The 72089-nt window shown below is 46.3% G+C and overlaps 1 protein-coding gene across 5 annotated transcripts; it reads right to left on the minus strand.

Moving 5' to 3' along the window:
* Positions 1-17410: 17410 nt before the first annotated feature.
* Positions 17411-52648, minus strand: LOC136612703 (perlucin-like protein). Of its 5 annotated transcripts, none has more exons than XM_066593239.1 (10): positions 52567-52648; positions 42208-42445; positions 41070-41168; positions 38336-38443; positions 36418-36459; positions 34612-34668; positions 32861-32914; positions 30777-30928; positions 30254-30360; positions 17411-18989 (listed from the first exon to the last, which is right to left on the minus strand). In XM_066593239.1, exons 2-10 carry the CDS (start codon positions 42233-42235, stop codon positions 18857-18859), a joined length of 780 nt encoding a protein of 259 aa, XP_066449336.1. In that variant the 5' UTR covers positions 42236-42445; positions 52567-52648; the 3' UTR covers positions 17411-18856. The 5 variants fall into 5 exon arrangements, with proteins under 5 accessions (XP_066449336.1, XP_066449335.1, XP_066449339.1 ...); XM_066593238.1 differs by having other exon boundaries at positions 38336-38446; XM_066593242.1 differs by lacking the exon at positions 41070-41168 and having other exon boundaries at positions 38336-38446.
* Positions 52649-72089: the final 19441 nt, after the last annotated feature.

Here is a 72089-nt window from a genome sequence, read left to right on the forward strand (position 1 = left end):
CAGGGGACTGGTTGGTAGCGGGCAGCGCAAAATCCCCGAAAGGGAAAAAGAAGAAGCCCAAGCAGGACTCGTGAAGTTCTTAATCCAAGGAACGAACTTTCCTCCAATGTCTTCGGATGTCGCATCTAACCGTTCTCTCCTTCTAACCCTCGACTCCTTCAGTGGGTCTTCTACAGGGCCGGATTTCGGAGGAGCCTCGGACTGTCGTGATGCGTTTCGCGAAAAACCAGAAGCTCGGTCCTTTTCCCTTTTCCCGTCGCCTGACCCCTGTGATTCCGGGTCCTGGTCGCCTTATAACATAGGATCTAGGCCGGTGAATATGACGGGAGCTTTGAGCGGTGCTTTATCGGCGAATGTTTTCCACCGCAGTTGCAAGAATTTAGTGCCTTTTGCTTCTTGTTGCCTCTTTTCTCCCTTTCTCCTTTTCTTGCTGTTTTTTATGTCCTAATCTCTGTCGTACTTCTGGGGGGCTAATGGGTGCCTGTACTGTACTGTCCAGGCCGTAACTAAACCTCTGACCTCCCGACAGAGCCGTTGCTCTGTGGGATATCAGTAGACTGCCCCAAGGGGGAGCCGTGGGTAGGGTGTCAACGGACCCCCCCTGAGGCTCACCCAAATAGGAATTTCTCTGCCAGCAGAGCACTGCTGCAGCGGATTTTTCTTGTCTGTTTGCTTGTCAGTTCTACGTCTTTCCCCACCTACTTGTATCCTTCTTACCTGCGTGTTTTACCCTTCCCCCCTCCCATGCCTGTCCCCCTGCTGCCAGGCTTGGGTACCGCAAGAGAGAGCTCCGATAGAGGCTCCTCTTCCTCTGCAAATACTTTTCTGTATTGTTTTCTCATTTGTGCCTTTTCTCATACTTAGTACAGAGTTGTCACGATGAACGGTCTGCGTCTCACTTCCTTCAACGCCAGAGGACTCAACTCGCCAGCCAAACGCCACAGCCTGGAGCTGCTACTAAGGAGGTACGACACAAAAATTCTCTTCCTCCAGGAGACCCACTATAAAGGAGACAAATCCTTTCCCCTCCCAGGGAAATCCTTCCCTAAGGCATTTCACTGCACTCGCCCCTCGTCGGCCTCGAAGGGGGTCTCTATTTTTCTTCACAGAACAATTAATTTTGTTGAAGAGGCCCGTTTTGGGGACGACGAGGGCAGAGTTCTGTTCATTAGGGGCACCCTGAACAATACAAAATTAACTCTAGCTAACTTGTACGCCCCAAACACAGAACAGATCCCATGGCTGCTCAAGCAGCTAGAGATTCTAAAAAACTTTAGCGTGGGTCAGATAATTTTAGCAGGAGACCTTAACGTTGTGCTCAATCCCACCTTAGACTCGTCCTCGGGCCGCTCACACATATCTCAAGGTAAATTGAAAAAACTTGGCAAACGGTTTCAGGAACTGGGTTTGATAGACACCTGGCGCACCCTACACCCCACCACAAAAGATTTTTCCTTTTTTTCCGCGGTGCACTCCACCTTTCAAAGGCTGGACTACGTCCTGGTCTCCTCCTCCTTACTTCCATCCCTGATCGGCGCTAATATTGACACAAGGACGATTTCCGACCACGCCCCGGTACATACGTCGCTTCGCCTCCCTCAACCAGTTGCTAGAGAATGGAGATGGTCACTGAATACCTCCCTCCTGGACCAAATAGAGGATAGAGAGTATTTAACAAAGCTTCTAGAAGAATATTTCCGTATCAATTCAACGGAGGGGTCAGAGTCTCCCCTGGTCTGGGAAGCCCATAAAGCTTATATGCGAGGCCTATTTATAGCCCTGGGCTCACGTATTAAGAAAAGGAATCAAAAAGCTATTGACGAGAAGCTTTCGCAGATAGCCAGATTGGAACTAACTGTGAAACTCTCCCAGGCGAAACAAAACATGGCTGAGCTTGCAACGGCAAGAGCGGATCTGTTACTTCTGCTCAACTCTAAATTTAACAAAAAACAATTGCATTTTAAACACAGAATATACATTCAGGGTAACAGAGGTAGCAAGCTCATGTCGACGCTGATTAAAAAGGCCAGGGCAAAAAACCAGATCAGGGCGATTAGGCCCCCCTTAGGGCCGGCTCTGTCTTCCTCCAGGGACATTGCAGCAGAATTTCAGAGGTTCTATTCGAATCTATACAACCTGCGGGACTCCTCCAATGCCCCGTTGGCAGAGAACCCCGCGACCCATATAGACGCTTTTCTTAAACAACTCAATATGCCGACACTGAACACCTCAGAGGCCACATTGCTGGTCACTCAAGTCACGCAAGAGGAAGTGGAAGCATTGATAGCCTCGAGCCCGCCCAACAAAAGTCCGGGACCGGATGGTCTTCCGATTCAATATTACAAAGCATTCCTCCCTACGCTAAAACCAAAACTGACGACGTTGTTTGGCGATCTGTTGGGGGGGGCATCCCTGCCGCGGCAATCCCAAGAAGCTCATATTACGCTAATTCTTAAGGATAACAAAGACCCTGAACTATGCGGTAGTTACCGCCCCATATCCTTGATCAACTTAGATGTGAAGTTGTGGGCCAAATTGTTGGCTAAAAGACTGGAGCCGCTTTTGCCAGGACTGATTAATCTGGAGCAGGCGGGCTTCGTGAAGGGGAGGGAGGGGAGAGACAACTGCATCAGACTCCTCCATGCAGCTAGGTATGCCCAGCACCACAGGATACCCCTCGCCCTAGTAGGCACAGATGCCGAAAAGGCATTCGACAGAGTGGACTGGCTCTACATGGAGAGAGTGCTGTACCACTTTGGTCTCCCAGTGCAGTTCACCCAGGCGATATTCTCGCTCTACGCGTGCCCGCACGCAAGACTAAAAATCAACGAGATTCTCTCTCCTCCCTTCCTCATAAAAAATGGCACTCGGCAGGGATGCCCCCTTTCACCCTCGCTTTTTATCTTATCACTCGAGCCCCTTCTCTTAAAAGTCAGGCAGGACCCAGAGATTAGGGGTTTGCAGATAGGAGATCAGCAGTTTTCATCCGCGGCATTCGCTGATGATATAGCTTTCTTAGTTACTGACCCCCAGAAGAGTCTTCCCAGACTCTCTGAGCTGCTTCAACAATTCGGTGCCTTCTCGAATTTTAAAATTAACTTTGCGAAATCAACAGCGCTAAACATCTCTATCCCACAAAAGCAGTATGACGAACTAAGAAGCAACGCCCCCTTTTCGTGGTCATCATCCCATTTAGAATATTTAGGGATTAAATTGACCAAAAAAGCGGAAGACCTGTACACCACTAATTTTATCCCTCTCATTGCACGGGTGAAACAACTTCTCAAGTCATATGATATCCCCTACATCTCCTGGTTAGGGAGGAAGAACATCATAAAGTCCTATATTCTCCCGCTCATACTCTACAAGATTAGAATGCTCCCTATTCACCTCCCCACAAAATTTTTTAAACTAATACGCGGGGTTTTCTCAGCATTTGTATGGAGACAGAGAAGACCGAGATTGGCGCATGGTCTGATGGTTAAAGGGAGAAGGGAGGGGGGCGTGGACCTCCCCAATCTTCGCGATTACTATTGTGCATCCCACCTCCGCTACTGGTGGGACCTTTCCAGGCTGGGGGACAATGAGCTACTCACCAAATTGGTGGTAAGTTATTGTAACCTTCCCCTATCTGAGGTCATATGGCTACCCTCTAGTTCCCACTATCGGGCTAAAACCTTTAACCCCCTCCTTAGAGGGCCGTGCGAGGTATGGGACAAGCTCAGAACGACGCTTGCGCCGACTCCTTCGCCTATCTCTCCCCTAAATGTTATGCCTAGATTATTGAACCTGCAAAGAAATCGACCATTAGCTCCAGTTTGGACAAGACTAGGGTCGCTCTCTATCTCTAATTTACAAGCTCTCTCGCACCTGACCCCCCCGACGATCCCTCAAAAACTATTTCCTACGGAGTCCTTTTCCTTCTTAGAAGTGGCCCAATTGTCGGGGGTCTTTAAGGACTTTCTCAGGGAGCATAAGTCAACCAGACCGCTCACTATTTTTGAAAGATCTTGGTCAGACAACAAGGCTTCTCATAAAAAGATCTCCTTTATACGTAAATCCTTTATTTCTCCCTACCAGCCCTATAAACCGGCCTTTCTTGCGTCGTGGGAGAGGGAGCTGGGTATCCGGCTTTCAGAGGAGGAGACCAGGACGATCCTTGATACATCCTTCGGCCTCACCCCTTGTGTATTAGCTCAAGAGGCTCACTACAAGCTGTTAGTCAGGTGGTACCGAACGCCACAATGGCTTTTTGATCATAAGCTATCTCCCCACAAATTGTGCTGGAGATGCAAGAGCGAAACAGGCTCATATGTGCATATCTGGTGGGACTGCCCGGTGATGGCCCCCTTCTGGTCGGGTGTGGGGGAGATCATCGAAAAAATTGCGCCGGATGTCCGTCTTACACCAGACTTAATCTTTCTGTGGAGACCGAGTAAACATTTCCATCCGAAAAAGAATAAATTGATAGCCTTGCTAATAGACACAGCCAAATCCCTGATCCCCCGCTTGTGGCTTCAGGAGACGGCTCCATCGCTGGGTCTCTGGAGGGAGAGAGTCGACAATTTATATTCCTTGGAGGAATTGCACAGTTGGTCAAATAACACCTACGATAAGTTTATTGTGACGTGGGCTCCTTGGCGTGAGGTGAGATCCGTGGCGTTCTGGGAGGAGTGAGACGTGGTCCGACTAAAATCCCCGCTTCGGTAGGCCTCTATTCTTCTTTCCCCCCCCTCCCCCCCCTTAATGTGAGTCTTAGTGTATGTCTTGCTCTTTGTCGTTTCTATTCAGTGCAGACAGTATAAGATGATTGTCATGTGCAACCCGTTGCCAGTGGATAAAGTTTATTTTAGTGGAATGTCGTTAAGCATTGGGATTTGTAACTCTGCGGTACGTCTGCCAGTGTAAATGTCAATGTCTGATACCCCTGTTTTATTTTTCTGTGAAAAATTTCAATAAAAATTGGATTTAATAAAAAAAAAAAGAAATGCTCTTAAAGGGGTTGTCCCGTGAAAGCAAGTGGGGTTATATACTTCTGTATGGCCATATTAATGCACTTTGTAATATACATCGTGCATTAAATATGTGCCATACAGAAGTTATTCACTTACCTTCCCTGCGCTGGCGTCCCCGTCTCCATGGCTCCGTCTAATTTCAGCGTCTAATCTCCTGATTAGACGCGCTTGCGCAGAAGGGTCTTCTCCCATCTCTTCGCTCGGCACGAGCCGGCATTCTGGCTCCGCCCCCTTGTACGCGTCATTGCGTAGCTCCGCCCCGTCACATGTGCCGATTCCAGCCAATCAGGAGGCTAGAATCGGCACATGTGACGGGGCGGAGCTACGCGATGACGCGTACAAGGGGGCGGAGTCAGAATGCCGGCTCGTGCCGAGTGAAGAGATGGGAGAAGACCCTTCTGCGCAAGCGCGTCTAATCAGGAGATTAGACGCTGAAATTAGACAGAGCCATGGAGACGGGGACGCCAGCGCAGGGAAGGTAAGTGAATAACTTCTGTATGGCACATATTTAATGCACGATGTATATTACAAAGTGCATTAATATGGCCATACAGAAGTATATAACCCCACTTGCTTTCACGGGACAACCCCTTTAAGTATCTACTAGCAACATACATAGAAAGGCGAGAGCCCCATAGCAAAAGTCCAAACAGGGTCCCCACTGAATACTTTTTCATGATGCCCCAGGTATTATTTAGTATTCTGAACTGGCCAGGGCCAGATATGCTGCCATAGATATTCAGTGGGATTTTAAATTCGCCTTAGGTTCCCAGACACATAGGCTTAGGCTAGATATGAAATTAACATGTAATAGGCTTTACTCTTGATTGTTTGTGTTTCATTCTTCTTCACCGAATTGCTCAACTGTGATTCTTCTTCTAGTTCTTCTACATTTACGTATATATCTTCATTAATATCATTATCTGAAAAGTAGAGACATTAAAAGTGGAATATCATATTTTCCTTTATTTTCTACACCCAAAAACAAAGAAGAGATTCACTTTAATGAAGCAACTTTTTGTGCATTTGTGCGTTTTGTGCATTTGGCTCCCATGCAAAGAGATGTGCACCCAAAACATCCAAAAATAATCCAGCACTCCAAAGCAGAAAATACCAGTGACATACTGTATTTTCCCAACCACCAAATGCCATGAGTGCTTACGACACAGGTGTGCAACATGCGGCCCACAATGCCATTCTGTGTCGCCCCAATCATTTGAACACAAAAATATTATTATACGTGGCTGCTTACATGTAGTTTTCCTGTCAGGGTGAAGAGGAGTGGCACATGGCAGGGCAACAGGAACAGACAAACACTAAGGGTGCACTGTTTAGTCAAGTCTGGGTCCCTATATACTAGGACAAGTCCTAAGAGTGCACTGTGTTGCCATGTCTATATATTAGGACAAGTAGGAAGGGTGCACTGTGTAGTCATGTCTGGGTCCCCTATATATTAGGACAAGTACTAAGGGTGCACTATGTAGTCATGTCTGGGTCCCTATATATTAGGACAATTACTAAGGGTGCACTGTGTAGTCATGTCTGGGTCCCCTATATATTAGGACAAGTACTAAGGGTGCACTGTGTAGCCATGTCTGGGTCCCTATATATTGGGACAATTACTAAGGGTGCACTGTGTAGCCATGTCTGGGTCCCCTATATATTAGGAGAATATTGTCCCTTGACCCATTTTCCCTCCAGACATGAATATATGAGTTAGATGTTTCGCATATGCATGCAGCTCTCTCCACTGTAGTTTATAGGACTTACAAAATGCCAGGCCCTTACCTTGATATCCATAATCTACAATGGAGAGAGCTATGTGCATGGTCTTCTCCTCTCTAGAGTGCTGATTGTGGGTAAGGTGACCCCCATTCTTCCAATAGGTGAGTGTCCTGGAAGTGGAACTTACTTCTGTTTATTATGGCATATACTTAGGATACATCATAAATGTCTCAAATGGGAATACCCTTGCGGCCCTTGGAAGTGGTTCAGCATGGCAATGCAGCCCCCAGACCTGAAAAAAAGTTCTGCACTTCTGATTTAGAGATTTGAAAATACTCTCAATTGTTAGTGAATATAATAATAAAACATTTTATATGCCCTGTACCAACTTTCTAAGGCATAAACTGTTGTAGTGGCCTGAAGGTTTCTCCAGGATAGCCACACAACCATAAGACCTGCAATACCCGGCTATGTGCTGCTCCAGAGACATGGAGGGTACCGTATGTGAGAAAGACCGTGTCTTTCCTCTTCTTCACGGGCTTAAGTTATTCTTCCCGGCTGCAGCTTGCTCCTGACTGGTTGTTGGCCATAAAATCCCTGATTGGTAGTGGGTGGAGGAGTTGAGACAAGCCCGGAAAAAGTTAGCAGGGTGAGGCAGGATGTGAGGCGTGGTTAGAGAGAAAAGTGCGGAAGTTGAGCAGGAAGTGAAGGAGTTAGGAAGAAGTGAGAAGGAAGAAGAAGAGAGTGGTCATCAGGAGGTAGATGAGAGAGGAGGTGTGCAGCAGTGCTGCTGAAACTAACGTTGTTCAGAGTGGAAAGTGGGAGTGCAAATCAAAGTGCAGCATGGAGGAGAAGAGACTGGGACCTATCTACACAACAGTGAGTTGTATGAGCCCCAGTTAAATCTAGAGCTAGGGAAAGTGCAAGTGACCCAATCCTCAATTACTTCAATACCTGCATAATAATCATTGGAAACTACCATCAGATAACTTAGACTGGTGGGATTCTGTACTAAATAACCTTAAATAACAATAATAATAATAATAATAATGATAATCTTTATTTGTATAGCGCCAACATATTCCACAGCGCTTACATAGACGGGGGAATACAGGAAGACAAAAGTACAAAAAATTACAGAACCACGGTTACATAGTAATCAGTTGGTGGAAACAATAGGGGTGAGGGTCCTGCTCCAACGAGCTTACATACAACAAGTAATGGGGGGATACAGAAGGTAAAATGGCTGGAGATGTGCACAGTATCGCACGGTGGAGAGTGAGGGATGCTATATACAGACAATGGTCAGACATTTAGCTGTGTGATAGCAGAATCAGTTTGACTACAGGAGTGGTTTATGACTGCTAGCAGGGATTGCAGTCAGTAGGTCAGGGAGCATGTTATCAGGCAGCGTATAGAGGAGTTTGATAAGAGAATGCGGTATGCCTCCCTGAAGAGGTGCATTTTTAGAGCATGCCTGAAGTATTTCGACTCCTGGATTGCCCGGCTATCCTTTGGTAGTGCGTTCCAGAGGACTGGTGCTGCTCTGGAGAAGTCTTGGAGGTGGGAGTGAGAAGTTCGAATTAGAGGGGTGTGCAGTCTAGTTTCGTTTGCCGAGTGGAGAGCCCGGGTTGGGTGATGGATTGAGATGAGGGAGGCAATATACGGGGGCGCTGCGCTATGGAGGGCTTTGTGGATTAAGCTAGTAAGTTTAAATTGAATTCTGTATTTAACGAGCAGCCAGTGCAGTGACCAGCACAGGGCAGAGGCATCTGAGTAGCGGCTGGACAGAAATATGAGCCTGGCTGCTGCATTCAGGATGGATTGGAGAGGGTAGAGTCTGGTGCAGGGTAGGCCAATCAGCAACGAGTTGGAATAATCGAGCCATGAGTGGATGAGGGCAACAATAAGTGTTTTCAGCATGTCTATGGTGAGAAAAGAGCGGATTCTTGCGACGTTCTTGAGGTTCAGCTGACAGGTTCGGGCCACAGATTGGATGTAGGGAGTAAATGAGAGATCGAAGTCGAATATGACCCCAAGGCAGCGGGCATGCTGTTTGGGAGTTATGGTGGCGCCACACACTGAGATGGAGATGTCAGGATGAGGGCGGTTAGTGGAAGGAGGAAACACCAGTAAGTCAGTTTTAGGTAGAGAGAGGACATAGTGTTAGAGACAGCGGACAGACAGTTGGTGATGTTTTGGAGGAAAGGTGCAGAGATGTCACTGGAAGAGGTGTATAGCTGGGTGTCATCAGCATAGAGGTGGTATTGGAGGCCAAAACTCCTGATGGTTTGTCCAACAGGGGCTGTGTAGATAGAGAAAAGGAGGGGGCCAAGGACCGAGCCTTGGGGGACCCCAACAGCAAGGGGAAGAGAAGGAGAGGTAGAGCCAGCAAAGGAGACACTGAAAGAGCGGTCAGATAGGTAGCAGGAGAGAGCAGTGTCCTTTAGGCCGATGGAGCGAAGCATACTGAGGAGGAGTTTGTGGTCGACAGTGTCAAATGCTGCGGAGATGTCGAGGAGGATCAGTAGGGAGTAGTCACCCCTCGATTTAGCTGTCAGTAGGTCGTTTGATACCCTTGTAAGGGCAGTTTCTGTCGAGTGTTGGGGTCGGAAGCCAGACTGTAGGGGGTCGAGGAGAGAGTTCTCTGATAGATAGCTTACAAGGCGGAAGTAAACCAGCCATTCTAGTAGTTTGGAGATGAAGGGGAGGTTTGAGATGGGTCGGTAATTGGCAAAGTCAGTCGCGTCAAGAGTCGGCTTCTTTAGCAGTGGGGATATGATGTCATGTTTGAAATGAGAGGGAAAGATGCCAGAGGTCAGAGAGAGGTTGAATATAGTGGTGAGATAGGAGATGACCACTGGGGAGAGGGATCGGAGGAGGTGTGAGGGGAGAGGGTCGCTAGCGCAGGTGGTGGAGCGAGCAGAGAAGAGCAGTTTGGAGACTTCTTCCTCTGTCGCTGGTCTGAGTACACAAGGTGAGCAGGAGCTAGATGCAGTGCTGACAAGACTAGGGTCAGGGCTAGTCTGGGATTGGGAAGTTATTTCTTGACGGATGTCATCAATTTTCTTTTTGAAGTAGGTAGAACTCAACAGCACTGAGATCCGTCACAGGGGGCTGCGGTTTAGGGCTGAGAAGGGAGTGAAAAGTATCAAAGAGTCGTTTAGGGTTGTGCGATAATGAGGAGACAAGAGACTTGTTTGGCATGATGGAGGGCGAGGTTGTAGGTTCTGAGCATGAATTTGTAGTGGAGAAAGTTTGCAGATGTTTGCAACTTCCTCCACAGCCGCTCAGCACTTCTAGAGCACCGCTGGATAAAGCGCGTTTGAGGCGTGAGCCAGGGTTGGCGCGTTCTACATCGGATAGCTTGGATCCTGGAGGGAACCGCTTCATCCAGGGCATGTTTGAGAGCGGTGTTGTAGTGATCGGCAGCCAGGTTGGGGCAGGAGAGGAGAGAGATAGGGGACAGAGAGGACTGTAGGGACTCAGCAAAGTCTTGGGTGTGAACGGCCTCAAAGTTCCTGTAGGTACGGTAGGTAGGTGGGTATGAAGAGATGTTAGGGTGCGTGACAGAGAAAGAGAGGAGGTTATGATCCGAGAGTGGGAGAGGGGAGTTAGTGAAGTTGGAAGCAGAGCAGAGCCGGAGGAAGACCAGATCAAGAGTATTGCCATCCCTGTGAGTGGGAGAGGCTGTGAGTTGAGAGAGAGTGTTGAAGACAAAACTGCTTCAAATGAAGACAAAACACATTCAAATGTGTGGAGCAATGTTACTTAAATGCTTAACAAAGATCTGATGCATTGTGAACTGTGAATACTCTGCATGTGTTATAAGTTGCTGAGTAAACTGTGTACCTTCGGTTTACAACAAAGCTGCATGGACTCGTGTCAATTATTTCTTTACCATCAACTGGAGTTCACCCCAAAAAAGGTACTGGCATTATGTGACAACACATTTAATAATTGCTACAGTTAGCTATACCTGTTCCACAGCGTGTGACCGAGCCAGGCCCTTTGCCGCCATTGTCAGGAGAGATTGCAGAGCCACCCGTGACATCCATCTTGTTTATCCACCACATTAGCTCACCTCCACTCGAACACTACACTGTCTCTATGGGCTTTAACTGCTCTTTTTTTTCCCTTATACTGTCATCAGCATCTATATTTATCTGGAAACCATTATTTTATTTAGTTACAGTAGAGCAGGGGGGCACAACCTGTGGTTTGGGGCCCGGATGCGTCCCACAACATCTTGCTCTGTGGCTCCTAACCATGGAAATCCTTGTCTGTGTGTGGCTGCTCACATGTAGATTTTTAGTTTCCATGTCAGAGAGCAGAGGGGAATGACATACAATTCAGAAGCAGGTGTAGTGGCCTGAAAAAAGGCACTTCATAGCGCTGTTTAGCTGTGGGAACCGGTAATATAATAACCGCCCCTAGGGGGTTAATCTGAGTTCAGTTTACACTATGGATGCAGGTAACCTAGCAACCAGTTGGGAAGTTTCTTTCCAGCTGCACAAGATAGAAAAAATGCATATTTTGATGATGATTGCGGAAGGGCTGCGGAACGGACAGCTTCCATTGACGTTAATGGAAGCTGTCCGTGCAGAGCCCGCACAAAATAACACAATGCTAAATCACAACCGATTTCCGCTCGTGTAGAGGAAATCCCATTTTGTCATAGAATACTGTGGGCGGTATTTGCTGCGAAATCCGGAGCCAGCCTTAAGAGGTTTAGTAATGCCGGAAGTACACACATTTTGTTATACTTTTTATACATTGTGAATTTATTGTTTCCAAGTGTCACATTCGATATGTTCCTTTTTTCAAAAATAGATTGTGTTATGGATTGTCCCTTTTATATAATGTATTAAAGTTACCAAGTAGAGGGACTGCAAGATCAGACCATACAGAGTTTGCTTGTAGTTTGTAACCTTAGAGATGCATGGACTGCATAGGAGCTGCATACACAAAATGGAAGAAGATTTTTAATTAAAATCACCTCCCACTCACCTCCTCAAAGGCTTCACACTGTCAGCAATCCTCGCCTTCCAGTTCAAGCGCATGTCTATAAGTTTTCTTTTAAATCAATGGGAGTTTTATACTGCGATTACCGCTGTGGTAAAAGCGCATGTTTGAGAGCGGCCTTATTACTTTCGGGAGGTTACAAGTGAACGGGTGATGTATTTCTTATACTCACTTGTTTCCCCATTCCCACACTGACAGCCAGTGAAGTCTACATATGTTTTGAAAATCTTACTTTTTAGATCACCGTGTGCACGCTCTCCCATAAGTCTAGTTCATACAGAGTATTTCTCTGGTTTCGTTTCAGATCACCCAGTTTATGGTTCTTTTGCATGCAGCGAGAAATCTTTCACCCGAGCGAAGGAGCAAGCAATTTGCTGTGGTAAACTATGGACAACACATAGGCTTCTCCCCTCCTACTGCCAACATGGCTGTGTCTTGCGGTTTGCTGACCCTTGCCTACTTGTATTTGCCCCAATTACTGCTTTGGTCCACTTACAATAAGGGTCTGCTTTAGAATTAAGTTTTACTTTGGGTCCTCAATCATAGAATAGTAGAGCTGGAAGGGACCTCCAGGGTCATCGGGTCCGGACCCCCTGCTCAGTGAAGGATCACTAAATCATCCCAGACAGATATTTGTCCAGCCTTTGTTTGAACACTTCCATTGAAGGAGAACTCACCACCTCCTGTGGTAACCTGTTCCACTCATTGATCACCCTCGCTGTCTAATATCTAATTTGTGTTCCCTCCCTTTCAGTTTCATCCCTTCTAGTCTTTTCTTGCACAAATGAGAATAGGTCTGATCCCTCTGCAGTGTGACAGCCCTTCAGATATTTGTAGGCAGCTATTAAGTCTCCTCTTAGTCTTCTTTTTTGCAACCTAAACATTCCCAGATCCTTTAACCGTTCCTCATAGGACATGATTTGCAGACCGCTCACCATCTTGGTAAATCTTCTCTGAACTTGCTCCAGAGGAGAGTTAACTGTGCTTCTGTAGTGCAAGCCCAACAATAATCCCAAACATACTCCCCAATCCTATATGTAGGAATGTGGTCACATGGATTTTGGCATGGAGGGCTTTGGAACAAGGACTAAGGTGGGACAAAGGGGAACCATACCTTGAGCCTGACCTTTCCATTATGTTAAACAGAGAAACTTCTAATGATCAACTTAAGTAACTTTGTACATTACTTATCTACCGTGTTTCCCCGAAAATAAGACAGTGTCTTATATTAATTTTTGTTCAAAAAGGTTTAACTTTTTTACATGTATAGCTGCCTGGACACTATTTAAATTGACTTTTTAAATTAACTGTTAGCAGGGCTTAATTTTGGAGTAGGGCTTATATTTCAAGCATCCTCAAAAAGCCTGAAAAATCATTTTGCATCCTCAAAAATTCAGGAAAATCAGGCTATGTCTTATTTTCAGGAAAACAGGGTAGCAATGATACTGAGTTATAGTCTGTATTATTCTTCAGAGCTGCATTTACAGTTCTGAAGGCTTTAGAGCTGAAATCTCTGTATTCTTTCCTATCTCAATAACTATGCAAAACTGGTTATCTGCATTCAGGAAAATCCACTCTTTTCAACAGGCACTATTTAGTAATCTGATATAAGAAAAATAAGGATGTGTCTGAAGAGAACAGTCAACTGTTTCCAGCTAGAAGAATTATGAATACAGCTGTGGGATACAACACAGGGTGTAACACAGGATAAGTGCAAAGTAAACAATGTTTACAAAGTGACTCGAATGTGTAGGTAGTTTATAACAACATATAAAGTGGTGTTCACAGGTTTAAGTCTGGCAAGTGATAGTTAAACTACTAGAAACATAGAATAAAGAATGAGAAGTTTCAATGAAGTTTGCACAATAGTGAGTATAATCTTACCACTAGCAGCTCGGTATAATTTACCTGTACTCCTGGTATAATTTACCTGTACTCCTTGTGTGATGTTGAAAAGTCATCATTTCTTGATTCTTCACTACTAGACTGTCAAATGTGCAGATCTGCTCTACGACCTTCAGTAATGTTATTCTATGTCCCGTTAGTATTAAGGGTCACCCCATATATCATCATCACATCGGAGACCACAAAGAAAAGGGGAGGAAGGGAGTGTGTATCAGGGCAGACACAACTGTAAAAGTTACAAAACTCCGTAAAGTAAATATATAACGTTAACAAAATGTAAAATGATTAAATTAAGTTACAGGAATTGATCTGGGTCCTGTGAACCGCAGTGAGACTGTTAGCCCAATATGCTGTGGGCAAACGAAATGATGTCTGAGAGATTACAACTCAAACATCCATATGATAAAAAAAAGTTAGAATAGGCAGGGACAACAGCATAAAATGTTCTCACAATCATCAAAGGGATATTCTAGTGAGAAACATTGGTCAACTACCTAAAGGACCAACATCTCTCAGACATACTGAACACTTCATCAGAAGACCCCAACTGTGCCCTTCTAAACTATATTGCAAGGAAGAGGTTGTATGGTGCCAAGGTTGTAGCAACTGATGTTGGAATATATAATCAGTGTAAGTCCTGAGTGATCAATCCCCACTAACATTCATCACCTATTCAGCGGATATTGGTATTTACTCCTTTAAGACCCATACCACCAGCAGGGGTGGACTGGCCATTGACGGTACTGGGAGAAATACTGGCAGGCCAGTCGGGCCCTGGGGCCAGTTGTGGGAATCCAGGCTGCTCGGTCAGGAATAACAGTTGAGACCACTGATTTTAATTTTAGGCTGCTTGGACACAGCAGAGTCGGATTCCACATGCGGAATCTGGCCATGGCAGCAGTGGTGTTTGCACATACCTGCGTTTTTGAATCGTCATCTGTACTGTGGATGGTCCACATGGCTCGCTGTCGGACATGCGCATTACAGCTTTTTTTTTTTCAAATGTATACTTTTCCTGCGCCATCACCTGGCAATGCCACGGAACCCGTGACCTGTCTGTAATGTTAATTGCGGATTGGCCGCGGGTGCGACAGCTTCATTGATTCAATGTAAGCTGTCCGTGCAGACACCGCACAAAAATGGAGCCTACTTTTTCATAGCATGCTATGGACGGTATTTGCTACGGAACCTGGAGGCGGACGCCTGCCCCGGATTCTGCAATGCAAATCCGCCCGTGTGCAGGCAGCCTTAGGTGCATTTAATAAAATGAAAAACTAACTATTCATACCATCTCTGCTGCTGCCCAGCTGCTGTTTCTTGTGGACTCCCTGCGGACTTCTGAGTTGAGTGATTATGTTGCAATCAGAGATGATCGTTGCACACATTTCCAAACCTCAGCTTTAGTGAAGCCGGGGACTGACTGCAGTGATCATGTGTATTTATAAGGGGGCATTATTTCTAAAATAGGGAAAAACGTTGGCATTATATCTAAAGGGGCAAAAGGGGGCATTATTTCTAAAAGTGGGAAAGAGCAAACGGTATTACTGATGCCGGCATAAGGGGAATTATTACTGAGTGGAGGAAAAAGGGGATATTATAACTGAGTGGGGACATAAAGAAGGTTTTATTACTATATGGGGATCACTGTAAGCAGTATTTACTGTGTGCACAAAATGGGGGTCACAAAAATGGGAATATTACTACAGTGTGGAGCTCCATAGGTGGAAGTTTTACTATCTGCAGCACTATAGTAGAGGGAATGGTATACAGGTGTGGATAACATATGGAAGGCACTGGAAATGCAAGGAGCCAAAGATAACTGTGTGTGAAATTCTGCAGATACAAGTTACGCCTGAGAGAAGTCGTCAGGTTGGTCTGGGCCAGATGCATGTACGCTTGTATGGCAATTTATTTGTCACGAAAAAACACTTTTAGTTCACTAACAGTTCTATAAATTCATAAATCACTTGGCGGTGGCAGTAACAGGGACTGATGTGAGTGATGATAAACTCTCTACAGTGCTACCTGTTATAGTATACCTATATAAACACTAGGAGATAAATAAATAAAAGAATGCAGATAACTTTTATTACAATTTTAGAATATAAGAAACAAATCTATAGAAACACTTTTCTATTTCCCCTTTTGTAAAGAAGGAAGAGCACACAATACATAGTTAATACAGAATAGTATTGTCCTCTACCTGCCCTGATAAATCAATGAATGCCCCATAAACGGTCTCTTGCTAATTGTCCTCTATGAAGCCCTGGTGGCCAAATTTAGTACCAGGGCCTCTTTTACAGTAAATGTGTCTTTCTAATCTTAATCAGAAAATGTATTTTGCCTACAAAATCTGTAAGTGTCAGCCACTATACTAAGCCAATGAGAAGCAGCCATTTTAAAGTGGTTGTCTTATAACAGACAAGGATGACATATCACTAGGGGTTAAATATGAATTCCTACAGACGAACTCCCCAACACCTCAGTCTCCAGCCCCTCTCTGACCTCTCCTAAAGCTTGAAGATATCCATAGCTTTTACATCCCATATGATACAACAGTGCAAGTGATATACATGCTTTATGTCGAAATAAGATGACCTATGCACTTCTCTCAAGGACGTTCTTGGAGGACAATTTTCAAACTGATGACCACCATCTATGTGATTCTATTCATGTTCAAACTCACATATTACAGTATATGGTGTTTAATCAAAAGAGTCTGAGTCGTAACTTCTTGCCTCGCTTGGAGGTGTTAGCAAAAAGTACAATGCTGTATCAAATATATTTTGCAGGTACAGAAAGGATTTAAAGGGAATCTGTCACCAGGTTCATGCTACCCAAACCATGGACAACATGAACCTGGGACAGGTATGTACATTGCCCCCTTGTATGTTTTATTCAGGAACGCTGCAATGTTTCAGAATAAACACACTTTGTAGTTTGACTCAGAATGTAGCTCCGAGTCACAAAGGCAGGCCGTGCCAGCTTTTCTGCGCCCAAATCACACAGCTCACATGTCTTTTATATATAAGGTGAGAGCTGTCAGTCTACATGTTGCAGGCGGTAACAGAGTTGCGTGGGATGCCTCCGTGTTTCACAGCCGAGTTCTGACTCAAATTTCAATGTGTGTTTATTCTGAGATGCCACAGCTTTCCAGTATAGAACATACACAGGGGAAATGGGCATACCAATCCTGGGTTCATGCTGCCCGTGCTTCAGCGTGCATGAGCCTGGTGACAGATTGCCTTCAAAGCGACCTTCCAGTCACTAGCTCAAGATTGATCTGCAAGTCAGAACCTACAGAAGTGATTACCTGCTACAAATTTTTCTCAGATCTTGTTCCTTGACTGCTTTTTAGCTTAGTTCTATTGCCACAGTCCTGTGATCTGTGACTCTAATTTATCAAGAATGTCTAGTTTAAGGTAGTCTAGGACACACCCACTGTGTGTCTCCTCTACATTCTGAACCAATGATGAGACAAGGGGTGTGTCCAAGACTACTTCAGATTAGGCACTATAGCTAAACTATAGTGACAGATGATAGCTCTGTCTTAATTGAGCTTAAAAGCAGCCGTAGATCAAGGTTCAAGGACAAATAAATAGCAGATAATCATCTCTTGTCATTACTGATTTACATATGATTTTGAGTTCCTGACTGGTTGGTCACTTTAAGGAAGGAATATTAAATCACATCACATTCTCAAAGGCCAAAATCCCCCAAAACGCCCCCCCCCCCCCGAGTTTGGGTCAATTCATAATTAACAGGTACGGAGTCAGCAAGACCTGTATTCTCAGTAGGCATAGGCCAGAGGGCATCTTTTCAAGGTGCTGGGATAGACCCCTGACAACCCTTCCCTGTAGTTGCTGTAATCCTATTCAGACGCTGATGCTGGAGCTCATCTCACCAGTGACTAGGCCTTTGCCTCCAGGACATGTGTCTGAAATTATGCGTGTTCATAGGGACAGTGTAGCGCGGCACGTGTAATAGAAGCAGACAGACCCTCTTGCTCGATGCTGCCAACTTGAATTTATTTTACTGTTTGGAAAGCATGCCTGGTACAAAGTCACTTTGGGTGATATGGAGGTGGCAGATGGCTCAGGAATAGAGATCCAGAATTCTCCACTTGTCACTTCCTCAGAGCTGTAGAAGACTCCTCACAGGAATATACTGCACACCAATCTGTGGTAGCCCACTGAGACAAAAGTCATTATTGCTTTCTTCTACTCAGAATAGGGAGCTCATTTCTACATGTCTGCTCCCTCTAAAACCTAGTGCCTCACTGCGCCACTAAGATGCCACCCAATGTTTCTCCATTTTCCTGCCTTTTTCTCTGAGCCACCTTCTAGATCTCCTTACAAATATATTTTTAAAGGAGCATACACATTGTTAGAACATATAAAACCAAAAACCCCTTATATGTATAGGACTAGATCCCTAAATACTTTGTATATAGAGACTTTTCCCTCCCGTATTGGCCAGGTGGATAAGCTTTTTTGTAACCTTGACCAAATGCAAGTTCATTATGACTCCTCCAAGGAATCAGCAGGCTATTCGTATCACTGTTATAAACTTTATCTGCTTTTCCGCCATAGATTCTCATTTTCTTCTTGTCCTTATGCTCATCTGATTGAAATTTCGATGCAGCACTCTTTGGTGGGCTGTGGGGTAAAGTTTACTACACTTTCTGGTTCAGATTTGGCACTGCAATAGAGATTTTTTTTGACAACACCACTGGTCTAGTAGTTATTTAATGTTTTTTAGATACATTTTGAATCAAAGGGGTTGTGTTAGGAAGTACAACCTCTTTGAGAATGTGATGCTCGTGGCAATTAGTTCTGCTCTCAGTAACCGTGGCAAAAAGCTGACTCTGCTGGTAGGCCATGGCCAGTAAAAAAAAAAAAGATAGCAGATAGTCCAACAGGATGATGTCCTGAACAGCATTCTATTCTAGGATATAGATATCGGGCATATAAACAGAGGATGCTATCTTTGCACAACCCCTTCAAGACAATATTTCCTTCTCAAAAAAAATCTAACACCCTCCAACCCTCCATCAGACTCAGTTCTCATATGAAATTACACAATTGAACCTTTTTTCCGGGACTAATTGATACAAGGTTAATGTAGTAAAGTTAGTATTGAAGGAGGATGAGCTTTGGTTCAGGTCCTATACAGGTACACCAGATTCAGCAGCAGCACCCTTTCTTACAAACATACTTCAATGAGCTTGTGCAAGTTAGATCATTCCAGTATCCAGTGTAGGTGGATTCAACACAGTTCTCCTCATCCAAGCTGTTTGGCTCTCCGTTATTCCAATTGCTGAAGAAGAATAAAAAAATCAGTACAAATAGTGACTTGAAAAGAAGATCCTGCAGGGAAGTCACAGAATAGTAGAGTTGGAAGGGACCGCCAGGGTCATCAGGTCCAACTTCCTGCTTAGTGCAGGATTCACTAAATAATCCCAGACAGATGTCTGACCAGCCTCTGTTTGAAGACTTCCTTTGAAGGAGAACTCACCACCTCCTGTGGTAACCGGTTCCACTCATTGATCACCCTCGCTTTCTAATATCTAATCTGTGTCTCCTCCCTTTCAGTTTCATCCCATTGCGTCTAGTCTTTCCTTATGCAAATGAGAATAGGGCTGATCCCTCTGCACTGTGACAGCCCTTCAGATATTTGTAGACAGCTATGAAGTCTCCTCTCAGACTTTTTTTGCAAGCTAAACATTCACAGATTCTTTAACCAATCCTCATAGGACATGATTAGAGATGAGCTAGCACCAAAATGCTCGGGTGCTCGTTACTCGGGACAGAATTATCGCGATGCTCGAGGGTTCGTTTCGAGTAACGAACCCCATTGAAGTCAATGGGCGACCCGAGCATTTTTGTATATCGCCGAGGCTCGCTAAGGTTTTCATTTGTGAAAATCTGGGCAATTCAAGAAAGTGATGGGAACGACACAGCAACGGATAGGGCAGGCGAGGGGCTACATGTTGGGCTGCATCTCAAGTTCCCAGGTCCCACTATTAAGCCACAATACCGGCAAGAGTGGGCCCCCCCCCCTCCCAACAACTTTTACTTCTGAAAAGCCCTCATTAGCAATGCATACCTTAGCTAAGCACCACACTACCAACAACAAAGCACAATCACTTGCCTGCATGACACTCCGCTGCCACTTCTCCTGGGTTACATGCTGTCCAACCCCCCAACCCTGCACGACCCAGTGTCCACAGCGCACACCAAATTGTCCCTGCGCAGCCTTCAGCTGCCCTCATGCCACGCCACACTCATGTCTATTTATAAGTGTGTCTGCCATAAGGAGGAACCGCAGGCACACACTGCAGAGGGTCAGCACGGCTAGGCAGCGACCCTCTTTAAAAGGGGCGGGGCGTAGCTCACAATGCTGTACAGAAGCAATGAGAAATATAATCTCGTGCCACCGCCATCAGGAGCTGCACACGTGGGCATAGCAATGGGGAACCTATGTGCCACACATTATTCATTCTGTCAAGGTGTCTGCATGCCCCAGTCAGACTGCGTTTTTTTATAAATAGTCACAGGGAGGTACAACTCCGCAATGGGAATTCCGTGTGCACCCACAGCATGGGTGGCTCCCTGGCACCCACCGGCTGCACATTAATGTATCCCATTGCAGTGCCCATCACAGCTGAGGTAATGTCATGTTTAATGCAAGTGGGCTTTGGCCCACACTGCATGCCCCAGTCAGACTGGGGTTCTTTAGAAGTGGACACATGCAGTTACAACTCCGTGTGGACCCACGCCATGGGTGGCTCCCTGGAACCCACCGGCGGTAGATAAATATATCCCATTGCAGTGCCCAACACAGCTGATGTAACGTCAGCTGTAATGCAGGTGGGCTAAAAATTAATTGGATTACACTGTAGGCGAGGGCCCCCAAAAATTGGTGTACCAACAGTACTAATGTACCTGAGAAAAATTGCCCATGCCCAACCAAGAGGGCAGGTGAGACCCATTAATCACTTTGGTTAATGTGGCTTAATTGGTAACTAGGCCTGGAGGCAGCCCAGTTAAAATAAAAATTGGTTCAGGTGAAAGTTTCAACGCTTTAATGAGCATTGAAACGTATAAAAATTGTTTACAAAAAGCCTTGTGAACCTAAGAAAAATTGCCCGTTCGGCGTGATTATGTGAGGTTTCAGGAGGAGGAGCAGGAGGAGGAGGAGGAATATTATACACAGATTGATGAAGCAAAAATGTCCCCGTTTTTGATGGTGATAGAGAACGATGCTTCCATCCGCGGGTGCAGCCTACGTATTGCTTAGGTATCGCTGCTGTCCGCTGGTGAAGAAGAGACGTTTGGGGATTATTCAGGCTTTGTTCATCTTGAGGAGTGTTAGCCTGTCGGCACTGTCGGTTGACAGGCGGGTACGCTTATCCGTGATGATTCCCCCAGCCGCACTAAACACCCTGTCTCTGACAAGACGCTAGCCGCAGGACAAGCAAGCACCTCCAGGGCATACAGCGCAAGTTCAGGCCACGTGTCCAGCTTCGACACCCAGTAGTTGTAGGGGGCAGAGGCGTCAGCGAGGACGGTCGTGCGATCGGCTACGTACTCCCTCACCATCCTTTTACAGTGCTCCCGCCAACTCAGCCTTGACTGGGGAGCGGTGACACAGTCTTGCTGGGGAGCCAGAAAGCTGGCAAAGGCCTTGGAGAATGTTCCCCTGCCTGCGCTGTACATGCTGCCTGATCTCTGCGCCTCCCCTGCTACCTGGCCCTCGGAACTGCGCCTTCTGCCACTAGCGCTGTCGGATGGGAAGTTTACCATCAGTTTGTCCACCAGCGCCCTGTGGTATAGCATCATTCTGGAACCCCTTTCCTCTTCAGGAATGAGAGTGGAAAGGTTCTCCTTATACCGTGGGTCGAGCAGTGTGTACACCCAGTAATCCGTAGTGGCCAAAATGCGTGTAACACGAGGGTCACGAGAAAGGCATCCTAACATGAAGTCAGCCATGTGTGCCAGTGTACCTGTACGCAACACATGGCTGTCCTCACTAGAAAGATCACTTTCAGGATCCTCCTCCTCCTCCTCCTCCTCCTCTGGCCATACACGCTGAAAGGATGACAGGCAAGCAGCATGTGTACCCTCAGCAGTGGGCCAAGCTGTCTCTTCTCCCTTCTCCTCATGATCCTCCCCCTCCTCCTCCTCCTCAACGCGCTGAGATATAGACATGAGGGTGCTCTGACTATCCAGCGACATACTGTCTTCCCACGCCTCCGTTTCCGAGTGCAAAGCGTCTGCCTTTATGCTTTGCAGGGAACTTCTCAAGAGGCATAGCAGAGGAATGGTGACGCTAATGATTGCAGCATCCCTGCTCACCATCTCGGTAGACTCCTCAAAGTTTCCAAGGACCTGGCAGATGTCTGCCAACCAGGCCCACTCTTCTGTAAAGAATTGAGGAGGCTGACTCCCACTACGCCGCCCATGTTGGAGTTGGTATTCCACAATAGCTCCACGCTGCTCATAGAGCCTGGCCAACATGTGGAGCGTAGAGTTCCACTGTGTGGGCACGTCGCACAGCAATCGGTGCACTGGCAGATTAAAGCGATGTTGCAGGGTCCGCAGGGTGGCAGCGTCCATCTTGGAGTTGCGGAAATGTGCGCTGACCCGGCGCACCTTTCCGCGCAGGTATGACAAGTGTGGGTAGCTTTTCAGAAAGCGCTGTACCACCAAATTAAAGACGTGGGCCACGCATGGCACGTGCGTGAGGCTGCCGAGCTGCAGAGGCGCCACCAGGTTACGGCCATTGTCACACACTACCATGCTCGGTTGGAGGCTCAGCGGCGCAAGCCAGCGGTCGGTCTGCTCTGTCAGACCCTGCAGCAGTTCGTGGGCCGTGTGCCTCTTCTCTCCTAAGCTGAGTAGTTTCAGCACGGCCTGCTGACGCTTGCCCACCGCTGTGCTGCCGTGCCGCGACACCGACTGCTGGTGACGTGCTGCTGCTGACACATCTTGATTGCGAGACAGAGGTTGCGTAGGAGGAGGAGGGTGGTTTAGTGGAGGAAGCATACACCGCCGCAGATACCAGCACCGAGCTGGGGCACGCAATTCTGGGGGTGGGTGGGACGTGAGCGGTCCCTGGCTCTGACTCTGTCCCAGCCTCCACTAAATTCACCCAATGTGCCGTCAGGGAGATATAGTGGCCCTGCCCGCCTGTGCTTGTCCACATGTCTGTTGTTAAGTGGACCTTAGCAGTAACCGCGTTGGTGAGGGCGCGTACAATGTTGCGGGAGACGTGGTCGTGCAGGGCTGGGACGGCACATCGGGAAAAGTAGTGGCAACTGGGAACCGAGTAGCGCGGGACCGACGCCGCCATCATGCTTTTGAAAGCCTCCGTTTCCACAAGCCTATACGGCAGCATCTCCAGGCTGATCAATTTGGCAATGTGCACGTTTAACGCTTGAGCTTGTGGGTGCGTGGCGGCGTACTTGCGCTTGCGCTCAAACAGTGGCACTAGCGACGTCTGGACGCTGCGCTGAGAGACATTGCTGGATGGGGCCGAGGACAGCGGAGGTGAGGGTGTGGGTGCAGGCCAGGAGACGGTAGTGCCTGTGTCCTCAGAGGGGGGTTGGATCTCAGTGGCAAGTTGGGGCACAGGGGGAGAGGCAGTGGTGCAAACCGGAGGCGGTGAACGGCCTTCGTCCCACCTTGTGGGGTTCTTGGCCATCATATGCCTGCGCATGCTGGTGGTGGTGGCTCCCCAGCTGATCTTGGCGCGACAAAGGTTGCACACCTCTGTTCGTCGGTTGTCAGGCGTCTCTGTGAAAAACTGCCACACCGTAGAGCACCTTGACCTCTGCAGGGTGGCATGGCGCAAGGGGGTGCTTTGGGAAACAGTTGGTGGATTATTCGGTCTGGCCCTGCCTCTACCCCTGGCCACCGCACTGGCTCGGCCTGTGCCCACACCCTGACTTGGGCCTCCGCGTCCTCGCCCGCGTCCATGTACTCTAGGCCTACCCCTACCCCTCAGCATGGTGTATTACCAATAGTGCAGAAACAGAACGCTGTAATTAAATGTGCCGCTTATTGGCCTGTGGTTGGAGGCTGACTTCGCTTACGGAACGCCAGGAAATGATTTTGCGCAAGCCTGCTGTAACACTTAGCTGGCTGCGTATGAATTAGGAGGACAACTACACCCAGCAGAGACCCAGTACACTGAGGACAGTCACAGGCAGCCCAAATAGATTTTTTTCCACAAATGTTTTTGGAAAGGCCCACTGCCTATATACACTGTATATGTGTTCTGTCCCTGCGTCACCACTACTGGCCCTGGAGTATGTAAAATAACTGCACACTGTTGCACTGTGGACTGGAATGCAGCGGTGATTTAACAGCCAACACAGAGCCAGGAAATAATTTTGTGCAAGCCTGCTGTAACACTTAGCTGGCTGCGTATGAATTAGGAGGACAACTACACCCAGCAGAGACCCAGTACACTGAGGACAGTCACAGGCAGCCCAAATAGATTTTTTTTCCCGAAATGTTTTTGGAAAGGCCCACTGCCTATATTCAATAAATATGTCTTCTGTCTCTGCCTCACCATATATGTCTTCTGTCCCTGCCTCACAATATATGTCTTCTGTCCCTGCCTCACAATATATGTCTTCTGTCCCTGCCTCACAATATATGTCTTCTGTCCCTGCCTCACCACCACTACTGGCCCTGGAGTATGAATAATTACTGCAGGGCACAATGCTCTGCACGGCCGATATACAAAAAAAGAAAAAAATGTGCAACACTGCAAAAAGCAGCCTCCACAGTACTGCACACGGTTAGATGTGGCCCTAAGAAGGACCGTTGGGGTTCTTGAGGCCAAAAATACTCCTAACACTCTCCCTTTAGCAGCTCCGGCACCAACAGCACTTTCCCTCCTCTATGTCAGAACAAATCTGTGGCGAGCCGCGGGAGGGGCCTATTTTTATACTCGGGTGACACCTGATCTCGCCAGCCACTCACTGCAGGGGGGTGGTATAGGGCTTGAACGTCGCAGGGGGAAGTTGTAATGCCTTCCCTGTTTTTCTATTGGCCAGAAAAGCGCGCTAACGTCTCAGAGATGAAAGTGAAAGTAACTCGAACATCGCGTGGTATTCGTCACGAGTAACGAGCATCTCGAACACGCTAATACTCGAACGAGTATCAAGCTCGGACGAGTACGTTCGCTCATCTCTAGACATGATCAATCCCCTAGCAGATTGGTCAGACTTTTCTGTCTCATGCTGGAGGGGTTGCGACAAATAAGGATGCTAAATACATATATTTTGGGAATGTGAAAAGATTACTCCCTTGTGGGAATCAACGGTTACTTTACTAAATACATTTACAGGGATAAATACCCCCATAATCCTCACTTAGCAGTGCTACTCTTAGGCATAGACTAAATCACAGGTGGGGCAAGGATCCTTGCAACCCACATCCTCCTTGCAGTGAAATTATTAATCGCTAGAGGATACAGATCCCCTGATCTCCCTTTTTTCCATCAAGTAACGGAGTTACATTGAACTTACGAAAAATCATTGGCAATAAGAAATAATAGGTTTCCCACATTTCAAGAAATATGGAAAAGATGTCTTAAGTATGTAAATATCAAGAAAGAGAGGATGAAACTCTTGGTAAAAATTACAAAGGAAAGGAAAAAAACAGGAGAAACACTAGATGAGCTAGATCAATGACTGAAACAGAGATATGGTTTTCTAACTTTACTGAAATCCCTAACCCTGGCTCACTCCCCCCTCCCCCTCCCAAATCTCTAACAAACTTTACTTCCCTTATACTTATAAAACCAAAACCACAAGAGTTGTTTAAGACAAGATAAGGTAAAGCAAAGGTTTAGCAATGTAAAGGAAGTTTAATAGTTGAAGTTAAAAAATAAAGAGAAATGTAAAATGATTTGTGATTCTTCTGATGTGAAATGCATGACCAAATTATAACTCAGGCGAGATGTAGAGTGGGGGAAAAAGTAGTCAGATACCAATTGTACAAGTTCTCCCACTTAAAAAGATGAGAGAGGCCTGTAATAGGCATCATAGGTAGACCTCAACTATGAGAGACAACATGAGAAAACACATCCAGAAAATCACATTCTGTCCCCCACTCATTACCTGTAGTAATGGCACCTGTTTGAGCTTGTTATCAGTATAAAAGACACCTGTCCACAACCTCAAGCAGTCACACTCCAAACTCCACTGTGGTGAAGACCAAAAAGCTGTCGAAGGACACCAGAAACAAAATTGTAGCCCTGCAGCAGACTGGAAAGACTGAATCTGCAATAGGCAAGCAGCTTGGTGTGAAGAAACCAACTGTGGGAGCAATAATTAGAAAATGGAAGAGGTACAAGACCACTGATAATCTCCCTCGATCTGGGGCTCCATGCAAAATCTCACCCTGTGGGGTCAAAATGATCACAAGAATGGTGAGCAAAAATCTCAGAATCACACGAGGGAACCTAGTAAATGACCTATAGAAAGCCTGGGACCAACGTAACAAAGGCTACCATCAGTAACACACTACGCCGCCAGGGATTCAGATCCTGCAGTGCCAGACGTGTCCCCCTGCTTAAGCCAGTACATGTCCGGGGCCGACTGATCCTGAAGAGTATTGGGAGAATGTCATATGGTCAGATGAAACCAAAGTAGAACTATTTGGCAGAAACACAACTCGTCGTGTTTGGAGGCGAAAGAATGCTGAGTTGCATCCAAAGAACACCATACCTACTGTGAAGCATGGGGGTGACAACATCATGCTTTGGGGCTGTTTCTCTGCAAAGGGACCAGGACGACTGATCCGTATACATGAAAGAATGAATGGGGCCACGTATCATGGGATTTTGAGTGCAAACCTCCTTCCATCAGCAAGGGCACTGAAGATGAAACGTGGCTGGGTCTTTCAGCATGACAATGATCCCAAGTAAGAGAAACCATGTAATCTTGTAGATATGATACCTTTTTATGGCTAACAAAAATGCATGATGTAATAGCTACCATCCCACCTCAATTGATGACCAAATCACCAGAGCCAGGAAGAAAGAAAGAAATAATCGTGTGCCTCTAGTAGTGACCTACAATCCGCAACTAGAGGTACTAAGGAAAACCGCAAAGAAGCTCCACCATACCCTACACAAGGATGACCATCTGAAAACCATATTCCCAGACCCTCCCCTTCTGTGTTACAGGCAACCTCCTAAATTGAGGAACTTTATAATCAGGAGTGCATTACCCTCTGACACACAAAAAGGAACTTATTCCTGTAATATAAGGAGCTGCCAGACCTGCTCACATATACTGACAGGATACGGATCCCCAACACACAGCAGAACTATAAGCTCCCAGGGACATGTTCCATGTCTAATGTTGTGTACTTGATCATGTGCAGTAAATGTCCTGTTGGGGGTCTTTATGTCGGAGAAACAGGGCAAAGACTGAAAGCTAGGATGAGATCTCATCGCCACACGATTAAAAACAGAAAGAGAGAATTACCTGTGGCCGAGCACTTTTCTAACCATGGACATGGCATAGGAGATATGAGAGTTTTGTTATTGAAGGGTGGTTTCAAGTCACAAAACCATAGAAGAATTTGGGAATATAAATTGATAACAACTAGAGATGAGCGAGCGTACTCGTCCAAGCTTGATGCTTGTTCGAGTATTAGGGCTCTCGAGATGCTCGTTACTCGAGGCGAGCACCATGCAATGTTCGAGTCAATTCCATTTCCTTCCCTGAAAGTTTTGCACCATTTTCTGGCCAATAGAAATGCAGAGAAGGCATTACAACTTCCTCCTGTGACGTTCCAGCCCTATCCCACCCCCCTGCAGTGAGTGGCTGGCGAGATCAAGTGACCCCCGAGTATTTAAAGTGGGGCCGCCCGCGGCTTGCCACAGTCACACACTGGGAGAGATCAGGGACAGTGCTGGTGCTGCTATAGGGAAAGTGTTAGTGTAGGATCCTGTGTACAAGTACCCCAACGGTCCTTCTTAGGGCCACATCTGACCATATGCATTACTGTTGTGGCTGCTGGTAGCAGTTTTGCAAAGTTTTTTCCGAGCATCGCGGAAAGTTCGACTCGAGCAACGAGCACCCGAACATTTTGGTGCTGCTCATCTCTATTTATTAACAACTTTTGACACGCTGAACACTGGGTTAAATTATTCCCCAGGATTTATGCGTGAATGGGAAGTGTGAGACATTTATTGCACAAACAAAACTGCTGGCCTGGTGAAAACCCCCCATCAACAATAAACTTATAACCCCTTATCTGTGTCTAGTTAAAAATTCAGGGACCATAAAACTTTCACTCCGCTATCAGTGCATAGACAAAAAAGTTTGTTTTCTGTTGCAGAATTCCTTTTAAGTGCAAACCAGTCACATCCATGTCTGTGCCTTGTCATAAGTATGTATGTTATAAGTGTGTTTGAATATTCATGCCTCTTCAGATCTATTCCATTTTTAGCCTGACGAAGAACCTGAGAGGTTCGCAAGCTCGCTATTACATCATGTATTTTTGGTAGCCATTAAAAGGTATCATATCTACAGACAACGTGGTTTCTCTTGCTGGGAACAATCACATTTTGCTCTACTGGCTACCACCGTACCAAACCTTTGTTTTTAATGATCCCAAGCACACTGCCAGGGCAATGAAGGAGTGACTTCGTAAGAAGCATTTCAAGGTCCTGGAGTGGCCTAGCCAGTCTCCAGATCTCAACTCTACAGAAAAAATTTGGAGGGAGTTGAAAGTCCATGTTGCCCAGCGACAGCCCTAAAACATCACTGCTCTCGAGGAGATGTGCATGGAGGAATGGGCCAACATACCAGCAACAGTGTGTGCCAACCTTGTAAGGACTTACAGAAAACGTTTGGCCTCTGTCATTGCCAATAAAGGATATATAACAAAGCATTGAGATGAACTTTTGTTATAGACTAGAGATGAGCGAACGTACTCGGATAGGCACTACTCGTCCGAGTAATGTGCCTTATCCGAGTACCGCTGTGTTCGTGCTCAAAGATTCGGGGCGCGCCGCTGCTGACAGGTGAGTCGCAGCGGGGAGCGGGGCAGAGCGGCCGGGAGAGAAGGAGAGAAAGATCTCCCCTCCGTTCCTCCCCGCTCTCCCCTGCAGCTCTCCGCTCCGCAGCGCGTCCCGAATCTTACAGCACGAGTACAGCGGTACTCGGATAAGGCACATTACTCGGACGAGTAGTGCCTATCCGAGTACGTTCGCTCATCTCTATTATAGACCAAATACTTATTTTCCACCATAATTTGCAAATCAATTCATTAAAAATCAGACAATGTGATTTTCTGGATGAGTTTTCTCATGTTGTCTCTCATAGTTGAAGTCTACCTATGATGTCAATTACAGGCCTCTCTCATCTTTTTAAGTGCGAGAACTTGTACAATTGGCATCTGACTAAATACTTTTTTCCCACTGTATCTCCTATAATGACCAAGTAAGTATGCAATCTATGTTCAAGATTCTTTGATAAAAATGAATGAAACATAAAAAACAGTACACATATAATACTTTATTTGAGGTAAAACAACTTCTAACTCATTACTTATATTCTTGGGTCAAAAGACAATAAACCAGAGTGGAAACATACTAGATTGGTAGGGGTCTAACTGAGGGAGCACTCTCCTGTTCCTATAGATTATTGTGCTGTAAGGAGCAATGGCCATCATCTCATATTCCTTCTCCCCACTGTAGCAGTCCATAAGAAGAGACATCGGAGTACCCATACTTGTTTGATTGGGCACTCAATTGATGAGCCCTACTTATCATATATTTATGGCATATTTTATCAATATTCTACAACGATTTCAGTAAAATCCCGTTAATTTCTATGGGCCATTTTAATGCTAACAAGGTAAAGTCCCTTACATTAATTTATTTCTTAACATTTACAGGCTTAAATGCTCTGGACTGTCCCACCACCACAAGAGAAATTAAGTACTGCACAGTTCCAATTGAAATTCATGGGCTGTATATGTGATGCATGGAGGTTCTGGGTCCCCCAAAGATGCTCTTTGTAGCTGTATGTGTAGATCCATATTATGATATTAAGACTGCACTAAGAACTGGGCATACACTATTGATGACTTATTCTTAGGACACATTTGCTAATAGCAGATCCAAAATAGTCTGCCACTCAAGACCTTCGATGAGCAGTTGACAAGAAGCTGCTGGCTATAACTAGATGGATTACTTAAAGGGGTTTTCCCACTACTTAAAATTGCTTCACAGCCACTCTGTACTTTTGGTTGCTGCTGATCAGGACATGTGCTGATGCAACTAATCACTGACTATAGAAGATCATCACTATGGCCAGTGATTGGCTATAGCAGTCACATGTCCCGGTCAGCAGCAACCAGAAAGTACAGAATGGCAGTGAAGCAATTTTAAGTGGTGGGAAAACCCCTTTAAGACCATATTCACATTGGGAATCTAGCTACACCTCTGGTACAGATTTGCTTCTCACTATCTTCTCCTTCCCTCTATAAGGACTATGTTTCTTATTGGCATCGTATGTTGTATTGTATAGAAGTTATATTTACCTGAAGGACAAATTTGATCCATCCAACCATTTCCATTCTACATTCTCTTTATCACGCCTCAATCCGATCCAGTACCGGTCTTTTTCAAGGATGGATTGCAAGGCATCCTGGAAAAACACACAGAAAACCTCTAAAATGTTTATCTGAACTTAACAAAATCGAATACATAATAAAATCTAGTTTGATTGGTCAGAAATGAGTGACGCAAACATTTTGTCACCATTTTCAAGATCTTCGGCACATTGGTTATCATTTTGATCCCCATCTGGAGCCCTAGGTATGGGGAATGGATCCTAAAGGATCAGAACTGATTTGTCAAGTTAATAATAAAGAATTAGAAAGGGTCTGTCATCCCTGCCCTGGCTCCTGTAAAGGATGTAAGTCATAAAGTCAGTGTGAACAGGGCCTTAGTGTATGGGATTGGTTCTTGACTTGATGTATAAATGAAATGTTATATTTTTGAACCGCAGGAGTCAAACATGCAGTGAAAATCAAGTGACTACATCCTTATTAAGTTTTTTACCGTTTCTTCCTTATTTTTAAGCATCACGAGACCTGACCCTTTTCTGATGCAGTCATCTCTAGCATCGTTCCAGGACAAGAAATCCATTGAGTAGTAGTAGCAGAAAATACCTATTGGGTTCCATCCAGCAGGGCAGATTCTGCAAATGGTCTCTATAGTGGGAAAGAGGTTAAACAATTTCAAATAATGTAGAATTTTAAAAAATGAAATATGTGTAAAGATGGGGAAGGTTCTTAAAAAACGAGAATCCAAAGACATCTGGATGTTCTGCAGAAATGTGGTCTGACTGGGAGAAATCTTCATGAAATTGTGGGCCAGATGGAGAAGAAAAGGAAAGAAAAAAAATCCATCTGATAAGACATCAGCTCTAAGTAACTGGATTTACTTATAGATGTATTTTTCTTAACTAGACTTAATGCAATGTGATATCACAGTGTGCTGTGCTATCAGGGTGGCTTATTTACACTTTAATTTACTTTACAATGCGTTTTGTTGTATTAAGATAAGAGGACAATAGCTTTTTCAATGGGTGAAAATAACTTGCTGCAACATACTGTCACAATCAAGCTAAAATTTGCTGCATTTATATACTGTATTCATTTATGCAATCTGTAGAGCTTCGGTGTAGAGCCAATAACATTTTAGCAGCACTCACAGATATCTCTGTGTCCAGATGATTGGTGCCACATAGAATGGTATTGTGGGCCGAATGTTGGGCACTCCTGATTTAGAGGCATATTATCATATATATAAAATTATATTTTATATATACACACAAATGTGTATACTAGCTGATATACCCGGCTTCGCCCGAGTTAATTTGGTACTGTTGTTTATCTGGTGTTCACACGGAAAATCTTATGAAGTCGTGGTTACTTTAGAGATACTGAGGAAAAACATATGTTCACCATTTTGCATAGTTCTCTGCGTTACCCAGGAAACACCACGGGGAGGTAACCATGCGACGTTTCCTTTATATAAAATGAAATCAGGAAGTGAGAGAATTAGATTACGTACATAAAATTTGGACGCTAATTCTTTTGCACTTAGAATTGAATAATCGAGTTGGGACCCATTAACTTTTCCTATTTATGACATAATCAATGCCCGTGTCAAAATTCAAGTTTCTATGACATCGGGAAGTGAGAGAATTAGATTTCTTACGTAAAATGTGGACGCTAATTCTTTTGCGCTTAGAATTGAACAATCGAGGTGGGACCCATTAACTTTTCCTATTTATGACATAATCAATGCCCGTTCCAAATTTCATGTTTCTATGACACCAAGAAGTGAGAGAATTAGATTTTGTACGTAAAATGTGGACGCTAATTATTTTGCGCTTAGAATTGAACAATTGAGTTGGGACCCATTAGCTTTTCCTATTTATGACATAATCAATGCTCGTGCCAAATTTCACGTTTCTATGACACCGGAAAGTGAGAAAAATACATTCTGTACATAAAATTTGGACACTAATTCTTTTGCGCATAGAAATGAATAATCGAGTTGAGGCCCATTAGCTTTTCCTATTTATGACATATTCAATGCCCGTGCCAAATTTCACGTTTCTATGACACCGGAAAGTGAGAAAAATACATTCTGTACGTAAAATTTGGACGCTAATTCTTTTGCGCATAGAAATGAATAATCGAGTTGAGACCCATTAGCTTTTCCTATTTATGACATATTCAATGCCCGTGCCAAATTTTAAGTTTCTATGACATTGGGAAGTGAGAGATTTAGATTATGTACATTAAATTTCGACGCCAATTCTTTTGTGCTAGAATTGAATAATCGAGTTGGGACCCAATTACTTTTCCTATTTTGGAGATAATCTATGTTTGTGCCAAATTTCATGCTTCTACGACATCGGGAAGTGGGAGAACTTTTGGCGAGTCAGTCAGTCAGTGAGTCAGTGAGGGCTTTCGCCTTTATATATATAGATATAGTATTATCAATGTATTGTATTCTTGGAGGGAAGAACATCATTGGCCCAAGCCATACTCAGGTCTAAAAGCCAGGTCTAAACTTTACACTATTGCCCATAAGACTTTAGTTATGCTGCTCATTTGTATAACACTTACCTATGGTCTTGTTAATAGCAGTGATATTCTGGAGGAAATAGTGTTTTACATTTTCTGTAATAAAGAATGACTTTGTTTAGTCATATGAGATATAGCTAAGCTCATTTTTCTTTCCAGCTGTTACTCAGACGCCTCTGCACTATGCCAGTCGCTGCATTGGCTGCCCATCCACTGCAGAACTAAATTTAAACTTCTTAACCTCACCAACAAAGCTCTCCATGGCACCATGCCACCATACATCACCTCCCTACCGTCCGTACACCACTCAACCTGCTCACTCCGATCCGCTAACACACTCAGACTAAGCACCACTCTAATATGGACCTCACATGCTCGCCTCCAGGGCTTTATCAGAGCAGCACCCATCCTCTGGAACGCTCTACCCCAAGGCATCCGGACAATTCTTGATGCACAAAATTTCAGACATGCCTTAAAAACGCACCTTTTCAGGGAGGCATACCAAATTCCCTGACTTAGTCCCCCGCCCCTCCCTATGGCTCCCCACACCTTCCACCCTGCCTATTACTTACGACCTCTACCCCTGCAGCTCCCTACCGCCTCACCCTGTTTGCTTTCTAATAACTGATTTCCACATGAAATCCCCTATTGCCTGTGTTCTCCATGTCTCGCTCCCCCCCCCCCTTGAACCTCCTGCACCACCCCCACCCCGTTTGTTTCAAACTGATTGTATCTCACATTGTAATTGTTGTACTCTTTGCATTTCTCCCATGCTTGAAAGCGCTGTGGAATAAGTTGGTGCTATACAAATAAAGATTATTATTAAAGATTATTGTATAGCAAAGGCCAACTCAACTCAACAGTTACAAATTTGGGTGTAGTTATGGTTAACCAAATAGAAACATAGATAGGATGAATCATACAGAGCGCCACACAGCACTGCTACATGTATGTCACACACAAAGCTCTGGTCCATGCACGTCACACACACACAGCTCTGCTACATGTACATCACATACAGGTCTGCTACATACATTTTTCATCCCATACAACAGAGATCAAAAGTAGTACAGCAGAGTCCTATGAACATTGATCGCCCCCTGGTCATGTGACCCTGAACTCCTACCACAAAAGTGACTGATCACATGACAGTGACATCATAACAGATGCTGTAAGAACATGGTTGCTGTCCGGCCCTGCAGGTTTTTAATAAAGTGAAGGACGTGTGTTGACATCACCATCATGTGATCAGGGGCGGGACTCAGAGCCCTGGTGACTGACACTATGAAGGTGGCTTCTTCACATGTAACTCACACAGTCACTCACTTACAGACAGATGGTCATTAATATTCCATAGCAACTCAGGCTGCGGGAGTTTGATTGGGATGTAGTCCACCTGTAACCTGCACAGGGATGAAGGATCTAGGATCATGTCACTGTCATGTGATCAGGGGTGGCGCATGTAACTCACTCACAGACACAGAGGCCAGGTGACTGATCACATGAGGGTGTCATCCTCACGGGTCCTGTAAGCACAGAGCTGCTGTAAGGCTCTTTTTTTTATGTTTTAGGACCTTTGATGATGTCACTGTCATGTGATCAGAGGCAGAGCATGTAACTCACTCAGTCACTCACTCACTAACAGGTGATTATTAGTACTTTGATAGTTTAAACCTACAAAACCACATAAATCACCATATTTATACTAAAAGTAGAAATATTCTAAATAATCGAAATTATTTAACACACAAATAAATCAAAACAAGAAAAAGAAAAATGATATGGTAAATCACCTAAATTCAATTTGACTGTTTTAACATCTTTGAGGACAATCCGCTGCTGGTCGTCTACTGGAGATACATTCAAATATCTTTTAATACAACTGCATTTCTTAAATTGAAGAGTAAACCAGTGAAGTAAATGGATAAACTATGAGGTTTCCCAAGATTCCCCCAGACCAGTGAATAACATAAGATGAACTGTTTTCTATGTTGTAATGGTAAGCCTCTGATAAGTTGCATGGCATAGTGTATTTTGTCTTAAATCAGTAAAAGGTGAACTGGTCAACAGAAGAAGCCATTCCTAGATTTACTTAGAACCAAGGATTGGCTAGAGGTATCCACAAAATTACATAATTCCTGACTGCAAGTCATATTCAAGAAGTACACTAAGCTATATGTTCTTGTATGTAGAGTCAGATGAAGAAATAAAGGGCTGACTATTAGACCTACAGACTGTGTTAGAACATTGTGGCCACCAGTCGCCATGCTGATTTTCTTTTCCCCAATCGGTTAATTATGGAAATTAATCATTAACCCTTTCCAATCCAATTTGTATCCTGGTTTTCCTAGGGGTTTACTTTTTTTCTGCTGTTATACAATGGCGCTATATGCTGGTTAAAACAAGTATTGCATGAGGTAACACGTTGGATAGGCTCCGACAGCAGAGAGGCTGGCAATATACAGTAAGAGAACCCCGACGGATGTCTTTCAACATCGAAGCTGTACAGCCCTAAATCAGAATGTCTTCAGAGGTCAGACAGTGGATTGGAAAGGGTTAACCAATTGGTATTGAGACAGCTAGCAGTCTGCATGTAATAGCAGACTGTAATTGATTGTATCTACTGGTGACTATACAGTTAGAGTTCCTCCAGAATGCAATGTGTTCATTTCTGTCTTTCAGTTTCTCAATGGCTTGTTTACTGATTGCCTTCATCCACCTTCTTGCTAGTTATCATCTTCCTCCTTACCCTTCACCCCTTCCAAACATAATCATATTCCCAATAATGTAAGTCTTTTCAGTATGTGTCCAAAAGTAAAAAGCTTCACTTGTTTGTTTATGGAACAATAGGTGAAAGTCAGATGGAATGCTTGATTTGGTTGAATATTAAGTTGATTTTCTTTTTCATGTAGACTATGATATTTTAACAGTCCTACGCAAGGCCACTATCAGGGCAAAATAGGTAGTATTGCATTCAGGGACCCAGACAAATTAGAGACTGGTAGGGACTGCTACCTATTCACAATTCATCAGTCATTTCAGGGAGCACTTATTTCGTTGCCTTATTTAAAGAGGTTTTCTGGGACTCCAATATCGATTACCTATCCTTAAGACCCCCACTGATCAGCTGAAAAAAGAGGTAATGGGTGAGCACCACGACCTCTTCTCATGCCTGCGATATCACGTTCATCAGTCACATGGCCTGAAAGCAGTTTAATCCTATTCACATGAATGCTATACCAGGCACAGCCACTATAGAATATGCAGCGCTGTACCTGGTGTGCACTAAATTGACAGCAGTGCCCACATGACTTCAAACAGCTGATATGTGGGAGTCCCAAGCAATGGATTCCCACCAATCTGATACTGATGGCATATCGTGAGGAAAGTTTCCTAATATGCGGGCTTTATTTCACATAAATGTAAATGCACAGGTCACACTTAGTATTCTGTCCCCCTCCGACATAATGCAAATAAATATACGGTAGTACACTGATCATATTGTTATCCTTCATTTCAGAGTCAAAGACGTACAACTAGGGCCCACCAGATTTTTGAAGGCATGAAGTAAAATGGTTGTTGATGTAGAGAATAGTTACCATGATTCTTCAGCTGTGACATCTCTTCACCTATTGCCAAATCTGGGGAGTGAATAGCAGATAAGTGAAAAACTATGAAGACAGTTTCAGCTCTTTCTTAGCATTTATTGTATGGTTTGTCATTGGCGGTAATACAGTTAGAACTCAACTGTGATGGTCAATAGTTTTGCATGTTACTTTATCTTCTGGCTGGTGAAGGTGATCCATTTGGTGGAGCTCTTAGTGGAGGGCAAGGACCTTCTTTATGACACAGAGTGGAGAGATGCTGCGAAAAGGTGATTCCTACCCTGCAGAACGCTGCACAACCATGTTAATTTGATTAAAGGGCATTTCTTTTCAAAAGTTTCCCAAGTTTCTGAAGTTTTCTGAAGCTGGGTCTGTTATTTAATTTCAATCTTCTAAAACCCTCAATTTAGAAAGGGATAAGGCAACTCCATTTACAAATACCCTCAGTGAAAAATAAGACCCTCACAGTGCTTAGATCGCCATGTAGCCTTTCTCTTTATTTACCAATTAGAAGTTGTCACTATCAGCTATGCTAAAGATACAGTGGACCTGCAAGCTGGTCATGGCCACTGCTTCATCAGGCTTTGTTAGCACAGATTAGACTTGCCAACCCTGCTCCCTACCTACTGTTTGACTCTGCCAAGGCTGTTGTAATTACAGGGTTTCATTTACTGGAAAACGTCCACTACAGACATACAAATGGCTTGTAATTCCTTGTGTGCATAATATATTGAATTTTTTTTATCTATCTGCCTCATATCTATCTGCTTCATATCTATCTGCCTCATATCTATCTGCCTCATATCTATCCGTCTATCTCTCTCTTAAACTATATGTATGCTCATTGTTTAAAAAAATCCTTAAATGATACTCTCTGCCAAGGGCATCTTGAGCTTGTTTGCCTTGCGTACATACCCTCACAGGGGCGTAACTAAAGGCTTAGGGGCCTTGATGCAAAACGCGAGCTGGGGCCGTCCCTCTATCTGTATTTGTACCTGTACCCATACCTAAACCATGCTGCACAGAGATATAACTTGAAGCTTCTGGGCCCCAATGCAAAAGCTGTAACAGGGCCCCCAACTATAATGCTTTATTCATAGTACTGAGCTCCCTATATGGAGAAGAGAGGCCTTATGGCCCCCCTAAAGCTCCTAGGCCCGGGAGCAACCGCATCCCCTGCAGCCTCTATAGTTACGCCCCTGTACCCTCGCATGTCCACTATCCCAACAGTCTGGTCAGAACGGTCAAGGTGGCGAGTAATTCGTGGATGCAAACATCCAGCTTCTTGCATTCAAATAACGCACGCAAAGTCTGCTAACGTGGTGAAATCTCCTCTTTGTGTCATAGAGGCATCTAGTGGTCAACAAGCTCTACACAAGCGGAAAAAGAGGTCACTGCACACAAGGAGCCTCCGAGAGCCTCTTATAGGCCAAGGGTGGAACCACTTTTAGGGCCTCAGGTGACAAGACTGTTCATCTAATCACCACAACTCTAATCATTTACATATATCTGCCTGAGATGGAACTGCAGGACGAGTTTTACAGCAAAATGACAAATTCTTTTAGGGACAAATTTTTTTTTTTGACAGAGGGGGCATGTGCTTCTACAGCTGTCATCAGTAAAGAGGAATTACATTAAACTGCTGCAGGAATTTGAGTGCCTTCCTACTATACCGAATATTGAAATGAATGATGTGCAGGCAACACATGAAAGCAGCTAATAAACAGTATAGAGCACTTAGAAATCTGCATTTACCCACTGTGGTGCATGTTCTCAGTGTACATTGGAATAAATTTAAAGGGTGCGTCCAGATGAAATTGAAGACATGCAGATAATACCTTACAGCTGTGTTACACCCAAATATTAATAAAGAGAAGAATAATAATGATGGAGCCATGTAATATAAACTCACAGTATCTTAACAGGAGACTTGTGAAGGCAATCAGAACAAGGAACATGATAATTAGAAGGATTAGCGCTGCTAGAATTCTCCGGAATTTTGTGATTTCACTAGTTGACACTTCTGAAATGAACAAAAAGAGTATCAGCACAATAGTAGCTGAATCAATACCAAATAATGTGGAGTAATACAACATTACACTTGAGCTAAGGCAAGCATTTGGGTGGTTTGATATCTGTGCTGGAACCTCCAGTTGGACGTTCCGTCTTAGATGCATCACAAAATACCAGAAAAAAATGCCCTGCATGAAACGTATTTTCTTCTGGCTCAGTGAGAAGGTGAACAGACCCCAATATAGTCAATGAGGTTGTTACGATCGTGTGGGCAAACTAATGCTAATTATCTAGCACGGGGCCCACACGATCGTGACCAATTAGTACGCACACACACGGGTGCACACGGTATTCAGGCAACTGGCCCTGAACTACAGGGGGGATGACATGGCCCTACCTGAGCGGGGACATCGCCCCAATAAAGCGTGGTCTTCGGTTCTGGCCCCTAGCTGATACCAGGTATTAGTTGACATTTTGATCAAAACGTGGAAGCTAGAGGGCCACTTCACGGCTCCTGGCTTTTCTGCTAGTCCCTACACTAACCAGGAGTTCAGCAGCACTGGACACAGATCACACAGCAAGCTGCAACAGGACAGGACAGGGCACAGATCACACAGCAAGATGCCACAGGACAGGGCACAGATCACACAGCAAGCTGCAACAGGACAGGACAGGGCACAGATCACACAGCAAGATGTCACAGGACAGGGCACAGATCACACAGCAAGCTGCAACAGGACAGGGCACAGATCACACAGCAAGCTGCAACAGGACAGACAACCAGGGCATGGACCCTACCAGCACGGACTCTCTGCAGACTATAACATATAGTGAAAACCACACAGATTCCACCCAGAACTCACATGCACCCAGATGAAACTCATAGCAAGTCCATGTGTCCTCATACCATGGGGGATAGAGAGTCAGCCACCAAGCTGACATAGGGAACTATGTCAGGGAACCACCAACTGACACACAGAGCAAGACATAAGACGTTTGGAGGCTGCACTTGTAAAGGGGGAACAGAAAAGAGGAGCTGCAGACTAGGACTACAGGTGTCCAAACCATCTTTAGGGAAGAAGAGAGACACAACAGACCTACATGTAAACACAGATCTGAGTGGGAACAAAACAGATACATCCAAACAGTACAAGACCAGCTTCAGACTGAAAGGAGCTGGGTTTATATGTGCTGCAGGTTAAAGGAGATTGGCTGCTGGAGAATACCACACCCAGCGGCTCAATTAACCCTCACCTCCTGAGGAGCTCTGCTGCTAGGAAACTTACTACTATAGATTCCAGCAGCAAATGTAACAGAGGTAAGTTCGGCAATATTTGGTTCCATCATAAATGGAGCCATTCAGCCTGAGGATTCCCCTTTTCTGCTCCCTGAATGCAGCAGGCAAAGTAGAACCCTCAACGCAAATGTGAAACCACACTTAGGTAGAAATGCAGCAGGTTCAGGTATTTTCTCTGGCGCAACCTATGGTAGTAACCTTTCTCTTTCTCACTTAGTTCCTTGTAATTTAGAATTATCCTAATCTTGGAGTTATGGAAATCACCTTATATTCATTGACTTCAGGTTGAGTTTATGGTGGGCTTGTGTTTATACTCAGCAACCAGTCCGACAAAAGCTACTTTGCAATATAAAAGAGGGAAACACAAAGGAAAAACCTGTTTCCATGCATTACATCAATCAGGCTAAACAAATTACAACATGTGCCATTACACTAATTGTAATTGTGTTTTCTACCAGCAACAAACATAGAGGAGGGGATCTTCATAGCAAAAATCCAACGGGAATCCCTTTCAATATATGTTTATGACACCCCATATCGTATAGGTTCTTTTCCCTTTCATTTCCATCCTTTCCTGGGTAGAAGGCCAGCAATATATTGTATGTCGCTTTCCTCTCTGGTTTCTTTACTTTGAATTGTCTGTGGTGAAAGTAAGCCTGTGACTTCAGACTACTTTTTCCCTCCCTGGGAAAGCACTAGTCTGAGAACGTGAAGAAAATTAGCCTCAGACAAAACTAAGTTTCTAGCACCGGGAAGAAATCGTAAGGAAAGACCTGAGTGGTCGCTATGAGGTCCAGTGTCCATATGAGAAGCCTTAACTGCTCAAAACCAAGGATTAGAAAAATGGGTGTAACTATAGGGGGTGCAGAGGGTGCAGTCGCACCAGGTGCAGGAGCCCTACAGGTCCTATAAAGTCAATGAAGCTTTGTTGTTGGGGGCCCAGTTCCAGACTTTGCACTGGGGCCGAGCAGCTTCAGTGAAGCCGTGCACCGGGAAGAAATCGTAAGGAAAGACCTAAGTGGTCGCTATGAGGTCCAGTGTCCATATGAGAAGCCTTAACTGCTCAAAACCAAGGATTAGAAAAATGGGTGTAACTATAGGGGGTGCAGAGGGTGCAGTCGCACCAGGTGCAGGAGCCCTACAGGTCCTATAAAGTCAATGAAGCTTTGTTGTTGGGGGCCCAGTTCCAGACTTTGCACTGGGGCCGAGCAGCTTCAAGTTAAACCTCTGATTGGGAATGTTTTCATAGGTATTGGGTGGAATTTTGCATTTGCCTTAGGTTTCCAGACACATAATCTTAGGCTAGATGAAAAAGTTAAGTTTTACTAGACTTTACGTTTGGTTGTTGGTGTTTTATTCTTCTCCATGGATTTGATTAGTTCTGTTTCTATCTTTGGTTCACCCATATTCACATACACGTCTTCATCAATACCGTCTGAAAATTAGAGACATTATTAGCAAAATCTGACATTTTCCTTTCTTAGCAAAGCCAGAAAGATTAAAAATTTAAGTTTAACCAACTTTAAAAGAGTTTTCTAGGACCAAAAGAGTTTTTTTCAGGCAGTGATGGAGTTTTCATTTTTTTTTACTTTTAAGCTCTTTTAACTTTATATTTATATCCCAGAAAAACACTTTAAGGATATGATCACACAATGGAATCCAGGTCTTTTTGATGCGGTTCCTCCAACTGATTTTACTACTGACAATCTGTGTGCAGAATTACAACACTGAAAATTTTAAAATAACGGAAACTAAAAAGTAGGGACATGTCACGTTTTAATGCAGAAATGCAATTTCAAGTGTTGGAATTCCACACATATTCGTTACTCGAATAGAGCTCTCGAATATTACGAAAAGCTTGACTTGAATAATGAGCACCTGAGCATTTTGGTACTCGCTCATCTCTAGTCGCATCCGATGTGTTTCATAGTTCAAAAAGATCCTGTGTCAGACTGCCTCTCTTTTAATGTCCATAGGATACCAAGAAGAGGAGGCATAGGGAGAATAGTAGACTGCATAGTCACAGTATACAGGGTTTATTTGTAGTTAATGACAACAAAGATACAGGGGTCTGCATAGGAGCTGCATGCACAAAACGAAAGGAAAGTTTTAATCAAGACTACTACTATTACTAGTTGCCTAAATTTACATAGATACACTGAGGCAATGAAAAAATTGGTTTAACATCTGTAAAGGAAGATACTTATACTTGATTATTGATATTTCATCCATTTCTGTGCATCTGGACAGTTCCGGTTCATCCACATTCTAATACACATTGAGGGAATTTACTAAGACTAGTGTTTCTTACATTTAAGAGTCTTCTAGCCCTTTCAATGGCCAATGTGTCCCTAGCCCCTCTCTGCACTTTCCTACTGAGCACTTCAGACCACATGATAACCAATTAAAAAAAAAACAACAACTAAATCTTGCAAAACATGAAACATCTTGTTTTTTCAAGGAAATAAGCTCACCCAGCTTGAAACGTCGTGGATCCAACATGGACAACTAAAATAACCAAATCTTGCAGCTGTTGGCTAGTTGACACCACCTTGGGCAATATCTGGCTCCAGCATAAGCCGCGTGTTTAATTCCAGGGCATTTAAATGTCCTGAAATACTAAAGGAAATTCATCTGGTTGGATCGTAGCTCTTCTCTCTACCCAGAAGACATATGAATGTCCTATTATCCATACATCAGGAGGATTGGTATCTGAAAGATTAAACATAAACAAAAAAATAGAAAACAAGCATTCTACCAAAGATTTAAGATGTTAACAAATCAGGGTGGACGTTGTAACTCAGATTTCCAGTAACCCAATCTCTTGAGGGTATCCTCACTACATACATCTGCACCAGTTCTAAATGAGTGAGTACCAAACTCCTCAGCATTCAGCACCAGTTCCCTCAGACATGATTGGAAAAGGTTATGGAGTCAAAAGAAAATCCAAACTATGTGCTAAAAATGCTTTCCTGTCGAAAAAAAAAAAAATCACTCAATTCTTCTGTGTAACTTGCAAAGATATTAAAAAGAATAGACCCTTGTAGTCCCCACTTGTAACTTGTTCCCGTTCAGAATATACCTTTTCAACACTAGCACTCTGATATTTATCTTTAATCAACTGTGAATCCACTGGACTATCAAAATGATTAAATCAGAGTTTCCATAACTTATCTATGAGCTCTTTATGTGGAACTATAAAGAAGGCTTTACCAGAATCCAGCCTATATCCATGGCAGCACCTTCACCCATCACTTTTGCGAAACAGTCAAAGAAATCAATATTAGTTTGACATGATCTGCCCTTGGTAAGGCTTCATTCACATGAGCATATATCGGCCGCGCTTTCACGCCTGGCCGATATACACTGCCTATCTGATGCATTGGTTTACAATGCACCAGTTTAGATGGGCATATTACTGCCAGCTAGGGAAGATGGTTCAGGAACTATCTTCTGGCCAGAATATGGTAGCTGCCGTGCCTGCTAAACTCCCACCCTCTACCCTCCTCCTCTGTGCCCCTTGACAGCTGTTTGCAATGGGAGGGGTCCCGCACCTGCCTATTGCAGTCAGCTGTCAAGGGGCAGAAAGGGGGTGGGAGCTTAGCACACTAGTTCCCACCCCCTTCACTTGCCGAGACCCGGCGAGGGGGCAGAAAGGCAGAGCTAAACTGTCTCCCCCCACCCGACAGCATTCTGGCCTGAAAGTATATGCGCCGGATCCGGGCCATCTGAACGGGCGCACAAACAGCAGATTTGTTCACCCGTTCATGTGATTTTCAGTCGCGCTGTGGCCGTGACACAGCCTACTGAAAATCACTACACTCGTGTAAAAGAGCCCTAAAGCTGTACTATTTATTTTAATAGCTATGGTTGTTAAATAGAGATGAGCGAGCACCAAAATGCTCGGGTGCTCGTTACTCGAGTCGAACTTTCCGCGATGCTCGAGGGTTCATTTCGAGTAACGAACCCCATTAAAGTCAATGGGCGACTCGAGCATTTTTGTATATCGCCGATGCTCGCTAAGGTTTTCATTTGTGAAAATCTGGGAAATTCAAGAAAGTGATGGGAACGACACAGAAACGGATAGGGCAGGCGAGGGGCTACATGTTGGGCTGCATCTCAAGTTCCCAGGTCCCACTATTAAGCCACAATAGCGGCAAGAGTGCCCCCCCCAACAATTTTAACTTCTGAAAAACCCTCATTAGCAAGTCATACCTTAGGTAAGCACCACACTACCTCCAACAAAGCACAATCACTGACTGCATGACACTCCGCTGCCACTTCTCCTGGGTTACATTCTGCCCAACCCCCCCACACGACCCAGTGTCCACAGCGCACACCAAAGTGTTCCTGTGCAGCCTTCAACTCCACTCATGCCACACGCTGGCCTCATATTTTTATAAATAGTCACAGGCAGGTACAACTCCGCAATGGGAATTCCGTGTGAACCCACAGCATGGGTGGCTCCTTGGAACCCACCGGCGGTACATAAACAAATCCCATTGCAGTGCCCAGCACAGCTGAGGTAACGTCACATTAAATGCAGATGGGCTTCGGCCCACACTACATGCCCCAGTCAGACTGGGGTTCTTTATAAGTAGACACATGCAGTTACAACTCCGTGTGGACCGACAGCAAAGGTGGGTCCCAGGAAGCCACCGGCGGTACATAAATAATTCCCATTGCATTGCCCAGCACAGCTGAGGTAACGTGAGATGAAATGCAGGTGGGCTTCGGCCCACACTGCATGCCACAGTCTGACCGGGGTTTTCAATACATAGACACTGGCAGGTACAAATCACTAATGTGAAGTCCCTGTGGACCCACAGCATGGGTGGCTCCCTAGAACCCACCGGTGGTACATAAACAAATCCCATTGCAGTGCCCTGCTCAGCAGAGCTAACGTCACATACAATACAGGTGGGCTTCGGCCCACAGTGCATGCCCCAGTCAGACTGGTAATATGTGCCTTAACAGTAACCTCGTTGGTGGGAAATGGCCTTGCCGCCATCATGTCCTTGGGAAGCCTCCGTTTCCACACCACAGTGACATAGCATTAGCAGCGGTATAGTCAGAGCCCAGAATTAGTAACATTTCAGCGGGAGCATTAGGGACTGGCCCCAGTAACATATCACTAGCAGCAGTATAGGGGGAGCACAGTCTTAGTTCCATTTCAGTAGTAGTAGCAGTCAAGACAGGCCACAGTAACATTCCCGTTGCAGCAGTTTAGGGAGATAACAGTCTCTTGCACATTTCAGTAGTTGCAGTATAGACAAGGCCCCAGTTACATTTATGTAGCAAAAGTGTAGGCCAACCCCACACACCTTGCTGTAGCATGAGTGCAGGCGAAGCCCATAAAAATTACTAGGATTACACTGTAGGCGAGGGCCCAAAAAAATTGGTGTACCAACAGTACTAATGTACCTCATAAAAATTGCCCATGCCCAACCAAGAGGGCAGGTGAAACCCATTAATCGCTTTGGTTACTGTGGCTTAATTTGTAACTAGGCCAGGAGGCAGCCAAGTAAAAAAAAAATTGGTTCAGGTGCAAGTTTCAACGCTTTAATGAGAATTGAAACGTATAAACATTGTTTACAAAAGTAATATGACTGAGCCTTGTGGGCCTAAGAAAAATTGCCCGTTCGGCGTGATTACGTGAGGTTTCAGGAGGAGGAGCAGGAGGATGAATGTAATACACAGATTGATGAAGCTAAAAGGTTCCTGTTTTTAATGGTGATAGAGAACGATGCTTCCATCCGCAGGTGCAGCCTATGTATTGTTTAGGTACCGCTGCTGTCCACTGGGGGAGAATAGAAGTCTGGGGAAATCCAGGCTTTGTTCATCTTTATGAGTGTAAGCCTGTCAGCACTGTCAGTTGACAGGCGGGTACGCTTATCCGTGATGATTCCCCCAGCCGCACTAAACACCCTCTCTGACAAGATGCTAGCCGCAGGACAAGCAAGCACCTCCAGGGCATACAGCGCGAGTTCAGGCCACGTGTCCAGCTTCGACACCCAGTAGTTGTAGGAAGCAGAGGCGTCACGGAGGACAGTCGTGCGATCGGCTATGTACTCCCTCACTATCCTTTTACAGTGCTCCTGCCGACTCAGCCTTGACTGGGGAGCGGTGACACAGTCTTGATGGGGAGCCATAAAGCTGGCAAAGGCCTTGGAGAGTGTTCCCCTGCCTGTGCTGTACATGCTGCCTGATCTCCGTGCCTCCCCTGCTACCTGGCCCATGGAACTGCGCCTTCTGTCACTAGCGCTGTCGGATGGGAATTTTACCATCAGTTTGTCCGCCAGGGTCCTGTGGTATAGCATCACTCTCGAACCCCTTTCCTCTTCGGGTATGAGAGTAGAAAGGTTCTCCTTATACTGTGGGTCGAGCAGTGTGTACACCTAGTAATCCGTAGTGGCCAGAATGCGTGTGACGCAAGGGTCACGAGAAAGGCATCCTAACATGAAGTCAGCCATGTGTGCCAGGGTACCTGTACACAACACATGGCTGTCCTCACTAGGAAGATCACTTTCAGGATCATCCTCCTCCTCCTCCTCCTCCTCAGGCCATACACGCTGAAAGGATGACAGACAAGCAGCATGGGTACCCTCAGCAGTGGGCCAAGCTGTCTCTTCCCCCTCCTCCTCCTCCTCCTCAATGCGCTGAGATATAGACATGAGGGTGCTCTGACTATCCAGCGACATACTGTCTTCCCCCGCCCTCGTTTCCCAGCACAAAGCATCTGCCTTGATGCTTTGCAGGGCACTTCTCAAGAGGCATAGCAGAGGAATGGTGACGCTAATGATTGCAGCATCGCCGCTCACCATCTGGGTAGACTCCTCAAAGTTTCCAAGGACCTGGCAGATGTCTGCCAACCAGGCCCACTCTTCTGAAAAGAATTGAGGAGGCTGACTCCCACTGCACCGCCCATGTTGGAGTTGGTATTCCACTATAGCTCTACGCTGCTCATAGACCCTGGCCAACATGTGGAGCGTAGAGTTCCACCGTGTGGGCACGTTGCACAGCAGTCGGTGCACTGGCAGATTAAACCGATGTTGCAGGGTCCGCAGGGTGGCAGCGTCCGTGTTGGACTTGCGGAAATGTGCGCTAAGCCGGCGCACCTTTCCGAGCAGGTCTGACAAGCGTGGGTAGCTTTTCAGAAACCGCTGAACCACCAAATTAAAGACGTGGGCCAGGCATGGCACGTGCATGAGGCTGCCGAGCTGCAGAGCCGACACCAGGTTACGATCGTTGTCACACACGACCATGCCCGGTTGGAGGCTCAGCGGCGCAAGCCGGCGGTCGGTCTGCTCTGTCAGACCCTGCAGCAGTTCGTGGGCTGTGTGCCTCTTCTCTCCTAAGCTGAGTAGTTTCAGCATAGCCTGCTGGCGCTTGCCCACCGCTGTGCTGCCACGCCGCGCGACACCGACTGCTGGCGACGTGCTGCTGCTGACACATCTTGATTGCGAGACAGAGGTTGCGTAGGAGGAGGAGGAGGGTGGTTTAGTGGAGGAAGCATACACCGCCGCAGATACCAGCACCGAGCTGGGGCCCGCAATTCTGGGGGTGGGTAGGACATGAGCGGTCCCAGGCTCTGACTCGGTCCCAGACTCCACTAAATTCACCCAATGTGCCGTCAGGGAGATATAGTGGCCCTGCCCGCCTGTGCTTGTCCACGTGTCCGTTGTTAAGTGGACCTTGGCAGTAACCGCATTGGTGAGGGCGCGTACAATGTTGCGAGAGACGTGGTCAGCATCTCCAGGCTGATCAATTTGGCTATGTGCACGTTTAACGCTTGAGCGTGCGGGTGCGTGGCGGCGTACTTGCGCTTGCACTCAAACAGTTGCGCTAGCGACGGCTGGACGCTGCGCTGAGAGACATTGCTGGATGGGGCCGAGGACAGCGGAGGTGAGCGTGTGGGTGCAGGCCGGGAGACGGTCGTGCCTGTGTCCTGAGAGGGGGGTTGGATCTCAGTGGCAGGTTGGGGCACAGGGGGAGAGGCAGTGATGCAAACCGGAGGTGGTGAACGGCCTTCGTCCCACCTTGTGGGGTGCTTGGCCATCATATGCCTGCGCATGCTGGTGGTGGTGAGGCTGGTGGTGGTGGCTCCCCGGCTGATCTTGGCGCGACAAACCTTGCACACCACAGTTCGTCGGTCGTCTGCACTCTTTGAGCACCTCGGCCTCTGCAGGGTGGCATGGCGCGAGGGAGTGCTTTGGAAAACCGTTGGTGGATTATTCGGTCTGGCCCTGCCTCTACCCCTGGCCACCGCACTGCCTCTTTCAACCTGCCCTGCTGCTGCACTTGCCTCCCCCTCTGAAGACCTGTCCTCAGTAGGCTTAGCAAACCAGGTGGGGTCAGTCACCTCATCGTCCAGCTGCTCTTCCTCCGAATCCTCTGTGCACTCCTCCCTCGGACTTACTGCCCTTACTACTACCTCACTGATAGACAACTGTGTCTCATCGTCATCGTCCTCCTCACCCACTGAAAGCTCTTGAGACAGTTGCCGGAAGTCCCCAGCCTCATCCCCCGGACCCCGGGACTTTCCAAAGGTTGGGCATCGGTCACGACAAACTCCTCCGGTGGGAGAGGAACCATTGCTGCCCAATCTGGGCAGGGGCCCAAGAACAGTTCCTGGGAGTCTGCCTGCTCCTCAGAATGTGTCATTTTCATGGAGTGAGGAGGCTGGGAGGAAGGAGGAGCAGCAGCCAGAGGATTCAGAGTTGCAGCTGTGGACGGCATAGAAGACTGGGTGGTCGATAGATTGCTCGATGCACTTTCTGCCATCCACGACAGGACCTGCTCACACTGCTCAGTTTCTAATAAAGGTCTACTGCATGGACCCATTAATTGTGAGATGAATCTGGGGACCCCAGAAACTTGCCTCTCTCCTAATCCCGCAGCAGTCGGCTGCGATATACTTGTACCAGGAGCTCGGCCTGTGCCCACACCCTGACTTGGGCCTCCGCGTCCTCACCCCCGTCCATGTCCTCTAGGCCTACCCCTACCCCTCAGCATGGTGTATTACGAGTAGAGCAGAAACAGAACACTGTAATGAAATGTGCCGCTTATTGTCCTGTGGTTGGAGGCTGACTTCGCTTACGGAACGCACAGCGGAGCCAGGAAACAATTATGCGCAAGCCTGCTGTGACACCTAGGTGCGTATGACGGAGATGCTGCAATTCACAGTGCAGAACCAGTGAAGTGGACAAAGCCCAGTGGTAGGCCTTCAGTATTTTGCCTCAATTTTTTAAAATGGTGAGGTGAGAAACCAGAGACACCGCATGCAGCGGATATAATGTGTACTGTTTCCCTGTGGCGGGATGACGACAATGATGTTACGGAACGCACAGCAGAGCCAGGAAACAATTATGCGCAAGCCTACTGTAACACTTAGCTGGGTATTAATTAGCGACTACTACCCTCAGCAGACACGCAGTAAACTGAAGATGGTCACAGGCAGCCCAAATATAGTATGTTTTTGAAAAAACCCACTCCCTATATAGCCAGTATACCTCTTTCCCTGTACCACTGACCCTGCCTCACCAGTACTGCACCTATACTCTGTAAAATGACTGCAGACTGAGGACGCTATGGTCTGCACGCCCGATATACAAAAAAAGTGCAACACTGCTAAAAGCAGCCTCAACAGTACTGCACACAGTCAGATGTGGCCCTAAGAAGGACCGTTGGGGTTCTTGAAGACGAATATAACACCTAACACTCTCCCTATAGCAGCAACAGCATCAGCAGCACTTTCCCTGATCTCTCTCAGCATACATCTGTGGCGGGCAGGGCAGATTTAAATACTCCAGTGTCATCTGATCTCCCCAGCCACTCACTGCAGGGGGGTGGGATAGGGCTGGAACGTCACAGGAGGAAGTTGTAATGCCTTCTCTGTGCTTCTATTGGCCAGAAAAGCACGCACATTTCTCAGGGAAAGAAATGTAATGGAGTCGAGCACCGCGTGGTGCTCGTCTCGAGTAACGAGCAACTCGAACACCCAAATACTCGAACGAGCATCAAGTTCGGACGAGTACGCTCGCTCATCTCTATTGTTAAACTAACTGGCCTGTAGTTCCTGGCTTCTTCTCTACTAACCTTCTTATGAATAGGTACAGCATTCTCCAATCATCAGGAACATTGCCTGTTATATACGGCAGTTAAACAAGTCAGTTAGATTAAACAAATCACAAATTGGAGTTTTTTAGGAAACCTGGGGTAGATGCCATCTGAACTCATCGCCTTATTCGACTTTAAAAGTGTAAGTTCACCTATAACATTAGCCTCCAAATATCCTTACAACCAAAAGTAATAGCCGGCCCGAACATACTGTCCTTCTGAAAAGCAGCTACTGAAAATATTGAATAAAAGTGGCTACTAAACTGGTCAGCGATGACCTTATCTCTATTTATATAACTATTAGAGATGAGCGAGCACCAAAATGCTCGGGTGCTCGTTACTCGGGACAAACTTTTCGCAATGCTCGAGGGTTCGTTTCGAGTAACGAACCCCATTGAAGTCAATGGGCGACCCGAGCATTTTTGTATATCGCCGATGCTCGCTAAGGTTTTCGTTTGTGAAAATCTGGGCAATTCAAGAAAGTGATGGGAACGACACAGCAACGGATAGGGCAGGCGAGGGGCTACATGTTGGGCTGCATCTCAAGTTCCCAGGTCCCACTATTACGCCACAATAGCGGCAAGAGTGCCCCCCCCCCCGCACTGTCAGCGTAAAGATCGTTCTCCCCTGCCACAGCTGTAACAGCTGTGGCAGAGAAGAACGATGTTTGCCCATTGAATTCAATGGAGCCAGCAATACAGCAGGTTCCACTGAAAGCAATGGACTGCCGGCGATCGCAGGATGAATTGTCGGGAAGGGCTTAAATATATAAGCCCTTCCCTGCAATTCATCCAGAAATGTGTTACAATAAAAATATATACCGGCGTATAAGGCGACGGGGCGTATAAGACGACCCCCCAACTGTCACCTTATACGCCGGCAATACAGTGGAGCAAAGAATAAAAATCATTACTCACTTCTTCTGACGTTCTGCGGCGCTGCTGCAGGCTGTCGCTCCCTCCTGGTCCCCGGCAGAGCATTTCTTTCTGGACGCAGGGCTTCAAAATCCCCGCCTCCAGAAACACACGTGCCTTCAGCCAATCAAAGCCATTCAATGACATCATTGTCATTGGCTGTGATTGGCTGAAGGCACGTGTGTTTCTGGAGGCGGGGATTTAAAGCCCTTTGTAGAGAAAGCAATGCTCTGCCGTGGACCAGGAGGGAGCGACAGCCTGCAGCAGCACCGCAGAACGTCAGAAGAAGTGAGTAATGATTTTTATTCTTTGCTCCACTGTATTGCCGGCGTATAAGGTGACAGTTGGGGGGTCGTCTTATACGCCCCGTCGCCTTATACGCCGGTATATATTTTTATTGTAACACATTTCTGGATGAATTGCAGGGAAGGGCTTATATATTTAAGCCCTTCCCGACAATTCATCCCGCGATCGCCGGCAGCCCATTGCTTTCAGTGGAACCTGCTGTATTGCTGGCTCCATTGAATTCAATGGGCAAACATCGTTCTTCTCTGCCACAGCTGTTACAGCTGTGGCAGAGAAGAATGATTTGTCTTCTATATGTTCTCAATGGGGTCGGCGCCGCTGCCATAGGTGCAATCTGCGATTTCTATGGCCTTAAGAAGGACCGTTGGGGTTCTTGAAACCTAAAATACTCCTAACACTCTCCCTATAGCAGCTCCACCAAGATACCACTTTCCCTGAACTAATGTCAGAATGCATCTGTGGCGAGCCGCGGGAGGGGCAGATTTTAATACTCGGGTGACACCTAATCTCGCCAGCCACTCACTGCAGGGGGGTGGTATAGGGCTTGAACGTCGCAGGGGGAAGTTGTAATGCCTTCCCTGTCTTTCTATTGGCCAGAAAAGCGCGCAAATTTCTCAGGGAAGAAAGTGAAAGTAACCCGAACATCGCGTGGTACTCGTCACGAGTAACGAGCATCTCGAACACCCTAATACTCGAACGAGTATCAAGCTCGGACGAGTATGCTCGCTCATCTCTAATAACTATTATCCACATTTTTTAATTTTTGTAATTTTACAAATTATTGATAATAATCAAAGATAGGCTTTTCCATATGACTATGTTATGGCCTCATCCCCAGCCATAGCTTGAATGACTAGTATATGGTGAAAGGAGATCGTATTAGAACAACTACTATCCTAACTTTCAGCCTAGACAATATTAACAATACGTCTCTTATCTTTACTGACTGTGGCATCTGGAAGACATCTCACCTCCTTCAGCACATCCAATTTCTGTCCTAAATCAACACCTTATTTAGTTGAATTGCCAACAAGAACATGTCTTTTCTCTTGGTTATTCCATTAACTGCATCAGGCTAATTAGTGACACTTAATACCTCATGCAGAACAACCTCTTCCTTCTTAGTTACATTATCCTGCACATCATGAGTAATATTTGCATCACCATCTAGTCTAGAAAAAATGCCATAGGAATTAGAGACGGAAAGTCCAAAATTAGCATGTTTATGTTCCATAACTCGCATTCTCCCTGAACCAACTGTAATGCACTGCGCCCTTCTCCTTTAGGATCTTAGAGGAGAGGTTTACAGCACTCACTTTGGGATAGCCTTATAACCTTAGACTGAAGAGCACCAACTACAAACTACAGCCTACAGGGGTCACCAACCGCATACACATCAGGCAGCACCCCAAATTCAAAAGGGTACTATAGAAGGCAACAGATAGACAAGTATTGCACTGTATCATCCCATATATTAGTATAATAGGTACTCACCAAAGAAAACTCTTGCTGTTTTCAAACTACTGCAGTTTTGAAACAACACACTTGTATTGTGATGCACTGACAAGGAATAAACTCACAGAGCTGCTACCCTCCTAAAACACAGGTACAGCTTAATTAGGTTAATGAATTACTGCTAGCTCATTGCTTATGTTAATTAGAATACACCCTATAGAATCTACACCTAGTGAACAAATTCATAACTCCACCCTGACCAAACAGCAGGTGTTTAGAATAAACCAAGCTAAACAAAAACAATGTGACCTAAATAGTTACACCCCATCCAAACAGCTCTTACAGTATTTAGCATATATACATATTCAGTATTTAGAAAATTATCTTAGCTACTGTATACAATAGAACCTATGACCAATATAACCAATATTTAACAACATAAAACAATAAAAGCTATACCAGACTATACAATATAAAGCTATGCACTATCACCTTAATATTTACACCCTGTCCAAACAGCAACTATAGTATTTGGAAAACAACAATTTAAACAAAAAAAAACAATACAATCTTAGCATTAATAAGCAAATTAATCTCAAAGCAAGACAGATTACAAGGGGTTTTTTTAAAGCAAGGAAAACAAAATGTAAATAAATTATAGAATATTCTCTAAAGGCCCTTTACACGCAACAATTATCACTCAAAATTCGTTCAAACGGTCGAAAGTGAGCAATAATCGTTACATGTAAGCGCGGGCAGTTGTGCACTGTTCGTTCACTTGTCGATTGCCGCTGGTTTTTAGCCTGCATAAAAGCCATCGTCAAGTCGCTCAAAATTTGTGCAGTCTTTTGAGTGGCTTGCCAACTGGAGGGGGAAGTGTTTGCTTTGCATACACAATGAGACTGTTACGGACACAGAATGTGACCTACTGGACCAACGAACCGGTTAGTCTTTGGGCTAGTCCTAGTATGGTTGGCAGCTGACTCCCTAATGTCAGAGATACTGTCACGAGGCACTACAAAAAAGAACAACGTATTGACAAATCTTGCCCTCTGCTAAACAAGAAGATGGGAGAGGCTGTGCCTAATAGCATGGCTGGTGTCCTGCCAAGGATGACCCCACAGTCTTCACTTCAGCGCTGATTATCCCTGACAGGACAAAGGAGGGAAGTAGTGGGCACAGGACGCACCAATAATACAGGACAGGGCTATAAAAACAACAGAGCCAGAAACTGTACCACGACCGGATCTAGCAGCAGATAGACGTGCACCAAGACACAAACAAGGACAGGAATAGGGTCTGACAACTGACAAATGTAAAGTACAGGATGGCAATGCTGGGTGACTGATACAAACATCAGAAAGCAAAAAACATAGAAGCCAAAGAGCAGACTGAGAAGAACGGAGTAGGGAGGCTGCGCAGGATGTCAGAGCCACACACAGAAATGGGTTAAGGTGCAGAGACAGGGAGGCAACCATTAACATAATACAGATACAGGTACAGGATCAAACAGACAATAAAGACAGAAACGGGTGGCCTAGGAAAGCTCAGTGTGAGAGACTAACACAACAACTACTCTTAGGCAAAGAGGAAGTGCCTCAGCCCAGTTTAAATAGGAAAGTAATGCCTATTAACCCTGCAGCTGTGCTGAAAGCCAGAGAACTGGCTAACTCTTTCAGTACTGGAAGAAAACAGACATATAGAGTCCATACACAAATGAGGAGCAGAGCAATGCTGGTTTCTGCCCGACACTGCAAGAGGGCAGAAGACATGGGTAGCAAACCTAACAGAGACTTATGCCTGGAGAAGACAATAAAATCCTGCCAGCCAGATGATCCCTCACATAAACACAGACCCACCTGAGTAAACAATAATACTGAGTTTACTTTAACTAATGAAGGAAATAGAGATGATTCAAGCCACTATCTGTACATGTAATTTTATGCAAAAATGTTGTCAATTTGTTAAATCGTTCGGCTGTTTAAGTGATTATCTTTGCGCGTAAAAGGTCCTTAACTTACTGCACCTTCTGCTGACTGATAGACACCAGAATAATCACTCTATTGAAGTATTATGGGTGACTGTTGACTTGTGTAGACATGGCCCCCAACAGGAGACTGAGCAAGCCATTCAGGAACGCCTACTGAGCGGCTTCTCATTTTGTGTAAACAGGAGTTACTCAATCTTTAAGCGACTACCAGTATGTAGTGAGTGGAGGCGGGTGGCTGGAAGAGATGTCTGGTGTGCTCCACCTCCATTCTCTAAACAACTACTTCTCCTGTGTAAAATCAGAGAAGCGATAGTTGCGGCCCGTGTAAAGATACCTTTATCTTCCCCATGTACTGCAATTTTTGAAACTACACACTCTTGTCAGACAGTGACATTTTACAGTTAGTGGAACAGGAAATCTAAGCTTTCATGTTCTAGCTACAATAAGGGCATCAAAGGAAAAGATCAGGAGATTCAAATTTGCCTAAATCTCTCCTGGTCATCTTGGAGATTAGTGTTCACCTTTTAACTATTCATAGACCATGAAAAGTGGTGTTCGACTTCAGGGAAGTCAAATATCAACTTTTCTAAGCAGCTGCTATAGTTTCCTTGGTGTCCAGAAAGACAAAAGAAGGAAGGTATTACAAACCGTACGAAATTCCTAAAGGCGGAAATCTTCAAAACTCCCCTAAGTTGTGATTTTCCATATAGAAGAAGATCCATAAATACCTTGTATATCAAAACTCTTCTTTCTCTAACTGTACGAGTGGATACATTATTTTTGTTATCTTGACCAAATTCCAGTTCCTTACAGTTGTTCTTTTTAACCTACAAGTCTGGGTATTCTTGTCACGTTTGTAAACATTATCTGTTCTTCTTCCACAGATTCTCATTTGCTCCATGTCTTCCTTATGCTCATTTGGGTTTTTATACTGTAATAAAGACGTCTTTTATGATCACCACTAGAGATGAGCGAACGTACTCGTCCGAGCTTGATATTTGTGCGAATATTAGGGTGTTCGGGATGCTTGTTACTGGTAACGAGTACCACGCGGTGTTCTGGTTACTTTCAGTTTCCTCTCTGAGACGTTAGCGCGCTTTTCTGGCCAATTGAAAGACAGGGAAGGCATTACAACTTCCCCCTGTGACGTTCAAGCCCTATACCACCCCCCTGCAGTGAGTGGCTGGGAAGATCAGATGTCACCCGAGTATAAAAGTCGGCCCCTCCCGCGGCTCGCCACACATGCCTTGTGAGTTAGCTGAGGGACAGTGGTATCGTGCTGGAGCTGCTGTAGGGAGAGCGTTAGGAGTTAGTGTAGGCTTCAAGAACCCCAACGGTCCTTCTTAGGGCCACATCTACGTGTGTGCAGGCTGCTTCAGTTAGCAGTGGAATTTTTTTTTTTTCTCAAAATCGGCAGTGCAGAGCATTGCACCCGGTATTAGGGACAGAAATGGTGCTTAGGCAGGGAGAGTGTTAGGAGTGAGTGTAGCCTTCAAGAACCTCAATGGTCCTTTCTAGGGCCAAATTTAACCGTGTGCAGTACTGTGCTGGCTGCTGTTAGCAGTGTTGCATTTTTTTTTTTTTTTCAAAAAATCGTCTGTGCAGAGCATTGCACCCTCCATTGATACTACAGGGACAGAATTGTGTAGGCATGGCCACAACACAGTTATTGTTCATTGAATATCCGCAGTGGGGCCTTCCCTTTGCAAAAAAGCAGGGAAAAAATTATATTTGGCCTGCCTGTGTCAGTCCTAAGGTCTCCGTGTACGTGTGTGCTGCGTGGAGAACGTACAAAAATCAAACGCAACCAGCTACGGTTTACTGCAGGCTTGCGCCATTGTCTTTCCTGACTGGCAAATACCTGCTCTGCCAGAGTTAATAACTCTGCTACACTAAAGTTGTGTGACACTTTTTCAGGGCCACACCACAGTTATTAATTAAACGTATTGTTCATTGAATATCCGCAGTGGGGCCCTCCCTTTGCAAAAAAGCAGGGAAAAAATTACATTTGGCCTGCCTGTGTCAGTCCTAAGGTCTCCGTGTACGTGTGTGCTGCGTGGAGAACGTACAAAAATCAAACGCAACCAGGTACGGTTTACTGCAGGCTTGCGCCATTGTCTTTCCTGACTGGCAAATACCTGCTCTGCCAGAGTGAATAACTCTGCTACACTAAAGTTGTGTGACACTTTTTAAGGGCCACACCACAGTTATTAATTAAACGTATTGTTCATTGAATATCCGCAGTGGGGCCTTCCCTTTGCAAAAAAGCGAAAAAATTATATTTGGCCTGCAGGCTTGCGCCAATTTATTTCCTGCCTGGGAAATCAAATCACTGGTAATACAGTATGCTGAGGGGTAGGGGTAGGCCTAGAGGACGTGGACGCGGCCGAGGACGCGGAGGGCCAAGTGAGGGTGTGGGCACAGGCCGAGCTCCTGATCCAGGTGTGTCGCAGCCGACTGCTGCGCGATTAGGACAGAGGCACGTTTCTGGCGTCCCCACATTCATCGCCCAATTAATGGGTCCACGCGGGAGACCTTTATTAGAAAATGAGCAGTGTGAGCAGGTCCTGTCCTGGATGGCAGAAAGTGCTTCGAGCAAGCTATCATCCACCCAGAGTTCTGCGCCGTCCACTGCTGCAAATCCGAATCCTCTGTCTGCTGCTCCTCCTTCCTCCCAGCCTCCTCACTCCACTACAATGACACATGCTCAGGAGCGCGAACACTCCCAGGAACTTTTCTCGGGCCCCTGCTCAGATTGGGCAGCAGTGGTTCCTCTACCACCAGAGGAGTTTATCGTCACTGATGCCCAACCATTGGAAAGTTCCCGGGGTCCGGGGGATGAGGCTGGGGACTTCCGGCAACTGTCTCAAGACCTTTCAGTGGGTGAGGAGGACGATGACGATGAGACACAGTTGTCTTGCAGTGAGGTAGTAGTAAGGGCAGTAAGTCCGAGGGAGCAGCGCACAGAGGATTCGGAGGAAGAGCAGCAGGACGATGAGGTGACTGACCCCACCTGGTGTGCAACGCCTACACAGGACAGCTCTTCAGAGGGGGAGGCACGGGCAGCAGCAGGGCAGGTTGCAAGAGGCAGTGCGGTGGCCAGGGGTAGAGGCAGGGCCAGACCGAATAATCCACCAAGTGTTTCCCAAAGCACACCCTCGCGCCATGCCACCCTGCAGAGGCCGAGGTGCTCTAAGGTCTGGCAGTTTTTCACAGAGACGCCTGACGACTGACGAACAGTGGGGTGCAACCTTTGTCGCGCCAAGATCAGCCGGGGAGCGACCACCAACAGCCTGACCACCACCAGCATGCGCAGACATATGATGGCCAAGCACCCCACAAGGTGGGACGAAGGCCGTTCACCGCCTCCGGTTTGCACCGCTGCCTCTCCCCCTGTGCCCCAACCTGCCACTGAGATCCAACCCCCCTCTCAGGACACAGGCACTACCGTCTCATGGCCTGCACCCACACCCTCACCTCCGCTGTCCTCGGCCCCATCCAGCAATGTCTCGCACCGCACCGTCCAGCCGTCGCTAGCGCAACTGTTGGAGCGCAAGCGCAAGTACGCCGCCACGCACCCGCACGCTCAATCGTTAACCGTCCACATAGCCAAATTTATCAGCCTTGAGATGCTGCCGTATAGGGTTGTGGAAACGGAGTCCTTCAAAGCTATGATGGCGGTGGCGGCGGCGGCCCCGCGCTACTCAGTTCCCAGTCGCCACTACTTTTCCCGATGTGCCGTCCCAGCCCTGCACGACCACATCTCCCACAACATTGTACGCGCCCTCACCAATGCGGTTAGTGGCAAGGTCCACTTAACTACGGACACGTGGACAAGCACAGGCGGGCAGGGCCACTACATCTCCCTGACGACACATTGGGTGAATTTAGTGGAGGCTGGGACAGAGTCAGAGCCTGGGACCGCTCACGTCCTACCCACCCCCAGAATTGCGGGCCCAAGCTCGGTGGTGGTATGTTCGGCGGTGTATGCTTCTTCCACTAAAGCACCCTCCTCCTCCTCCTCCTCCTCCTCAACCTCTGTCTCGCAATCTAGATGTGTCAGCAGCAGCAGGACGTCGCCAGCAGTCGGTGTCGCGCGGCGTGGCAGCACAGCGGTTGGACAAGCGTCAGCAGGCCGTGCTGAAACTACTCAGCTTAGGAGATAGGAGGCACACGGCCCACGAACTGCTGCAGGGTCTGACAGAGCAGACCGACCGTTGGCTTGCGCCGCTGAGCCTCCAACCGGGCATGGTCGTGTGTGACAACGGCCGTAACCTGGTGGCGGCTCTGCAGCTCGGCAGCCTCACGCACGTGCCATGCCTGGCCCACGTCTTTAATTTGGTGGTTCAGCGCTTTCTGAAAAGCTACCCACGCTTGTCAGACCTGCTCGTAAAGGTGCGCCGGCTCTGCGCACATTTCCGCAAGTCCCACACGGACGCTGCCACCCTGCAACATCGCTTTAATCTGCCAGTGCACCGACTGCTGTGCGACGTGCCCACACGGTGGAACTCTACGCTCCACATTTTGGCTAGGCTCTATGAGCAGCATAGAGCTATTATGGAATACCAACTCCAACATGGGCGGCGCAGTGGGAGTCAGCCTCCTCAATTCTTTTCAGAAGAGTGGGCCTGGTTGGCAGACATCTGCCAGGTCCTTCGAAACTTTGAGCAGTCTACCCAGGTGGTGAGCGGCGATGCTGCAATCATTAGCGTCACCATTCCTCTGCTATGCATCTTGAGAACTTCCCTGCAAACCATAAAGGCAGCCGCTTTGCGCTCGGAAACCGAGTCGGGGGAAGACAGTATGTCGCTGGATAGTCAGAGCACCCTCCTGTCTATATCTCAGCGCGTTCAGGAGGAGGAGGAGCATGAGGAGGATGAGGAGGAGGGGGAAGAGACAGCTTGGCCCACTGCTGACCGTACCCATGCTGCTTGCCTGTCATCATTTCAGCGTGTATGGCCTGAAGAGGAGGAGGAGGAGGAGGATCCTGAAAGTGATCTTCCTAGTGCGGACAGCCATGTGTTGCCCTGGCACACATGGCTGACTTCATGTTAGGATGCCTTTCTCGTGACCCTCGCATTCAACGCATTCTGGCCACTACGGATTACTGGGTGTACACACTGCTCGACCCACGCTATAAGGAGAACCTTCCCACTCTCATTCCCGAAGAGGAAAGGGGTTCGAGAGTGTTGCTATACCACAGGACCCTGGCGGACGAGCTGATGGTAAAATTCCCATCCGACAGCGGTAGTGGCAGAAGGCGCAGTTCCGAGGGCCAGGTAGCAGGGAAGGTGCGTAGATCGAGCAGCATGTACAGCCCAGGCAGTGCAACAGTCTTTAAGGGCCTGGCCAGCTTTATGGCTCCCCAGCAAGACTGTGTCACCGCTTCCCAGTCAAGGCTGAGTCGGCGGGAGCACTGTAAAAGGATGGTGAGGGAGTACGTAGCCGATCGCACGACCATCCTCGGTGACGCCTCTGCCCCCTACAACTACTGGGTGTCGAAGCTGGACACGTGGCCTGAACTAGCGCTGTATGCCCTGGAGGTGCTTGCTTGTCCTGCGGCTAGCGTCTTGTCGGAGAGGGTGTTTAGTGCGGCTGGGGGAATCATCACAGATAAGCGTACCCGCCTGTCAACCGACAGTGCCGACAGGCTAACACTCATCAAGATGAACAAAGCCTGGATTTCCCCAGACTTCTCTTCTCCACCAGCGGACAGCAGCGATACGTAAGCAATACGTAGGCTGCACCCGCGGATGGAAGCTACGTTCTCTCTCACCATCCAAAACGGGGACATTTCTGCTTCATCAATCTGTGTCTAATATTCCTCCTCCTCCTCCTGCTCCTCCTCCTGAAACCTCACGTAATCACGCTGAACGGGCAATTTTTCGTAGGGCCACAAGGCTCACTCATCTAATTTTTCTAAACAATTTTTATATGTTTCAATGCTCTTAAAAGCGTTGAAACTTTAACTTGAACCAATTTTTCGTTAAACTGGGCTGCCTCCAGGCCTAGTTACCACTTAAGCCACATTAACCAAAGCGATTAATGGGTTTCACCTGCCATCTTGGTTGGGCATGGCCAATTTTTACTGAGGTACATTAGTACTGTTGGTACACCAATTTTTGGGGGCCCTCACCTACAGTGTAATCATAGCAATTTGTATGTTCTTCGCCTGCACTCATGGTACAGAAGTGTGTGTGGGGTTGGCCTACACTTTAGCTACATAAATGTAACTTGGGCCTTGGCTATACTGCAGCTACTGAAATGGAACTAAGACTGCGCTCCCACTATACTGCTGCTTCAGAATTGTTACTGTGGCCTGTCTTGAGTGCTACTATTGCTGACATGGAACGAAGACTGCGCTCCCACTATACTGCTGCTTCGGAATTGTTACTGGGGCCTGTCTTGAGTGCTACTATTGCTGACATGGAACGAAGACTGCGCTCCCGCTATACTGCTGCTTCGGAATTGTTACTGGGGCCTGTCTTGAGTGCTACTATTGCTGACATGGAACGAAGACTGCGCTCCCGCTATACTGCTGCTTCGGAATTGTTACTGGGGCCTGTCTTGAGTGCTACTATTGCTGACATGGAACGAAGACTGCGCTCCCGCTATACTGCTGCTTCGGAATTGTTACTGGGGCCTGTCTTGAGTGCTACTATTGCTGACATGGAACGATGACTGCGCTCCCGCTATACTGCTGCTTCGGAATTGTTACTGGGGCCTGTCTTGAGTGCTACTATTGCTGACATGGAACGAAGACTGCGCTCCCGCTATAATGCTGCTAGTGATATGTTAGTGGGGCCTGTCCTAATGCTACGGCTGAAATGTTACGAATTATGGGCTCTGCCTATACCGCTGCTAATGGTATGTCTCTGGGGTGTGGAAACAGAGGCTTCCCAAAGACATGATGGCGGCGAGGCCATTTCCCACCAACGCGGTTACTGTTAAGGTGCATATAACTGATAAGGGCCAAGAGGGGCTGAAGGAATTAATATATGTTGCTTATCAAAATGAATATATATCAATCTATTTTAGCAAAATGAATATATTGCAAATATTCATGAGTTCTGAACTCATGACTATTACACAAGTTTTGCAGAGCTGACCTATTGGAATCAGGAAGTTCCAAGAGCAGATGTCTCGGGATTTAGCAAGACATGGCCTAACCGCAAAGCTCTGTCTAAAAATAATGTGCGCGTCTGAAAGTCATGTGAAATCAGCTATTTTCTTAAATGTCATATATCACAAGTCTAAATGTCAAAGTTTATTGTCAGATATGAAAATCATGAGTTTAAGATGTATGGAAATCACGAGGTTATTCCCTGTTTAGCCACACGTCCCGTCCTGCGAGAGGGGCTGGCTATAAAAGCCAAGAGATGCAAATAATAAACTCAGAGTTCATTGTTTCACCATATACCGTGTGTAATGGTCAGTACTTTGACTCTCAAGGAGCGCTCCTACGTAGGTCAATTTGGAACCGGACAACATAACTGACCAGTCTGTTTGAACAGATTAACCCTCGACAGTTTTTGGCGCCCAACTAAGGGGGCGGGGCTTACCTTTACGGGACATCGCAACCAGTAGACTGAAACCAACTCCTGGCCCGTTGACGTGGATACTGGATTCTGAGACCCCAGACTGAAAACACCGGTGTAAGAGGTAAGAGCTTATCTTACTATTATACAGTCTGGATTCTTTAGATCTGTGTGTCTCTAACGGACTAGAGGTTAGTTGTTGCCTGTTTCCTATATTTTCTGCCCCGTCCATATTTTAGAGTGAATAAGTTCATTTAACTGTCCTAGACGGAAGAACTCACTCATTGGGACTTCAAGAGTCATGTTGTCTGTATTGGAGATTGAAATAATTGTCATTGTTATAGTCTCATTTCTGGCAGTCATATTGTTACTCTGGATCTGTTATAATATTACTAAAAGTTCCCTAAGAGGCGAAGTCTGGTCTCCCCTGAATCCTAGTGTTTGAAGTTGACCACGTTTTAGTTCTGTAAATCTATTCCGGGACAGGGAACTGTGTGTTCCCAGATAGTCTCAGTGATTATCTTAGTTTACTGTGTGAAATATACGTCCTGTATACTTAGTGAAGAATAGTTGGAAGTGGTCAAGATGGGTTCTGAACAATCTAAGATATATCAGACTCCTATTGAGATAATTAAAGATAGAGAAGGGGAGGACATTTGCAGACAAGCCTATAAAGTTTACAAACGTATAGGCCTTAAGAAGGCGGGAACATTCAATTATGAATTTTGGTCACAATATGAGGATAAGCATAGAAAGGAAATAAGAAATAAGGGTTTGGAAAAAGGCATGAAGGCTATTCTGGACTGCTCTAAAACAGCAGAAGACGAACACTGGGACTCCGAGTCCCGAGGCAAGGGCATTTTAGTTTATTGTCCTATGGCCTGGCCACCAATAGACGTTTCCATGGAAACCCCTACGGTTCCATTAGTCTCTCCTGTCGTCCCGGCCGCTCCACCAATGTCTCCTAATAATCCCTTTAATTCTCTGTATCCCAATTTGCCACCCCTGCCTCCTACGTATCCACAGGCTACTGCCCAGATGGATACACCTCCCTACAGCCCTCAATCAGGATCCCCGGGCCCTGAAGTAAATAGAGGTCCGGCTTGGGACTGTCCACGTTGTGGTCAACAGAATGCCTGTTTTAGAGAACTCTGTACAGTATGTGGGACTCCACGTCCCAGGGATCAGTGTAGACAACCGATTCCCTTGTTCCCAGTTACAACCTCCACTACCCATTATAGAGAACCAAACAGACCGAGTCCACCATTGGGCACGGTCAGACAAGAGGACACCGACAGACCATCGTCTTCTAATGACAGACCCACAGACGCACATAGACCAACTCCCGGGTCTACAGTCACTACATGGCGACCCTGGAGCGCCACAGACCAGATGGCACTGTGTCAGCAACTGCCCGATCCCCAGACAGAGCCAGCAGCTTTCCATAGAAAGTTGGAAGTCATACAGAAAAACTACTCTGCCACTTGGACAGATATGGAATGTCTTATGAATGTAAAATGTCCTCTGGGCCTTTACAATAGTATTGCTCAATTTTGTGGTCTTGAAGATCGCCCAGATGACCCCCAGACATTACTTAGTGGTACTCAATATGTGGACAAGGTTAAAGCCTGGTTTAAGGATAAAGCCCAAGAGAGACGTACAGCCCTAACCCAGTGTAGACAGAACAAGGGCGAGTCTATTGAATGTTACTTTGGCCGTTTAGAGGAAGTTGGCAGAGATCTGGGTTTATATGATTGTCCAAAAGCCATACGTAATGCTGCTTTTTGTGAAGCCTTTATGCAAGGAATAGATAAGCGCCTGTCCGAACGCGTTAAAGCATGTACCCCCGATTGGCGACAGGCCAGACCGCGTGATCTATATAAGAAAGCTGTAGGATTTGTCATGGACACAGAAGACCACGCAAAGGGTGTTATGGTTAAACATTACACCATGGAGGGGGACACAGTCCGACTTAACGACCCCAGGCGGGAGACCCGTAAGTGTTATAACTGCGGGAAGACTGGACACTTGGCCCGTAATTGTAGAGCCCCTAAACGCCCTAGACAGAACACGTCAGACGAAAGGGGGCAACAGGGAAGTACGGCCAATACCACATCATCCCGCCCACAGGGAAATAACGGGTATACCAATTACCAATGAAGGTCTGGCACTCCTTCCCCCGTGTCCCTTATAGTTACTGACGCACGTGGGCCACAAATTTTTCAGCCTCTAAAAATCCAGGGGAAGGAGGTGCCCTTTTTAATTGACACAGGGGCCACTAAATCATGTGTCAGTACCTCACAAGTCAATGACCTTAGTATTCCCCTCTCAGACTCCATAGCCATAGCCGTTGGAGTGTCCGGTGAACCAACACCCATGCGTGAGACCGAGCCCATAGAAGTCTCCTTTCAAGGGTCACGAGTCCTCACTCGCTTCCTGGTGTCACCCGCTGGGGATTGCATCATGGGAACCGATGTGATGGGACCCCTGGGGTGCTGTATTCAGCTCCATCCTTCCGGTGAGGCTCATGTCAGTACCTCTGCGGCCGACCACCAAGTATTCTGTCTCATGGCAGCAGACTTGGTCACCTCCTTCTTGTACTGTATATGTGTTGACCCCAGAAGATACACAGGTTCTCTCAGCAGTGCCAGAGACCCTATGGGAAAAAGGGAAGACAGACTTGGGCCATCTCCACGTACCCCCAGTCATGGTATATCTCAAAGATGGGGAAAAAGCCCCCATGATCCGCCAGTATCCCCTAGCCATGGCGCAGGAAGACGCAATAGCCTCCACTATTACAGAGTTATGTGCCTTGAATGCTTTAAAACCTTGCGTCTCACCCGCTAACACGCCACTCTTCCCGGTTAAAAAGAAAGGGAAGAAAGGCGAACCTGATACCTACCGGATGGTTCACGATCTAAGAGAAATTAATAAGGTGACCATCCTAGAAACACCTTTGGTCCCCAATCCCTACACTCTGTTGTCCACCATACCTTCCGGAACCTGTTGGTACACTCTGGTCAATTTGGCCAATGCATTTATGTCCGTCCCGCTCCACCCCGATTGCCAGTACCTGTTTGCCTTCACGTTCCGAGGAAAACAGTACTGCTGGACTGTCCTACCACAAGGGGCGCAAAACAGCCCAAATCAATTCACCCGATGTATGAGGCTTGTACTTGATGCATGGATGGTCCCACCAGGTGTGGCCCTGCTTCAGTATGTTGATGATCTCCTACTCTGTGCACCGGACAGACCTACCTGCGTTGCGGCCTCACTCAGCCTCCTTTGTTTTCTTGCAGACAGCGGGTGTAAAGCCAGTAAAGACAAATTACAGTTTTGCAAATCTCATGTTGTGTTTCTTGGTCACTGCCTAGGTCCTGGTACAAAACACCTCACGCCAGAACGTACCAAGGTGGTGGAGGACATGCCACTCCCCGCCTCCCATGCTCAGTTGCGGACATTTCTGGGGTTAGTTTCATATTGTCGGCCGTGGATTCGCTCTGCCTCCATGACCATGCAGCCTCTGTACGACTGCCTGAGTTCTAAGCCATTTGCTTTGTCTCCGGAAGCCGAGTCAGCTTTCCATCAGCTGAAAATACAGATTACCAGTGCTCCAGCACTGGGTCTGCCAGACTATGATAAACCCTTCCAGATGTTCGTGACTGAGATGGCGGGACATGCTACTGCCGTCCTCACACAAGAGCATGGTGACAAAAAGCGCCCTGTAGCATACTACAGTGCACATCTTGACGCAGTAGCCAGGGGTTCACCCTCCTGTGTAAGAGCAGTTCTGGCTGTACAAGCACTACTTGAGAAAGCGTCTGAGGTGGTCCTAGACTACCCTCTTGTGGTCCTCACGCCCCATGACGTACATGGAATTCTGACATAGGTGAGCCGTAGACATCTGTCTCTTGCTAGACAGGTTTAAAATGGAACTTGCAGTACACTCTTCATCCAATGTCTCATTTCAACGTTGCACAACTTTGAATCCGGCCACCTTACTGCCATTAGGTGACACTGATTCAAATGGGGGAGTAAGCACAGGGGATCAACTTTTTGTCAATTCCCTAGGCGAAGAGGAAGCTTTTGACACCGAGCACCAGCATGACTGTGCTGCTCTGATGGAGCAGGAGACAGCTGGATTTGCTCATGTCACAGATAAGCCTCTCCTGAACCCCCACCTTGAAATGTTTGTGGATGGATCACGATACCAGAATGAGATGGGCAGATTTGTGACAGGGTTTGCTGTAGTATCAATGAATGAAGTACTGATAGGCCGCGCCTTGCCCCCACATATGTCAGCACAGGAAGCGGAGCTGTGCGCTCTGACCGAGGCCTGCAAGTTAGCCCGGGGAGTCACTGCTAATATCTACACGGACTCCAGGTACGCGTTTGGCGTTGCGCATGACTATGGGCCGATTTGGCGCGCGCGGAGCTTCCTAACAGCTCAAGGCAGACCGATAAAGAATGGTGAGGCAGTAAGTAGTTTAATGTCAGCTATCATGCTCCCGAAGCAGGTAGCCATAATAAAGATAAAGGCACACACCCAAGGGGACTCCTTGGAAAGCAGAGGCAACGAGAAGGCAGACGGAGCAGCTAAGGCTGCAGCCCTGCTGGACTGGAGGGCACCCGTGTGCAGAGTTCAGACCAGGTCCTGCCCAGCGGAGGAGGATCCTGATCCCCCTGCCAAGGACCAGACCCTCTCTGTCCCACCACAGAAGGAGGTGGACCTACTCCCCTCAGGGCAAGAGCAGGAGCGCTGGGCAAGTGCAGGGGCAGTAAAAGGAAATGAAGGTTGGATGATGGGTTCCCGTATGTGTTTACCTGCGGCTGCCTATCCTAGTATGGCCCTTTTGGCTCATGGAAAGGTGCACGCTTCTCGTAATGCCACGGTAGCCCTGGTGGAGAAAATGTGGTACACTCCGGGATTTGACAGGATGGCAAAGGCATACGTCAAGGCTTGTGAAATCTGTGCACTACACAACCCCGGTCAAGTAGTAAAGACCCCTCGGAAGTGCACTCCGCGACCTTTGTACCCCTTCCAGAGACTACAGATAGATTACATCCAGCTGCCCAGATCAGGAAGGTACGAGTATGTCCTGGTATGCATTGACCTCTTTTCTGGGTGGGCTGAGGCCTACCCGGTCACGAAGGCCACTGCCCAGGCCACTGCAAAAAAACTTGTGTCAGAGTTAGTGTGCAGATTTGGGGTACCAGAGACCATTGAGAGCGACCGTGGTACTCACTTCACTGGTGAGGTAATGAAGGAAGTCATGTCCGCCTTAGGAGTAGAGCAGGCCTTTCACACCCCCTATCATCCGCAGAGCTCCGGAAAAGTAGAAAGACTCAATGGCACCCTCAAACTTAAGATACAGAAAGCCATGGTTGAAACAGGAAAACCTTGGCCCGAGTGCCTACCTCTGGCCCTCTACTCAGTACGGACCACGCCAAATAGGAAAACAGGACTGTCTCCTTATGAGATTCTCTTTGGCTCCGTGCCCAGGTTAGGACTGTATCACCCCCAAGCTCTATCCCTGGGTCATGATAAAGTTACTTCCTTTGTGCAGGACTTATGCCACAGGCTAAAAATAACGCACGACCTAGTTTTCTCTTCTATTTCAGACCCTGATAGTTTGGAAGGATCCCACTCTCTGAATCCCGGAGATTGGGTGGTGGTAAAGAGACACGTCAGAAAGACTTTGGAACCTCGCTTTGACAGACCATACCAAGTGCTGTTAACCACTCCCACCTCGGTCAAGCTAGAAGGCAAACCCACTTGGATTCATGCCTCACACTGCAAGAAAGTTCCAACGCCTCAGCACCACGAGGGGGGTGGAGAATAAGCCCAACCCAGGGTGGGGGAGGGGGATGGCAACCTGGACACCAGCATTGATAGTCTGGATAGGTGTATTATTTACCCTTTGTTTTCTTGGACTACTCTCTTTTCGGGACAATTCCTCATCAACTGTCGATGTAAGAAGAAGATGGACTGTTTGGGCGGAAGGACACCCCAACATGTGGGAATACTTTGCAAAAGACGTACTGAATATTTCCCACATGTGCATGCCCAACCTTCGGAGTGGGGAAGATATTTTACGGACTTGCTTACTGTCTATCCCCACTCCAATAAAGACACTTCGCGATATATATTCAATAGTGCATAACGATAGTGATGTGGAAGAGAGCAATGTTATTCAGGAAAATACCTTTCTTAATGTATATGAATATTGTTCCACTGTGATGCGGTCAAACATACACTTTATATTTCACACAAACAAATGGTAAGAGATTTGTTTAGATTCAGGAAAACAATAATACATTTTAAAAAGTCAGATGTCGGCTGTGATCTTGGGACTTGTTCCGATCGCCATATTTGGGGTCAGGAAGGAATTTTTCCCTTTTATACAAGGATAATTGGCTTTTTCCTAAAAGGGTTTTCGCCTTCCTCTGGATCAACTCAGCCTCAAAATTCCCATAATTGTCATGCTGTTGTGTATATATATAATAATCAAAGTCATAATCTCTTGTGTGAGCAAATGTACGGCAAAAGCCTTTACAGCCCCTGTGTAGGCCGACCCCCTGCTGGAGGTAGGCAGAACATACGGCGGTTCCTTCCAGTCTTGTCACTAGGTAGTGTAGGGTCAGGGTAACGCGACCTGGACGTGTTCACCATTAGGACTATCTCCAGGGGGGACAGTGGTGTGGGTGAAGATTAGGGAATCCCCTGCCGTGCGTACCTGTGCACGCTACTAGTATTGTAACATCATACTAGAGACGCCTTATATGGGCTAGTCGACCAATAGGACCTACCTCGACTATGACTTTTCAAAATAGAACTGGACCCTGCGTGTGTCTTCCTGATGTCCAAAATGGGGGAATGATAAGGGCCAAGAGGGGCTGAAGGAATTAATATATGTTGCTTATCAAAATGAATATATATCAATCTATTTTAGCAAAATGAATATATTGCAAATATTTTGTGTGTGTACAGAACTCATGACTATTACACAAGTTTTGCAGAGCTGACCTATTGGAATCAGGAAGTTCCAAGAGCAGATGTCTCGGGATTTAGCAAGACATGGCCTAACCGCAAAGCTCTGTCTAAAAATAATGTGCGCGTCTGAAAGTCATGTGAAATCAGCTATTTTCTTAAATGTCATATATCACAAGTCTAAATGTCAAAGTTTATTGTCAGATATGAAAATCATGAGTTTAAGATGTATGGAAATCACGAGGTTATTCCCTGTTTAGCCACACGTCCCGTCCTGCGAGAGGGGCTGGCTATAAAAGCCAAGAGATGCAAATAATAAACTCAGAGTTCATTGTTTCACCATATACCGTGTGTAATGGTCAGTACTTTGACTCTCAAGGAGCGCTCCTACGTAGGTCAATTTGGAACCGGACAACATAACTGACCAGTCTGTTTGAACAGATTAACCCTCGACATAACCACGGACACGTGGAGAGGACATGTAGTGCCTCAAAAACATCCCCCTCCTCCTCCAACAGGGAAAACATTCTTGGCAAATGCCTTTGCATTGGTTCGTCTGGTGGCAGTCCAAGACTTTCACCTTTACCGACACTACAAGAGAGCCCCCCCACCATCCCCCCGCCACGGCCCACTTAATCCTGGCCACATTCCGAAAACCAACAAAATAAAACCGCGCTACTAGGTCCGCAGTCACCACCACATTACCACCAACGCGGTTACTGTTAAGGTACATATTACCAGTCTGACTGGGGCATGCAGACACCTTGACAGAATGAATAGTGTGTGGCACATAGGTTCCCCATTGCTATGCCCACGTGTGCAGCTCCTGATGGCGGTGGCACAGGATTCTATTTCTCATTGCTTCTGTACAGCATTGTGGGCTATCGCCCCGCCCCTTTTAAAGAGGGTCTCTGCCTAGCCGTGCCAACCCCTCTGCAGTGTGTGCCTGCGGTTCCTCCTCATGGCAGACGCACTTCTAAATTGACATGAGGGTGGTGTGGCATAAGGGCAGCTGAAGGCTGCGCAGGGACACTTTGGTGTGCGCTGTGGGGGGGAGGGGGGGGCGGTTGGTCAGCATGTAACCCAGGAGAAGTGGCAGCGGAGTGTCATCCAAGCAGTGATTGTGCTTTGTTGTAGCTAGTGTGGTGCTTAGCAAAGGTATGCCATGCTAATGAGGGCTTTTCAGAAGTAAAAGTTTTTGGGAGGGGGGGGGGGCCCACTCTTGCCGCTATTGTGGCTTAAAAGTGGGACCTGTGAACTTGAGATGCAGCCCAACACGTAGCCCCTCGCCTGCCCTATCCGTTGCTGTGTCGTTCCCATCACTTTCTTGAATTGCCCAGATTTTCACACATGAAAACCTTAGCGAGCATCGGCGAAATACAAAAATGCTCGGGTCGCCCATTGACTTCAATGGGGTTCGTTATTCGAAACGAACCCTCGAGCATCGCGAAAAGTTCGTTCCGAGTAACGAGCACCCGAGCATTTTGGTGCTCGCTCATCTCTAATCACCACTGATCTAGTGAAGATTCAACTATTTCTTTTTAAGTTATTGAGACTTAAGATAATATTTATTTTGCAAGAAATTTGTAAAGACAAACATTATCACACCACCACCACCGGTCTCTGCTTCTATTTGAAATGACATAAATGAGCCTTTTTCCGAGATAAGAAGATTGTTACAAAGTTTATATAGTGAAGTTATTTTTGAAGTAGGATGAAATTTGGTTCAGGTATTATAAATGTACAGCAGTCAGGAGGGGTGCCACATCTCCTTAAGGAGAGCACATAAAAAGTGTGTGGAGACACCTAGGTGGTGAGTGGGTGGGGGGATGGCATAGTCTCTCCCTAAGAAGAGCACCAAAAAGGGGTTTGGGGATACCTAGAAGGTGAGTGAGGGGACTTGTAAGGCCATGCAAGCTCCGCTGGGTAATTTATGCAAATAAGGAAGATGGAATTACTACCTAAGCAGCACCACCTATTCCTGCATATTCCTATTCCACCAGCATTGCTCCATATCAATGTCAGACCCACGTCTTTATAAGAATGATTGGGAATCGAAAACCAAGCCAGAAAACATACATAGACAGCTGTTTCAGGGTGTTTGTCACTCATCAGTGTAAAGTAGGTTGCTGGCTTAGCTGATGAGATGCCTTGGGATGGCGGTCAGGAGGGGTGTCATGTCTCCTTTAGGAGAGTACCAAAAAAAGGGTGTGGAGACACCAAGGGGGTGAGACTTGTTAGGCCATGCAAGCTCTTCTGGGTAATTTGTGCAAAAAAGGAAGATGGAATTACTACCTCTTCAGCAACACCTATTGGGTGGCAGCATTCATCCATATCAATATCAGACCCTTGTCTGGCTTGGTTTCCTATTCCCAATCATTGTTATAAAGACTCAAGTGACTAGTCACTGGTTAGACCCCATATGGAAAATTGTGTACAGTTTTTGGCATCGATACTCAAGAATGACATATCATTGCTTGAGCAGGTACAAAGGCGGACAACTAAAGTAATAAACGGAATGGATTGACTATAATACCCAGAGAGGTTATCAAAATTGGGGTTATTTAGTTTAGAAAAAGACAGCTGAAGGGCGACCTAATAACTATGTATAAATAAATCAGCAGTCAATACACAGATCTCTTCCATGATTTGTTTGTACGCAGGATTGTGACTGTAACAAGGGGGCATCCTCTGCGTCTAGAGGAAAGAGGTTTTCTACACTGACATAGAAGAGAGTTCTTTACTTTAAGACCAGTGAGACTATGGAAGTCGCTGCCTGAGGACGTGGTGATGACAAATTCAATAAAAAAGTTCAAGAGGTGCCTGGGGGTCTTTCTTGAGTGATACAATATTATACGTTATAATCATTAATAACTTTAAAAGGGTTGTTGATCCAGGGATTATTCTGAGTGCCAGATTGGAGTCAGGGATGATTTTTTTTTTCCTTAAATGAGGAAAATCTGACTTCATTATTTTTTTTTGGCCTTCCTCTGGATCAACATTGGGGGATAATAGGCTGAACTGGATAGACATATGTCTTTTG

This window comes from Eleutherodactylus coqui, chromosome 2 (genome assembly GCF_035609145.1).
Source record: "Eleutherodactylus coqui strain aEleCoq1 chromosome 2, aEleCoq1.hap1, whole genome shotgun sequence".
In the NCBI taxonomy this organism is placed as follows: Eukaryota; Metazoa; Chordata; class Amphibia; order Anura; family Eleutherodactylidae; genus Eleutherodactylus; species Eleutherodactylus coqui.

Bases quoted from the DNA above. Each gene is read 5' to 3' on its own strand.
- LOC136612703 (XM_066593238.1), bottom strand. From the start codon at position 42,235: ATGTTGGATCCACGACGTTTCAAGCTGG. The intron at 41,169-42,207 runs GTGAGCTTATTT...TCTAATTTTCAG, and splicing joins TCCACGACGTTTCAAGCTGG to ACGGTATTGATGAAGACGTG. The intron at 36,460-38,335 runs GTGAGTTTATAT...TTCACTCCCCAG, and splicing joins AAGTCTCCTGTTAAGATACT to ATTTGGCAATAGGTGAAGAG.